The following is a 50,846-nucleotide window of genomic DNA, read 5'->3' as shown; positions in this document are numbered from 1 at the left end:
TTGAAGCATGGCTGTGTTGATATCATTGCCCACGGCTCAGAATGTTAGGCCACCAAGAAGCAGCATGTGCATAAAATGAGTGTAGCGGAGATGTGAATGCTTAGATGGATGTGCGGTCACACAAGGCTTGATAGAATTAAAAATGAAGACATTCGTTAAAAGGTTAGGGTGGCTCCAATTGAGGAGAAGATGAGAGAGCACCGCTTAAGATGGTTTGAACATATCCAACGTAGGCCTTTAGATGCTCCGATAAGAAGAGGCGACTTGTGCCAAATTGATGGAGTAAAAAGTGGTAGGTGCAAACTGAAAATAACTTGGGTAGAAACATTGAAGAAAGACTTGATAGCTAGGAACATAACAGAGAACATGACCTTGGATATGATAGAATGGAAGAAAATGATCAACGTAGAAGAACCCAACTAGAACCAGGATTTAGGGGTGGACATGTGTCGGTTCGGTTCGATTCTGGGGTATACCCAGAATCGAACTGATCCGTGTCGGTTCCCAAATTTTGGAACCGGAACCGAACCATGGTTCCACGGAACTGGACCGAACGGAACCGGAACCAAATTCGATCGGTTCAGTTCGGTTCGGTTATGGGTTTACCCAAAAATAACAGGGCCTTAAGATTATTCGATTCTCAAAATCAAAATATCCAAAAAGAACAGGGCCTTAATGAGAGAACATGCTCACATATGATTCTCAAAATCCAAAAGGAATAGGGCCTTAAAATTACTCAGTACTCACATTTGATTCTCAAAATCCAAAAATAACAGGGCCTTAATGAGAGAACATGCTCATATCCGATTCTCAAAATCCAAAAGAATAGGGCCTCAAGCTTACTCAATACTCAGTACTCACATTCGAGTACCAAAATCCAAAAATGACAGGGCAATGAAAGATTCGAAATGGTGGGGGCTCTTGTTCACATTTGTTCTGAGAAAAAAGAAATAAAAGAAAGAGAAAATATCAATATCTTCAATGAAAGATTCAAAACAGTGGGGCTCTTGTTCTTCTTCGCCTTAAATCTGTTGAAGAGTCGGGAAGGGAGACAAAGAGAGAGATGAAACCTAGGGTTTTTTTTTAACCCTTTTAGCAATAGCTCAAGAGAAATTTGACTTTTTCTGCACTTTAGGGCTTTGTTACATAAGTTAAACGTTAAAAATTAAAATGGGTGCCTTGATCAATTTTTCTTCCGTAAAATTACAAAAGTGAAAAGACTCAAAACGTGTTATTGCAAGGGGGTGATTTTATCCATCAAGAAGGGCACATCACTGCCAATTTTACCATTTTTGTTAAATGCTAAAAAAAATTATAATGTAAAGAAGAGTGAACCGGTTCGGTTATGGGTCCCAAGACCCCAACCCCAGAACTGAACCGGCTAATGTCGGTTCCCAAAAATTGGAACCGGAACCGAACCATGAAACTTTAGACACGAACCGAACCGAACCAAATAGGCCGGTTCGGTTTGGTTCTTCAGGTTAGACCCGACCCATGTCCACCCCTACCAGGATTAGAGCCGGGTTGATACCTTTTACCTTCTTCATGCATTTTTCTCTAAATGATTCATTTAGCCGACCCCAACTAGTTTGGGACAAAGGCTTTTTTGAGTTGAGTTGATTTGAGACGTAGTTTGAAATGACTACTATGAAAGTTGTTGTTCAATAAAAAAGTCAGTGATATCCCCCCAACTACCAAAACAGATATCGTTAGGATATTTATAAGGGCTGGAGGACTACCGTTAACTCCAAATGCATTAAAAATTAAACGATTTCGGGGGGGGGGGGGGGTGGGATTTTATCCATAAGGGGGGCGGGGGGTTTATCCATTGTAGGGGGGTATCACTGCCCAATAAAAATTTGTCTTCTCCATAAAGAGCAAAAACCAATAAAATATAAGGGAAAAATACACTTAGACCCCCTGTGGTTTCTGACACATTCAACTTGACCCCAAAAGTTTAAAATGTTACAAGTAGACCCCCTGTGGTTTCATTCGGTTTTTTTAACTGGACGGAGCTGACGGCGTGGGGGAAGAGACCAAAATGTCCTCGTCTTCCCCAACTGAAAATTACTAAAAATTGGGGTTTGATTCAAACCCTTGTTGATTTATCAACATAAACCCTCCATTTAGGAGTTTTATTTGTCTTCATTCACATCATTATAATGATTTGCACAAAAACCCTAATATTTTAGGGCTTTATTTTTTCTTTCTATCAAAGTTTTTTTTCTTGAAATGTGGGTTTGATGTAGTCATGGGGTGAGGTTCGATTGTCTGCGGTGGAGGTGACGGCGGTGGCCGGAGGGGTGATAGCGGCGGTGAGAAATGGCGTAATCCTAATCCCTCTGCAAATGAGGGTATTTTTGTCCTCAAAATATTAACCATGGTTAGTTTTAGTCTTTCCATCAGGTTAACCTGACGGACAGTTGACCGAGGAGGTGTACTTGTCATGTTTTGAAACCACAGGGGGCCTGCTTGTAACTTTTTAAACTTTTGGGGTCAAGTTGAATGTGTTAGAAACCACAGGGGGTCTACTTGTAACTTTTTAAACTCTTGAGGTCAAGTTGAATGTGTCAGAAACCACAGGGGGTCTAAGTGTATTTTTCCCAAAAATATAATTTGCTAAGAAAAAATTAATTAAATATAGTTTATTTTTATAACTAGAGACCTAGGGGTTGCTAGCAAAACTGGAATCCCGTTTGGAGAAAAATGAACCCTCTATCGTGACACGTGCGTAGTAACACAAAAAGGAGAGTGTGCATCCTCAAGAAACATAAAAAGCACAGATAAAAATATCATATGAAACTCCCGTCTATATCTCCGGTAACCCGTTTTAGAAGTGTTTTCCGCAACTATGTACGACATTTGCTGTACAACAAAAAAGTATCTTCTCCTTAAATGTAGCCATTGACGTGATATACGCCCTTGAAATTTTAGCCATCCACTATGGAATCATGCTGGTCATTGATGTGTGTCATTAACCCTAGCGCAGGTCGGGTTGAGGCCAACCCGAGATAGCATTCCCTCAACCCTAGCGGGGCCCAACCCGAGCCTCAGGTCGAGGATGGTCAACCCTAACCCAACCCGCCTCCAAATTGGGTCGGGTTGGGTTTGTGTTGAGTCGAGTTGGCTTCGGGTTGAGTTCGGGTTCATCTTGAAAAAATCAGAGGACGAAGGTCAATTTCGGTCGGGTCTGGTTGCCAAGGCCTCAACCCTAACCCAACCCGAAATTAAATCGGGTTGGATTTTCCCAACCCAACCTGAGAAAATGCCAAAATCGGGTTGAACCCGTTGGGTTTGGGTTGAGCCTGACCCAAGTTGCACCCCTCTGATATATGCCCTTAAATGTAAGGGATACGATAACCCTCTTCCCATTATCCATCCCACCTTATTATCCCCTGTATCAAGGTAGCATGTTACATGAGGACGATTAAAAAAAAAAGAGAAGTGATATTTACGCCCCTTTTGATCACCAGGGACACCCAGCGTCAGTGTACCAATGGCAAAAAGGGGGCTAATGTACTTTACATCAGAAAAATCCAGTGGCTTTGATTGCAAAGTACACTGGCAAATGGGTGTCCCGGTTGATAAAAGGTCCGTCGATATCATTTCCCTAAATAAAAGTAGACAACACTAATGGGCCAACCTTCTATCATTTAGCTAGGTGTTGAGGGGACGACAATATGCAGTGAGTTACTTAAAAGGGGGTGATATATTCACCCCTATTTACCAGTTTTGATTCAAAACCACCGGTACAACACTTTGTTCAACCGGTACAACTCTCTCCAACATAAACAGTCTTTGAACAAGGTTTGTACGGTACGGGTTACAAGGAGTTAACCGTCATCTTTCCTCCGCATTTCCACACAATTTTACACTGTTTACAAATAAGCATGAGTCTAATTTCAAAACCTTACACAAATAAAGATCATATATGCGAATAATTTTTGAGGTATTCAAAGTGGCCCTAATTCTTTTAAAAGAACAGTGATATCAAGCCACGGGCATGTCCTTCAGCAAACACACCTTGATGGCCGCTGCATGTCTGAAAGTGCAATGACAGAAATTCCAAAGAAAATTTTAAAATGTCAGAAATGCCTATCTCCCTCTGGTGCTGTTTGCCCCCTAAAGTAGAGGTGTTTGTCATTTCGCGGAAAAAATTGCAGGGCTATAGATATGTGGAAACTGCCCGAGGGGTGTTCGCCTCAAGGGTGACACGCCCATGTCTTCCTACCACCTCGAAAAACTGATATGTAGTTTCAATAGAAACCCAGTACCTCATTAGGCAAAATTTGACAGCAAAGACGAACAGAGAATGCAATCCTCTGATAGTAACTTTTCTGCGAGCAAATCATCTGATAATAACTTGCTGCTCAAAGCTGGGTATCATCTGTAATATGAAGCCATAATGTAGAGAATTACAGCAGCCGATGTGGACACAAATAATTCCTGCAAATCCACGCAAACTAGTCATTAGGACAGGGACTGTAACAGATTGGGAATAGAGACCAAGCCCCAAAAAATCCCATCTTTTATAGCAACAAGGGAGATGAGACCTAGTTATTGTGAAGAAACATGGGCTTGTAAATGGACCAACTGTTGTATCCTAAAAAAGAAATAATAGTAGGTAAGTTCTTGACATCTGCCAACGCTGGAGATATTTTCCTCGGATCCTCAGGATCAGATAAATAGGCGTTGAGCTGGTGAAACCGTCCCCAACTCAACGCCCTTGATTACGCTACGCACCCACTCCCTCTCTTTCCCGCAACGGTCCAAAAACCGTCGCTCTCCCCTTATTCGCGGCGAGGCCTTTGGCCATGCCATAATACCAACAGGTGTTCCACCAAGTTAAGTTCAAGTACACTAAGTACTTATGCATGCACAAATATCAGTACATGTCCACATATTGTTTAAAATAATAAGGCCAATAAACAGGAAGCTGACAGAGGGGTTTTATACAGTGGGTCCCAAAAAAGCAAGCACATGAAAGTTCTAACAAACAAGCTATAATAACAAAATGGGTTTAAAGAGAATCAAATAGCTACTGGAGAAAAAAATGGGGTATTCAATAGATAAACGATTTGGGGATGGAAGGAAAAGAGAGATTGAAGAGTATAATGAATTGTACTCTTTCCAATATATCCCAAAATTTTGGGGCTTCTTTTCCATTCCACCCAAAATAAATAACCAAAAAGAAAACTAAAAAAGTTAGTGACAGGTATAAATCAGGGACTAAGCAACATGGGTTACAAATCACAAAACGTGTTAGACTTTTGGGAGTATCAACAAAATAGCTTCTGGTCAAAAACCTAATTTTTTTCAGAGAAAATGACAACCATGTTTTCAACCTTTTTATCTAAAGGAGAATGATCGTACCTGGTTATAATAAAGGAAAGCAGGTATGTCACGGCCCAGAAGCTCAATCAAGTTAAGAACTCCTGTGAATGCCTGCGACAACATCAACAATGTCAACCGAATGAGGTAATGCAAAAGAAGCACGTGGAGACTGAAGCCATTTAGAGTTAACAACCCAACATATAATATGGGCATCAAAGAGTTGTATAAGAAGAAAAATGCAGCATGATTGAGCAAGACATTAGGTGAGTTGAAATGTACAAAAAAGATTACTTTGCATAGTAAATTTCGCTAAATTAAACCATTTGATGATTATCTGCACAGCTCATGTCTGAATAGAATTGGAAAACACAAAGGCAATATAGAATTTATGAGGCTTTGAGTATCAACAAGTGGCATGCTCACAGCACCCTTTTCAACAATTAGCAGAACAGTTCAATGGAATCACATACCAAAGATGAAACTGCTATACAGCCGAAGACTAATGCAAGAGAACGTAGTAGGCGTTTTCCCATGCGCAATCCCCGCCCTTCATCCTCACCTTCTTCCTGCATTTAAGACCAGTTATAATATTATAATTTCACATGATTTTCTTTTCAAAAAACGAAAAGAAAATCCAAAGTGCTTCATCAACAAAACGATACGTAAGCAAAGCATAATATAATGGGTAGAGAGCATTTGCAGTCAGGTGGCATATTTGATCGAATGAATCGCTGGATCGAAGAGATCACCTGTGACCTATGGAGAGAAAGCGTGGGTTCCAATTCAAGCATGGGATCCAGAAACCATTACAATGGCAGGAAGCTTTTTGGGGAAGTCAAATCCTTGGAGTATTAGTATTGGTTTGGTGGTGGCTCAAAGGTGGCAAGTGAGTGCAAGTCGGTTTTTGGCCTTTGTCCTCATGAAGTGGTGCTAAGGATGGTTGATGGAAAACCTCAACGGGTCTCCATAGTGGTGGAGGGTCATTGACTGAGAGATGGGAGGGATGTGACAATGGTCTCAAGAAAGGCGTAAGGTGGGAAAAGGTCGTAGTCATGGGCCGAAGAGTCGGCCAGGCCAATGCTTCTGAATGGATCGTTGCCTTCAATTGAGCTGGAGACGGTCAACGGCCTCTCGCATTGCTCGACGAAGTTGGGGCCAAGGGGAGAAGAAGTTGATGTGGGTTAGGTCTGAAGGGTTGGTGCTTCATATGGAGGACATGTGCCTCGTGGGTCCGTGAGAAAAGCGAAAGTATGTTGCGGTGGGGAAATTTGAATTTGAATTCCTCATTTCTGGATAGAGGGAGCTCTTTTTTATGGGAGGCGGATGCCCGATGGTTCATGTGTCAGAACCAAGGACAATACGATAGTGGGCAACGACGTGAGTATGATATGATTATGACATCATGTCGCTTTGGGAGGGCCTCATTCAATGCGATATCAACCGGGGGAGGATAACAGCATGCATGTCTCATTGGCCCCATGGCCAAATGACCAGATTGGTACCCTCCTTACGTGGGCCTAGAATTATAGCACATGCCACTAGATGTTCGATGTCGTTGAACCATTATGGGTAGCTTTTTTCTTCGTCTGTGATAGTTTTTGAGTGTATATTTGTGCTAATTATTGTAGCACCTCCTGAAGTTTAATCTTAAATATCTATCATTTGCATATATTTCCACATGTTTTCATAATTTTACAGGATTTTCACCAAAATTTCCATCCAAAACCGACATGTTTCCATTTCCATCACAACAAAAATGTAAACCAAAACAAAAACATGAAACCTCGAGTTTAGTGCCGATATCATGCATATAGCAGGGGTAGGTGATAATTGGTAGAACTGCGGTGTGGAAAGGGCAACCTTCTTGAGGCAATATCGTAATATTTTTAGAGTGGCGATGGAGCAAGGCATGTGTGGCCGATTTGTTTGATAGAGTTGGTGGTCAAATATCTTGGAAGTTCTTTGAGCAGGCAATTGGAACCACACTGAGTTGTTAGGTTCTTTTTAGGCAATGTATTTGAGGGAAGAGGAAGAGACCGAAGACTTCAGAGGTGGTGCTTTACGATGAAGTGGCATCTTGCAAGCAATCACAGTGGTAAGGCACTCTCTGCTGATTTGGCCTTATCACATCCTATAGTCTTTTCCTTCCATCGGGCCGTCTACCTGGATAAAAATCTTAACAATTCACTACCTCATTACGTGCAATTGCTTCATCATCAACGGGTGCCCCATTTGCTACACGGATGTGGAATCCGTCCATCAACTGCTATTTCATTGCAGTTTTTCAGTTGTTTGGGATGCAAAATGGTCGAGGAGATGATAAAACCTTGGGACCTTTTGTCTAGGCCATCAAGCGGCAAGCTTCCATGGAATTGCTCCTTTGCAGCTCTTTTGTGCTTGGTTTGGAAGGAGCATAATTGAAGGATCTTCTAAAAGGAGAGCGAGATTTGTCCCACGACTGAAAGGTATGATCTTCAAAAACGTTCTCCAATCGGTGACACCGATGTCTGATTTCCATGGCCTCTCGATTTTGAACTTAATAAATCGTTGGGATTTCTCTCGGATTTCTCTTGCTAGTCCAGTGGTTGGCGGGTGGTTCCTGCACCGAAGTGGTATATTCCATCTGGTCTGTTGAAACTTACCTTGACAGTTTGCTGTATAGGAAACCTGTTCCCCATAGGTATGGGATGTATTATTAGGAACAGTGAGAGGTTAGATTAGTATTTTCTGGGCTTGGGAGTTTTGTTGACTAGTTAGAGGCAGAAGTGATGGCCTTGCGGTATGGTGTCAAACTGCTCATAAAAGAACTTTGTAATTCATGTGATTGTTGAAGGTAACTCGCTAAATAAAATGTGATGGATCCAGACGAAGAAGTTCCCGCAGTGGTATGTGAATGTGATTGATGATTCGTACCGAGGGACACCACGTATCTTTCCAGCAGACCCACCAATCAGAGAATTAGGAGGCGGACACTTTTTTCGGAGCAAGAGTCCCAAGATTTGTTTCTTGTTCGTGATGCTAGCCCTCTGTAGGGTGCATTTCATGTTTTTTTTTTTTTTTGAAAGGTAAAGTGCATTTCATGTTTATATTCTACTATTTGTATGTCCTCCCTAATCGGTGACAGCCTTGGTAATCGCAAGGTGCTGTTTTCTCACTTCTCATTTTAGTAATATTTACGACCATTCAAAAAAATTATAATATATATATATATATATATATGGGATTTGCTAGGGACCATTGCTGAAGGCATTCCGCGGGCCTGCTGTTGCATGACAGAGCAGCCATCTCATGAATAAGACAAAATCTGTTGAAAAGTGAGCCTATGTGGTTGCTCTCATGCAACAGCCAGTCCGTGAAATGCTTTCTGCGATGGTCCTATATATATATGTATATGAGGAAAAGGATTGTACGCTCAAACGTACCAAGCTTATGGTACGCTCGAGTGCCCAATCACATGGGTCCCACATTTTTTGTGGCGATTCAAAGCATTCATTTGCAAGGCCCTATCATAGATAGGGTGTGTACCAAAAATCAGGTCCATTGAATCATCCTAACCCCTCCAAAAGTGGAGGGCAAAAATGGGCAGATTTGTGGACAAACAGTGTCTGTCCATTTTGACCTCCACAAATGGATGGGTTAGGATGATCCTATGGAGCTGATTTTTGGTACACACCCCATCTATGTAAGGGCCTTTCAAATAAATGCTTTGGATCATCCTAACAAAGTGCGCCCACATGTGATTGGGCACTCGAGTGTACAATCATTTTCCTCTCTCTCTCTCTCTCTCTCTCTCTCTCTCTCTCTCTCTCTCTCTCTATATATATATATATATATATATATATATATATATATAGCTCTAGCGCAGGGTGAGCTAGATCTTAGAATACACCATCTCCCGTGGTAGTTTCACTCATCCAACCCATTCATTTTATACTACCTCACATAGATAGGGTGTTCCTAACAAACCCGCTCCATCCCATAATCCTAACCATTCGATCTATAGGACCATAACTTCTAGCCATTCATTCTAAACCTCCACAAATCATAACCCTAACCATAACCCTAACCATGGTTTTAAATTTCGACCGAAATCCGAAATTTCGGTTTTTCCGAAATTTGACCCAAAAAATCTGTTTTTTTAATATTAATTTAATATTTCACCAAAATTTCGGTAATTTCGGCCGAAATTTAATAATGAATAAAATATTGTTTTCGGGTTTTGTACCAGATTTCGACCGAAATTTCAAGGTCCGAAACCGAAATTTTAAGCCTTGACCCTAACCATAACCATAACCCTAAGTATAACCTATAAACTAGATGGGTTGGATTGACTCAACCAACTATGGGAGTAGTGGTTTCTGAGCTCTAGCTCAGGCTGAGCTCGAGCTCATAAACCTTTTCCTAATATATATATATATATATATATATATATGGGGGGGCGAGGTTTGTGAGCTAGAGCTCAGCCTGAGCTAGAGCTCAGAATACACCATCTCACATAGTTGTTTGACTCATCCAACCCATTCATTCTATAGGACCTCACATAGAGAGGGTATTCCTATCAAACCATCTCCATACCATAATCCTAACCATTCGATCTATAGAAGCCCATTTTCTAGCCATCCATTTTAAACCTCCACAAATCATAACCCTAACCCTAACCTCTAATCCTAACGATAACCAGAAATCATAATCCTAATCATAACCTATAGAATGAATGGGTTGTGTTAACTTACCAACTTCTCCAATAGCTTAAGCTTTTGGAGAAAGGCGTTATTAATCTTTTATACTTTAACACTCCCCCGCACGTGTGGCCCACTTGGCAAACACGTGGCACATGTGGTCCCACTTTGGGTTAAGCTTTTGGAGAAGTTGGTAAGTTAACATGGTATCAGAGCCAAAGGTCTCGAGTTCAAACCTCCCAGATAGCAAAAATCCACATGCGATGGTCGGCCCAAAGTGGGACCACATGTGCCACGTGTTTGCCAAGTGGGCCACACTTGCGGGGGAGTGTTAAAGTATAAAAGATTAATAACGCCTTTCTCCAAAAGCTTAAGCTTTTGGAGAAGTTGGTTATTTAACAGGTTGGATGACCCAAACAACTATGGGAGGTGTATTCTGACTAGAGCTCAGGCTGAGCTCTAGCTCACAAACCATATATATATATATATATATATATATGAGGAAACTGTTGGTGAGCTTAAGCTCACCAAACTTATGGTGAGCTAGCTTGCCCAATCACATGGGTCACACATTTTGGGGAGTGATCCAATCCATTCATTTGCAAGGCCTTATCATAGATAGGGGGTGTACCAAAGATCAGCTCCATAGGATCATCCTAACCCCTCCATTTGTGGAGGACAAAAATGGGGCAGATTTGTGTCTGTCCATTTTTGTCCTCCACAAATGGAGGGGTTAGGATGATCCTATGGAGCTGATTTTTGGTACACCCCCCATCTATGTAAGGGACTTTCAAATGAATGCTTTGGATCATCCTAACAAAGTGGGCCCCCATGTGATTGGGCAAGCTAGCTCACCATAAGTTTGGCGAGCTTAAGCTCACCAACAGTTTCCTCTATATATATATATGAGAAAACGGTTCCTACACATATGTGTAGATAAGTTATCTACACACTAGCTTAAAATACAGTGGGGGCCACATTATTTGGGTGATCCAAACCATTCATTTTTAAGGCCCTCACATAGATAGGGTGTCCACAAAAAATCAGATCCATAGGATCATCCTAACCATTCGAACTGTGGAGGCAAAAAATGGACTAATTTGTGAAGGTTTAAAGACATCCATTTTACCTCCACAAATCGTAGGGTTGGGATGATCCTATGGATCTGATTTTTTGTAGACACCCTATCTATGTGAGGGCCTTTAAAATGGATGGCTTGGATCACCCAAACAATGTGGGCCCCCACTGTATTTTAAGCTAGTGTGTAGAGAACTCTCTACACATATGTGTAGGAACCGTATATATAGGAAAAGGTTTTTGAGCTCAGAAACCATATCTCCCATAGTTGTTTGATTCATCTAACCCATTCATTCTATAGGTTATGATTAGGATTATGGTTTATGGTTATGGTTAGGATTGTAGGTTATGGCTAGGTTTATGATTTGTGGAGGTAAAAAATGGATGGCTAGAAGATGTTCTTCTATAGATTGAACGGTTAGGATTATGGTATGGAGATGGTTTGTTAGGAACACCCTATCTATGTGAGGTCCGATAAAATGATTGGGTTGGATGAGTCAAACAACTATGGGAGATGGTGTATTATGAGCTCTAGCTCAGCCTGAGCTCGAGCTCAGAAACCTCGCCCTCATATATATATATGAGAAAAGTGTTTCTACTCGATTGAGTACACAACGTATCAACTCCGTCGGCCAGAAACACAGTGGGCCCACGTTGTTTGGATGATTCAAAGCATTCATTTAATAGGCCCTGACATAAACAGGGTGTGCCCAAAAAATCAGCTCCATAGGATCATCCTAACCCATTGAACTGTGGAGATTAAATATGGACAGATTTGTGGAGGTTTAAAACTATGAGAATTGTTATGCTTAGAGAATATCCCAATAGAAAGGCAAAGCAAGTACTGATAATATAACTCACAGTGAAGGTTGGAGATACTGGTGGCTCAGAAGCTTTCAGTTTCTCGAACATTCTGTATACATATACAAATGCTAAAAACTGCAAAGGCTTCCATTCAGCTTTCTGTTTGATAACGACCCAAGCCGCCTACAAAAAGAAGAAAATAATGGTGGATCAAATCTTATAGACCAAAATGGTGAGAGGTGGCAGCTGGTGCAGAAGCAAGAGAAGCAACAAAAGTAGAAAATAAGCTTATTTTATGAGCAGCTTATTTTATGAGCAAAGCATTTAAGTAGCAAGACTCTAATGTGGTAGAAGCATCCCAAGGTCAAACCAAACCATTAAGAAAGTAGTACAACCATGTTAATATCAAATAGGAAAACTATCAATGTATTCCATGCTACAATTCAGAGAAATTACAAGATAAAATAAGCCAAGATCCAAGAAAAACCTAGAGAACTTCAATGTGTGACCAAACACAAGGATCACTTCCTCAAAACCATGTAGGATAATGATCACATGATGTATTTTTCCCCGAAAGATAACATGTAAATAGCTTTGCGTGTATGCGCGTGCGCGTGCATGTGTGTGTGCGTGTGTGTGTGTGTGAGTCGTAAAGAATTTTATAAATATAAAAAAAGAAGAATGGGAGACCACATGACCGAGCTGGTCAATACATGCAGGAAAGTAAGAAAATAGCTTTTGCTTATATGTTCTCTAGAAAACTCAGTTTATATGCTAAGGAATTTAGATCTTGAAATTTTCATCAAATAGGGGATCCCAGTTGTTAAGTTAAAACCAGGGTTTAAAAACTTGTACTCGGACAGGAACTACATTGAGGTAAAGGAATTTAGATCTTGAAATTTTCATCAAATAGGGGATGCCCAGTTGTTGAGTTAAAACCAGGGTTTAAAAACTTGGACTCGGACAGGAACTACATTGAGGTAAAAGGAATTTTACTCACATGAATCTGTGATTGACATGACCATTTTTCCATTACGTAGAACGGGTCAAATGAGGCTTGACTGACTTGGTAGGGCGAATCTCAGACTTGGACGAGAACTCCTCCAATGTAAAACCAAGTCAACTTGAGCATTTTGATGATTGGCTCGGGGAATTTTTTCAATAGTAATTAGAAAAATAATGGGCTTTAGAGTATCTAAATTTTTTTCTTTCTCCCCCAATGCTGTACGATCACTATTGGACCCCCCCCCCCCCCCCTCCCTCTCTCTCTCTCTCCCTCTTCCACTCTCCTTCCCCCGACAAATAATGGCAAGGGCCACATGGCATTAGTAGGACAATTTTTCAGCCCCGATGACATGATATTAGTGAGATATTTTAGCCCCATTCTCAACAGCATAATCTCAAACAAACAAAAATAATAGCCATTCAGCAAAAAGGTATAGAGGTGATGATCTAATTTTGTCCTAACCAAATTCAAATTATTTGATTGAAAGAGGATAGGACCTGAAATTTGGTAAGTTGCGAAGGAAGTTGGTTTTAATAACTTACCACAACCTCCCATGGCTCACGAAATATCAACATGGAAAAAGCTTGCTTAACTCCTCATTATGTTTGATTGTTAATTGCCACAAAGACAGACAAATACCCCACACGGCCACAAGTGGTAGTCACAGAAACTACTTACAAGCTATCATTTAGGAGGAAAAACAGAAGAACAAACATGATCAATTGTGAGAGAAAAAGATAAACAAGTTAAACAAGTCCAAAGAAGACAAGAGGATCAACAGAAACGAGCAGCAGGCAGCAGGAAAGAACAAAGAAAGTATGACTTCTACGTCCAAACAGGGGCTATATCTAAAAGACCTGCTTTAAACAGGGTTGCCTTGTTAAACAGGGTTGGCTATATCTTCTAGATTTAACTTAGAAGATGGAACTAATAGTAAGTGTAAAATATGTGATGCTATGCAAATATGTGACGCTAACAAGCAGAAAGCATTGTGGTTAATTTGAAGAGAGTGGCATAAGTTTCAAACATTATAGTTATTTTGACCTACCACCGTTAAAAAAAATAGTTATTTTGACCAACTACAAGTATTGATATCATAGCGTGTTGGGCCCAATATGTTGGGTTGAGCCCACAAAAGTATATCAGCATCATAGGATAAAACCCACAGAAATATTATGGTGGTAGCAGCATCAGCCTTTCCAATAATGCCAGAAAGCAACAAGTCACATGCTTAGTCTTGAAAGTTGAAACAATGCAAAACAAAAAAAAACATTGGCGTGGAGATACCCTATGTCATCCCCCCCGCCCTCCCCGCCAAAAAAAAAAAAATGGTTGAATCAATGCAGGACACACCAAGTTAGATATCTGGCATCCTGTTTATACAGGTTGAGTGTGGAACCAGCAGCGAACTCTCACACTTGTTAGTAGCAAACACTCAGTTATGATAATATTTATCCACATGTAACTGCTGAATGACCTCCATATAGAATACTAAAACAGCCTTAGATACTAAATAAACCAGTCCAAATCATAACAGAAAGAAAATTAGAGTGTCATCTAAACTCCAAACCTTACCAAAAAAAAACACATACCACAAATCGGAAGTACTTGAAAGCATGGTTTCAAATTTCGGCTTTGGAATGCATTTCGGTCCTCAACGAAACCAAAATTCCAGCCGAAATTTCAAAATTTCGGACGAAATCTAATGAAATCCAAAAAAGTAATATTTATCCCGTACAAAATTTCGGCTGAAATTTCGGGAAATATTAAATAATGAATAAAATCCAGATTTTTTGGTGACCTTCCTAAAATTTTGGGCCGGAATTTTGGGGAAAACAAAATTTCAAGCGAAATTTCGAAATTTCAAAATGTTTCGGGTTTACCCAATTTCGGTTTCGGTCTCGACCGAAACCCAAAATTTCAGATTTCGGTCGAAATTTAAAACCTTGCTTGAAAGTTGAAACCTTCCTATGAAAGCTTATTCCAGAACTAAAGAAACCCTCAGAATAATGCTGGGAAGAAGACTGCCCCCAAATTGACCGTAAACGTAGGAAATTTGGGAACATTCCAAACCTGATAAAATACAACTAAAGTCGGAGAACGAACACCATAATTCCTGATAATTAATTATGACCATGATGGAAAATAACCATAACTTCCCACTGCTAACATCAGCTAGACTTTGTGAACTTGCACCATTAGTTTACCGCATTACCAATGCAAACGGCCACAGAAACAAAAGTCTAGAGCAGTAGTTTCGCAAAACTTACAAACAAAGCAGATATTGCCATATTGATGCGCATGTCCATTTCGCTAGACTTTGTGAACCTGGAAGCATGTGAAGCCAAACAATGAAAAAACATGGAACGACATTAAGAAAATGGCATTCCTGCCATGAAAACAGTATAAGATTTACATTTGCATGCCAACTTAGAAGAGGAAATGATATCTTCACTCCATTCTTTTGATATTCACGCGCTCCTAGCTTCTCTTTTAGTATTTAATAGGCTTGTGAGAGCTTTTTGGGAACCGTAATAACATTTTGACATCCCTTTAAATACTAAAGACAAGCTAGGAGGATGGTAGTGCGGACATCATTTCCCTTTAGAAGTATCCTATTTTCCATGGATATGATTTTTCAAGCACGTGATATGCATTTAGATTGTGATCGTCCTACTCATTCTGAAAAAAGAGAAATAAGAGAAATAGTTTTCCAATATGTGAAGACACAGGAATACCTATATAACTTCAAAATCATGTATGCAGGAGTCATAAGAATACATACATAACTTCAAAATCATGTATGCAGATGCTAAAGGGAAGTCAGCAATTCCGCATGTGACCAACATACCAATTGTCACAGCCATTAAAAAAAAAAAACATACCAATTGTCACATAAATGCAAATACGAAAAAAAATCTGGTAATCAACCATGCAATCAAAAGACTTACCTCTTTATTTATTTATTTTCTAATTATAAGGACATCAAACCCATTGTCAAGCAGTACATGTGACATCCATAAGATATTATGTGGCTATAAAGTCCAGAAATTTTCAATTAATGATTTGCTTTACTGAAAAAAATGCAACACAATTAACGAAAACCAAGACAAATTGAATGATGAATCAAATAGTGTCAAAAAGCAGCAAAATAAGTTTATATCTCAATTGTTTAACTGTATATGATAATAAGCATTCACATTTGAAAAAAGAAAAGAAGGATGCAAAGATATAAAAAACAGTTAAAGTTTTTTTTCTTTTTCTTTTTGAACAGTAACTGTTAAGTTTGTTTATAGCTTTATAATATACATATGCATAGTAATAACATCTACTACTCAAAAATGAGTGAATGAATACCTTGGCCCCCAAGGTAGAATGGGCTGCCTATCAGCATATTTGATATCCTTCGAAACCTACACAAGACAAGCAGCAAAAATATTACATTCAATGACAAAAAAATTGAAAAATGCAAGGTAATGAACTTTTTTTTGTTTTGGAAAGACAAGCTAATAGACAAGGAAAAAGACAGAGCTGCACCGGCTTAAATTGAGACTAGCAATCAATTTACCCCAAAAAAGAAAAACCAGTAAATGAAGTTGAGGAGCATAACCCTGGGAGGAAGAAAAGTGACCAGGAAAAACCTATGATCTGTGAACATGGATTGGTGTGTTGAGTGTCGACATGGAAAGTCCTAAAATTCTAGTAACGAGGACACGCCCATACACATGGTTACATATAAATTAATGATTACTAATCATAATTTGAAACAATACAAATATGGTATCTTTAAAGAGAGTACAAAATATAATCACGCTCACATATAATCACAGATGGGTACTGTAGTTGATGAGAAAAAAGTTCGGTACTGTATTTGAAGAGAAAAAAGTTAACAAATACATATTTAAAATAAAAAATGGACATGGAAATGGAAAAAAACTACAGTTTAATTGAATATCACTTCTCAGAGAGAGAGAGAGAGAGAGAGAGAGTGTGTTATTGGAAAATGAAGCTCACAAACTCTTAGGGCCAAGGGATATCCCCAATAAAGAGAGAACAGATCGATATATAAACTTTCTTTTTGAGTAGCAGATCGATATATATACACTTTAAAACCATATTAAAAATATCTATCGCAAATAAAAAAACTCGGTAGAGTAATCCTTTATCTTCTACACTTGTATTCATTGCAATAGAGAGCTCAAACATTGTACAACACCTCAAATACTAATACATCAATATAAACATAGAATTAAGCTCATCACATTTACAGGTTTTGTGCATAATGCAACAAGTTATGTGTTTCCCATTCCTTACATGTCATATAACCAAAATAAAGAAAGATAAACTCTACCTGAAATGAACCAAATGTCAGCCCCTTCTTCCGGTTTGTTAGCTGAGCCATCATTATTTTATCATATGCCCTTTCTAACTGGATATAGATCATATTTAAAAGAACTTAGATTGCTCATATAACGAAAAGACACGCACTGTAAGGAATTTAAATTGAATCGTAAAAGTCACTCCAAACAGATAAACTGTTTTTTTTTAATAGGTAAGCTGGGATTGAACCTCCGACCTCTAGGTTGAAGAACAAAGCCCTGACCATTGAGCTAGAGGCTCAATCCCACCAAACAGATAAACTTGGAGCAAGCATATATTCCTCAGTCTATCAACATTGTCAAGTCATAAAGAATAAGAGCCCATTCGTTGTGACCTACTTGAGCTGTATATACTTCATCACCTCGTCTCTCAGCATCTCTGCGTTTTCTCGTATACGCTGCTTTTATCACATCAAAACCCTCTATGGGACTTACACCGAGAACCTACAACGAAAATGTTATAACAAATTAACAAACAGAAAGAACTAAATGACTCAAACTTCTACCACAATAGCATGCTGGAGAGGTGGTGTGAAGTGTGTCGAAGTTACCTCATATGGGTTTTCATTGCTATTTGTGTGTGGACTTCCCGCGGCTGATGAGGCGGTACAAACTATCCGGAAATATCTCGGGGTTCTAGTAAACCAACTGAATTCAACCCCTGCCGAACGTAAGTAGCTGATTGTACCCAAAAAAAAGTTAAGACTGACACGAAAAAAGTGTGCGAAAGATGAAAGGCACACTAATTTATAAGAAATCCCAGAAATTTAGACTTACCCTATGATATGTAAGCTTAAAGCTTGTAACGACATCTAATCTAACATGATTATATATGTATCTATATATAAGACAATATACATATACATATATAAGAGAAAAGAGGCCATGAAATAGAAAAAGGGAGTGAAAAAAAATAAGAGCTTTAAGGCACTGTTTGGATTGCCATTTCAGATGGAAAACATTTTATTGAGAAAATTTCTTTCTATCCACAATTTAGAGGGAAATGATATAATTATGGTTAATTTAGAGGGATATCATCATAAATCAAAGGTCCATCTAAATAAAAATTGAATAGGGTTTGTTCAAAACTTCAAATTATCTTTTTTCATTGTAAAAAAAAGTACAAAATTTCAGAAATATTCTTCCTTTCCAAAAAAACTCCCTGCAATCCAAACAAGGCCTAAATATCGTACCTGTATACTATATAGTCAGTAAAATGCGGTAAATTTGGCAGGACATTACCTAAAATGAAGAAATTGTGTAAAAAAACATAGCTTCTACTTAAGAGATGTGCTCGAAAATCTCACCCTTTAAATTAGCCTCAAATTACATGAAATTTACCTTGTTTTACAGAGTTTCTTACGAAATCCGTAACTTTATCATCTATTAGGAAACAAAATCCACAATCTTACAGTTCGTGAGGAAGAAATTAAATGAAGAATTTACGCGAGAATGAAGAAACTGCACAAAAATCTCATTAACTAGAAACCCTAGGAGAAATTCTCCATACATTTACAATGAAACGTAGAAATCAAATGAAAATAAACAAGAGATCCGTTTAAATTTCCTTGAATTTACCTAAGAGAGGAGAAACGCGGAGCATTTGAATTCGGAGCTTCATTAAAGCAGCTCCTTCGAATGGCATGGGATTTGGGACACTGAAAGACGTTTGATATAGCCATCGCCATTGCTTCGAGGTCCTTCTATGGCGGAGAGAACGCGATATTTGGGGATTAAGGGTTTTATGATTTTGGCCTGCAGAAGAACTTAAACCTCTGTCTGTGTGATATGAACCTCGAGACTTTTTTTATCCGTAGCTTGCTGGTATTGAAAAGAAAAAATTAGTTTTCTGCTACTATGGATCGCGCGAGTCATAGAGAATTCGTGGCTCACATTCCCAAATCACGTGCCTACATCGAGATCACCGTTGATCTGGTGGGCCATCTATGGATGGGCCATAGTTTAAAAGCAACGACAGTCATGCAATCTTAGCCTCCTAGTAATTGTCTGTGATCTAAAATTACTTATCAAATGAACTCTGCCACTTTTGCATATCCAACAGCAGCCCCTGCCATCTATTTGAGGGGCTGCTGTTGGATCAAATATCAAGGATGGCGCTTCTTCCAAGGGCATGCCTGAGCATCATATAAAAACTCTGTTTACTCATTTGTTAACCTACTTTTAGAGTTTTAGGTAGGTGTCAACAAATCAGAGGGTTAGGATCATCATACTGAGATGATTCTTGAGGCACGGCCTATCTATGGACTATGGCAGTGATGAAAAATAATAAATGGTCTTCCAATGTTTTGATATCTCCGCTCCACTTCTTTGTCTTTCAGTATTTAAAAGGCTGTCAAAAGGTTATTACAGTTCCTAAAGGCCCTGTTAGGTTGCAGGAGCTTGGGTGTGATGGGAGAAGACAAGAAGTCAAGCGGCATTTCCAAAGCCCGGCAGTCAAGGGGGGAGATGTTCGGAACTTCGTCCAAGGGTTGTTTGGTTACAAGGCTCTGGTCAGGCATTTGGGCGCCATATGATCCACTTTGGATGTTTGGTTGCCGGAATTTGTTCGGAACATGTGTAGAAAAAACTCTCGTAGCACGTCTCTGTCATTTCTACATGCTAGGGATCTTGATATTCCAGCAAAAAAACTCCAAATATGTGGATTGCCATTTGGCTTTGGTTGGGTGTCCACGTGGGCAGACAAGCCCGGTGGTCAAACATGCCAATGAAATGCAAATGGCAACCAAACGGGGTTTGGCATTTCAAAATTCCAGACATATTCCCGTCTTTTATCTAAATGCCCACAACCAAAAACAGCATAAGGCTCTCACAATGAAGTGGAGCGGAATTATCAAAATATTAGAGCGCTGATGAGGTGTTAGAATTGTCCAATTTTTATGGGACCCAACATTCTTGTACAATTCGATGGCCCACTAGATCGATAGCCACAAATAATACAAAAAAAAAAAGGGGGGAGAAGATGATATTTTCATCCCTGCATTACGTGCACGCTCCCTCTAATAACATGATTTGACGTGAAAAGTGGGCAACTTTATCGCTTTTTGACGTCAGAAGAGGGGCGCATGCGTAATGGTGGTGCATCACCCAAAAAAAAAACAGAAAAGCTCCGTTTGCGTGAACATTACTACCCGCAATCCTTGGAATGCGTAATTGGGGCAAGGCTTACCTCAAAGCTCGGCTAATTTCGTACGTTACTCTTCTCCCCGCCACCTCATCTATCAAGTTTGAAGTTTGAAACTTTCAAACGATTTCCCAACCACCCAATCTACAAGAAATCTACCCGTTGGTTCCCGCCAGCATATTGATCCAACCGCTCCGATTATCCGAGACAAGTTATGGACGGCTGTAATTTGTTCTCTGCTGGCGTTGGTTTTTCTCAACAGAAAGACAAAAGGATTTCAAAGATCGTCTCTCTTCCCATACAATCCGAGCTCCTCTTGATTGGGATTCCGGCAATCCCCCTCCAGATTGCCGGATTTCTGACTGGAGAAGCTCCATAACCCATCATTTCTACCACCATGGCGGCGATTAGCAATCCCACACCATCCGATCCAGAAACTAATGCCGAAAAATTTGATCCCGCCACGATTATTGAATTGAAGCCGTCCGAGAAGAAAGCATTACTCGAATTCAAGACCAAATTAGAAGACGCAATCCTAGGAAATCGTCTATTCGAAGCCTCGTATGACGAAATTTTGACAGGGAAAACCTCATTAAGGAAAAATAAAAGCTCATTAGAGAAAAACAAAAGCTCATTAGGGAAAACCCACACGCCAATTTCCGACCCGTGCCCTGCTAATTCTAATGTAAGAGAAAATATTGAAAATATTTCATTATGGGGTGTACCACTTTTACCTAGCAAAGGTCATGAAGGTCTTGATTCAATCCTATTGAAATTCTTAAAAGCAAGGGATTTTAAGTTTTTGGATGCTTTTGAGATGCTTAGAAAGACGTTGAAATGGCGAAAAGAATTCAAGATTAATGGAATTTTGGGGGAGACTTTGAGGACTGATCTTAAAATTGTGGCATACATGAAGAGTGTAGATAAGGAAGGGCAGCCTATATGTTACAATATTTCTGGGTATTTTAGAGACAAGGCTTTGTATAGTAAGACCTTTGGGACAGAGGAAAAATGTGAGGAGTTTTTGAGATGGAGGATTCAACTCATGGAGGAGGGTATTAAGAAGCTAAGCTTTAAGAAAGGAGGTGTGAATTCCATGGTTCAGATCACTGATCTGAAAAACTCGCCTGGGCCCGCGATGAAGGAGTTAAAAATTGCTACAAAGAAGGCTCTGTCGCTGCTTCAAGACAATTATCCCGAATTCGTTTCAAGGAATGTAAGTATGGAAGAAATTTTTATGTGTTTTCCTGTGAAAGAAACAAATTAATAACAAGAAACTAGTTCCTTCCTGTTTTGTTGGTTGAAAAGAAGGGTCCCACAAAAATTTATGCCTTGACCCAGTTCTCATTTGAGTGGGTGGGTCCCACTTGACTAGGCATAAAGTCTCTGTCTGGATCAATGGTAACAGCCAACTTTGGATCCCGCTAGGGATCATGTATGTGAAATCAAGGCCGTTGATCTTAGTACAACATCATGAGTTGACCCAGATGGTCTTGGTCCCATCCCGAACAGAAATCCCATGATGGGTAAGATTATGACTAAAATATCAATGTTTAATTCACCTGGGTGATGAATCACTGCATAATACAAGATATCTGTACAACAAAGACCCACAAGATAAACTAGGGAAATGATAAATGCGCCCCTTTTCATCACTTGGGAGTTGGGACGCCCAACTGCAGTGTATGTGACATTCAAATTCCTTGAATCCCTCTTACGTGAAGTACATCAGCCCCTCTGGAGTCATTGATACACTGCTGCTGGGTGTCCCTAGTGATGAAAAGGGGCGCATTTATCATTTCCCATAAACTATTAGAATCATCATTCTAGTGCCTCAGGGTATCCTTGCCTTCTTGATTGGTTGGTGATCATGTTCATTTTTGTTCTAAGAATAGGATTTTTTTTAAGAATCGGACCGACTTAGCAAAGTATTAGCTGTGTTTAGCATTTCTTTTACCTCATATTAATTACTTTGATTTTGCATGCAGATATTTATAAACGTCCCTTTTCGGTTCTATGCTTCTCATACATTGTTTTCTCGATTCTTAAGTCAAAGAACTAAAAGCAGGTGCATCTTTGCTCGGCCTTCCAAAGTTGCCGAGACTCTTCTCAAGTAAGACCTTACACCTGTCTGATATTAATACTTAAGTGTAAATTTTTTAAGTATTTTTTGATAAACATATATCCATTTGTCTTATTAAATATGGCTTAATGAAAGGTACATAGACCCAGAAAACATCCCAGTTCAATATGGAGGGCTTAAAAGAGAGAACGACGACGAATTTTCGGAGGAAAATGAAAGAGTTTCAGAGAAAATCCTCAAAGGTGGAGGGTCGGAGATCATTGAAATTCTAGTGGCAGAGGTACTGATTTTTTTTCTTAGTTTGATATTAGGTCACTCATTTAACTCCTTATGATTGGGCCTCACGACATCAAGCCTGCGTGATCTGGACCGTTCATTCTTGTGCACTCACCATAGGAGATGCTATAGGTGTACTGGATGATCTCAACTACCCAAGTGGAACCTTGGGCTCATCATATTAGTGTCATCTCTCAATATGAGGCCCAATATAATGGATGGTTCAGATCATTTTTTGACATCAAGTATGTGGGCCCAATCTTGAGTGACTTATACAGCATCATTTCCATACTATTATCAACCTCTTTAGATTTTATGTTATAATGACCTTCTTGTTAATATTTTGTTTTCTTAAAATTGAGCAGCCAGGGGTGACTGTGGTGTGGGACATGACTGTGGTGGGATGGGATGTCACCTACAAGGAGGAGTTTATACCTGAAGATGAATGCTCATACAGAATACTAATCCAAGGGGAAAAGAAAATGGAAGAGAGTGTAAGAAACTCCTTTTATATCAACGAACCAGGGAAGGTGGTCTTGACCATAGACAACCGTACCTTAAAGAAGAAGAAAATTCTCTATAGAACAAAGAGCAAACCCACCATCCCCTTGTATAATTTCTCCAGATAATAATATATAGATCTTTTGCCTGCTTGTATATTTATTTACTGGGAATTGCTAGCGTCCATTGCAAAAGGCATTTCGTGGCTGGTCTGTCGCATTTCAGACCACCCACCTCGTGAATGGAGACAAAAGCTTGAGCCTAGCAAATCCCTTATTTATTTGGATTTTCTTGGGCAAGATGATCTCACATTGATCTAATAGAGAGGGTTCTAGGGGACTCAACTATTTAATGTTGGGACCGAGGTAGAATTCACCCTTAATTTCTCAGATGATATTAAAGAGTTTCCAGGGACCCGTGGCTTCTCCACTCGCCCAACCAATAACGTCGGTAGAGTCTCCCTCCACTAATAAGGGGTCAAGATGATGAATAACAAACCACTTGAGTCCGTACAATAGCACCCGAGCTCCTGCCTCATTGGACTCGCATATCCCAATTGGGTTGGAAACTTGGAATATTGGAATATTGTGCTGCCATCTGTGTCACGGATGAGTCCGTCGATCCTTATTCGACCCGTCTTACTTTTAGCACTGCCATCAAAGTTGAGCTTATACCATCCACCAATGGGTGGCTCCCAAGATGGTGTACGCCGCTTTTTGACATTTTTTCCTCCAAATGATTGCATGCCAATTTCTCAAAATATCGGATTCGATTGATTATGCCTAAGCTATTAGATAAATCTTAATCTCCGGCGATACTCTATTCTTTATCCTCAAAATTCTCCTATTTCTCTCTTGCCAAATGTGCCACAATATGCAAAGGGAGCCATGCCCCCAAAAAGATCGACCTGACGTTCCAAAATTCCTACTTGGCCAAAATAATACGGTTTTTGAGATTTTAACTTTGGAATGTCCATGAGACACCGAACCTCTTAATAATTACACCCCACACAATCGCTGAAGAGGAACAATGAAGAAGGACATAGTTCAGAGATTCTTCTGCCCCCATTCATTAAGGATGCATCTACTTTAGGATTTCTCATCAATATAGAGGGAAATGGAACTTTAGAATGAATTCAAATTAGCTCGCCCACCTCAGCAACTCATATATTTCACATTTTGCTCTGATCGAGAAATAGTGAAGGCAAATAGTATTAGCACTCTCATCAATTTTGGTAATGAACTCTCTTTACAGAGACTATATGGTGGTGTATTTCTGGGCAAAAACAATGTAGTGTGTTTGCATGATCTAAACCATTGATTTGTTGGTCCGCGAGTGCCCTAGCCTTTCGTTGGGGGTGGTGATATCTAAAATATCTAGTCCAGTCTCCCAGTTCACATGGCTTTGATTCTCTCTGTACCAGTCTTGAACCATACACCTCATGGCAACAGGAGTACTAATTGCCACTAGAGCATATAGAAGATTGATAGTACACATGGCTAACTTGTCATTTCACCTTATGGCTCTCTTTGTAGGGATTTCACTTGAGTTTTGGGTTCCAAATTATCAAAAACCTCTGTTTGGTTGCTGTTAGTGTTAGACGAATGAAATTCCTCGAGACAACCAGGGGCATCTCTTAGTTGTCTCCTGGTGTGTCAAGACGAAAAAGAATGTCTCCAGCTCGAACAAATACAAGGAAAAAAGTACAAAAGATGAGAATCCATAAGAATCCTATATTTTTCGGCACGTTCTTTCCTGTATTGACTCATGTGTCCCGCCTTAATTCCCATCAAACTCCCACGGATGTCCTTTTTCACTTCTTCTTTTTCGTCATTTCCACTTCTCATATGCCCTTGCACATGAGTTAAAAAAAAGCCGGTTGTCTCCTTTTTGAAGGCTTTTTCCTGTAATTGTCATAATTTTTCATTTTCTTTGTACTTTTTTCGGTAATTTCTCTATTCTACTTCCATTTTCCAGTAATTTTTCATTTCAAACTTAGTATCCTCATGATTATTATTTGTTGCTATTATTTATTGCTAGCCCACTTTTGCACAAATCCTACTTTGCTGATCTTTGAAGCAAAGGCTGTGAGACAAGCTGAGAAGTAGCCTCCGAGAAGGTGGCTAGCAAATCCCTGCACAAAAAAAAAAAAACTCAACAAAAACGTCAAAAATCCGCATGGCCCATGGGTCGACCCGGCCCTCACTGGCCGGGTGTGCGTCAAAGCCCAATGACCCGTCAAATTACCCGACGGTTGGGATCATCCTAGGGAAATGATTTTTGCGGCACAGCCTATTTACATGGTGGCCCATGCAGCCCCACAAAAATAGTAGCGCCTGCATTGTTTGGGTGATCTAAACCGTTCATTTGTTGGACCCCGGAGTAAATAGGATGTGCCTTGAAAATCTTTTCCATAGGCTAATCCTCACCCTCCGATCTGCTGAGGTCTAATTCCTCTTATAAAAAATGCCACGTACATTTCTATTTTATTGAATACATTTGCAGGGAAGAGTGGTTAACATTTTATATTTTATATAGTGTAAGTCCTGATAGTGAGTATTTTAAAAAAAAAAGTACAATATGGCTTACATCGTAGGATTATCCAAACCATCCATTTCATGGGCCACAATGTAAGTAGGTTGTGTGCCAAAATTCATTTCCATAGGATAATTACAACCCTCCAACCAATAAATGTTTCCTAAATATGACGTTCCTCTATAGGCTGCAGGGCTGGGATCATCACATGGAAATGTGTTTTTTGGGAACACCCTACGCACGATGTGGCCCATCAATTGGACGGTTTGGATCATCATATGGTGTAAGTTATACAATACTGTTTTCTTTGAATAGGGAGTCTAAGAAATATGTTTTTGGTTTGCAGGATTTGTCACAAAATTCTTGTTAGAATATATATGGTGTAAAGCCCATGTAGTGAAATATTTTTTAATAAGCCGTAGGGGTCCCCGTAAAACCCCAACTTACCTATAAAAAAGAAAAACTTATATTGAATATTTTACGGCCTACACCATAGGATGATCCAAACCGTCCATTTAATGATCCAAACCGTCCATTTCCGGGTGATTTTTACCTGGCCCGTTTGACCCATTTCCCCATGATTTAGAAGGAAATGATGTGATTATGAGAGTTTTATATAGTGTAAGTCCTGATAGTGAGTATTTTTTTTGAAAAAGTATTGTATGGCTACATCGTAGGATGATCCAAATCGTCGATTTCATGGGCCACAATGTAAGTAGGTTGTGTGCCAAAATTCATTTCCATAGCATAATTACAACCCTCCAACCAATAAATGTTTCCTAAATATGCCGTTCCTCTATAGACTGCAGGGTTAGGATCATCGCATGGAAATAAATTTTTTTTTTTTTTGGAACACCCTATTTACGATGTGGCCCATCAATTGGACGGTTTGGATCATCCTATGGTGTAAGTTATACAGTACTGTTTTTTTTAATACGGAGTGTAAGAAATATGTTTTTGGTTTGCAGGCTTGGTGTAAGCCCATGTTGTGAAGTATTTTTTAATAAGCCGGTAGGGGTCCCCGCAAAACCCCAACTTACCTATCAAAAAAGAAAAAAAATTTACTAATTATTTTACGGGCTACACCATAGGATTATCCAAACTGTCCATTATTTTACTGATAATCCTTTGTTCACGCAAATGCACGTGCATTTTTACTAGGGGCAATAAAAGGGGGCAGAATTTTGCATAGATTCTAAAAGGGTATCAAATTTGGCTCTTGCCCTAAGATAAGAAAAGAGAACTATTTTTTTGTAATTCCTGTCATGCATTTAGAGCTTATTAAGTTTTAATTGAATTAAATTATTTATAACAAAATACTAATCGAGATAATCTCCCTAATATTTTCAAGACCAAACACTAGTCTCAGTTAATTGCATATTAGATTTCACCCAAAACCTCTGAATGGGTGTAAGAAACATTTATTTCACTAGGTTCATTAATAATCTTACTTATGAGAAAAGCCTAACAATAAGAAACAAGAGAAACAAAATGAAAATGAACTAAACAAAATTTTGAAGTTCTTTAAATTTTGTGTTTCTCCTCTCATACAGGAGGCTTCTACTATTCTTTATAAGTGCACCCTTTTTACTCTCTCCATCCCTTCTATCATGGTCAGCCTCTTACATTTCTTGAGCTTTCCAACAGAAAGCAGTGCATAGAGATTTTATTATCGTCTCTCCCTGTGTTTTATGGAATTAAAAATGACATTTATCTACCATTCACAAGAAATTTCATACTGTAAGCAAAATTAGTTATGTATCTAATAGTAACAGTAAGTCAATAACAACTGGTAAACTATATATACTCAAAGCTATCAACATAATCAGGACCCATTCATTCATCCATTTCTCTTACTATCAATGCTCGCTTCACTGCTCTCACCTAATGGTGAATTCAAATTTTCAGCCTCTTTTCCAGTGCTTGCCTCCTTTTCCTCCTCCTTTTCTGCGGCTACATAGCCGGAGGAACTTCCAGACATGCTGGGAGTAACCTGGGTCTGTCCATCTACCTGAACTGCAGCCTCTGTTTCTCCGTACCTAGAGAGGACTTGCTGGAGCTCGTCGTGAAGATTCAGAGCTTCGAAGAGCAATGCCTCGTCATCTCCCGCACTTTCAATGATCCTCTGTATGACAGGCTGGGACTGCTTGCATTTTTCCAGTATGCTCAATATCAAATCATCCTGCCCATAATTGTAGTAGTTAAAATAAGAACACTGTAAGCCATGAGTCTGAAGATATTTATACCACATATGGCCCCAGATGTCAAATCATGCATTGCAAAATCTGAGGTACATCAGAAGCAATAAAGTGTGAGAGTGAGAACTGGCAGGCCAACATCGATTAGAAGGAATACTATGGGACCCACCTCTAACAAGCCTACCCTAATACCCTTTTTTTTTTAATGATAGCCGAGTGTATTGCAAAAAGAAGACCGAGATGGTCAAGGTACAAAGGACAGGAAGTAACAAAAAGAAAATACAAGATTAGCTAGAAAACATCATGGAGGGAGCGAATCGAATATTGCCAAGGTCTCTTTTGAAACTCCATCTCTAGTAAGTCTATCGGCTACTTCATTAGCCGAATGCCGAACATGCTTAAATTGGATAGATAATGGCTTCATCCAATTGAACATTTTATCAAAGAATCTATCAAATCTCCCAAGGATGGTAAAGTGATCCATTTAACCACTTAATAACGTTTAAAGAGTCCCCTTCTACTCTCACTTTGTCTGCTCTGTTCTCAGCTTTAACCCCTGATGGGCAGCGCGAACCTCAGGTTTTGATACATCTGCCACCCGTGAAGGCCCAAAGTACTTCCCCATGATCATTCCTACCCTACCCCATTACCTTACATAAGCCCTAGACAACTTCAAATGACCTTATAGCCCTAAACCTTGTAAAACACCCAGAACTGATCTTGCTTGATTAAGGAAGATCTATGCTAAAAATAAAGAATTTGCTTGTTGGATCCCCACCCCCATTTCCTGAGGGGGAGCGGCTGGGCTGTGTTCTTTCGCTGTTGGCCAGAGGGACCAAAAAAAAGCTTGGGTGGGCCGCTAGAAAACAAGCTTGGGTGGGCTCCGCACAATAAACAACAGCCAAGTTTTATAAAGAGGTGCTCTAATAGCTGGATGAGAACCCTTCCAAACAAAGATTTCATTAACCTGGCAGATAATTCTAAAAAAATTGTATTCGATTTCAACCTTCTGATCAGGTTATCTTCATCAAGTGATGATCTCCACAATTTCCCTTGATTAAGCACAATCACTTTCCCCTCTTTCTTCTTTCCTTCTGTTCTTTGTATTCCAAATTATCTTTTCCCCTCCTTTTCACCACCCTCGGTTGGGTTCATATACATCTCCCCATTTCAATTCTACCCCTCTCCCATCTTTCGTGATCTCGATCCCTTTCTGATGCAGGCACATCCTTCTGGATCACGAAAATTAACGGCCAAGATTGTTAGATCCATAATAGGACTGCCCAGGACCCTCAGATTAACAACCAGGCAATCCGGATCGTCGATCAAACCCAAACTTAGGAGGAAGAATACCTTCCGAAGGACGATCAACATGAGGTCAGAATGGAGACTAGATCAATGGCCCACGTTGATCACAGAGCTTCAAGAAATTTAGATTTACTAGGAATTACTTTTTCCACATTATTAAACCATTTTAATTTATTACGTTGGACGAAATTCATGTAGAGTTGGTCGTTCAAAGTAGAGAGATTTTAGGGAAGTTTTAGTGTTTTATTAGGAGTTGGAAGTTTTAATAGAATTTGGAGTCGTTTTAGGGATAGTTTAATATTTTCATTCTTTCCTTGTTTAAGTAGAAATATGAATCTTGATTAAATTAGTAAAACTCCATGCAAATTTCTAAACATACAACATTGTAACCGATTTTTATAGCTTTTGAATATGAAATAAAATCAGCTTTGCTTTGGAGAAGTTTCTCCATTTATCATCTATCATCCCAAAGATTTTCCCTCGATTAAGATTGTCGCACCAAAAAATGTCACAGCCACCTACTGTTGTTGTCGCGAAAGTCCCTTCAAAGTAAGCACACAATCAGCCCTATAAATTGCTGTAGGTACACACTACACACCCATATCCCCTGTTTTCCTCTACCGATTTTTACACCCAGAAAACTACACTTGACAGTCCTGCGAATCTCCCTATTTCTCACCTAAACAGCCATATGAATCCAGCCCATCTGCAGTCGAGAATAGCCATCATCCCATCCACTTTAAACCTGCTCCTATGGTCCGGCCTGTCTTAACCCAGAAACCAGTATTTTCTGATTTATTCTATGACCTTGCCCAGCCTGAAACCGCTCAACTACAATCCTAAGATTAGCAGCCAAAACCGCTTAGAAAACCAGCTAACCGACCACGTTACAGCAGCAGCTGATCAACACACCTCATAGCCGTCCCAACCTTTCCATTTAAAAACCTCAGCCGACCAACCTTGAAACAACCCACCCAAAACCTCAACTCCCTTTCTTGATCAACCGAAGATCACCCTCATCCTCTCTTAAATAGCCTAAACTAATTTTAACTACCTTTCTTTCTCCCCTTAAGAATTCTTCAAGAACCCCTGTTGCCCTACACCCTTGTTAACCGAAATATATTCTTTTTGACTCTTTTAAATGCCATATTCAATTCTTGAAACCGATTACACCTTATTGTTAACCAACACTTTCTCCCTTATCCAACTTATCCAACTACCTCCTTGATTTTCTTTTCCACCTTAAATTAACCTCCCATTAGTTCATCCTTAGATTACCAACACAACCACCTTCCTTCATTAAAGATTTCCATTATTTTCAACTGCCCTTCATCACTTTCAATTTCTCATGTCCTTTTCAATCTTTTCACGTCCCTTTCTTCCCTTTTACTTAGTTTTCCCTTCCTTTTCCTTCCAATTTCATCCCCTTCTGCTATGCCTATCTTTTGGTATCAGATATTCATTCTGCTGCGCCCACTATATGTCACTTTCTAGATCTTGATCTTCATGATAGTGATCTCTTTCATGATCTTGATTCTCTTTTCTTATCTCTTTATTTATTTTGGATGAGATAAGCTATCTCTCTCCCCTATCTTTGAGACCACTTCAGTAGGACCACGCCAGAAGCCCAGTACCTCATCCCAGGTACATATCCATTACTTCTTTTCTTGTTAGCCTGCCCATATTTCCCTTATTTTTCCCATCAACCTTAACCCTAATCATCTCCCTCTAATTCCCCTTGTTCATGCGCTAAACCTATCAAGCCCCATTAGTCTTATATCCTGCTAGAAACCTTTTGGGCTATAGTTAGACATTAGTTAGTAGTTCTGATAAACTTATATCGAGATCTGATTTCTTTGCTTAGTTAGTTGATTTTCTTTTGATTAGAACCCATGGTTGGAACTTTTATTCAGATGAAGTGGGTTCTATTGATGAGCCAATTTTAAAACTTTGGATCAACACGAACGTTCTAGCTGCTTTGATTATCATGTGCTGTTAATTTCTATTTGGGAATTTAAGTTGGTATTTAACTGAATTAGAAATCATTCTTATACTCCCACTCCCAAGTTCTGGCAAAATGATCCGTGTGACTGTATCAAAAAAATTGTACTCAAATTCTACTTTTTTTGGCAAAATTGTGTCTATCGAAATTGTTATACCATTGAGTTGAGTAGAGACTGTATTTACAACGAGTGAAATCATCCCATTCCGCCATCACAGTGTATTCAGACTTTGAGAAAGTACCTTTGTGCCATTTTGCATTTCTTTTATTTTCTCAAAAACTATTGTTAGTTTAAATTCTTATATTTTTCAGAAAATTTGCACCAACAGGTACCAGCACACCGCCACAGTTTACCTTGCAGAAAGCTTCAGGCGGCGGTGACGTGAGGAAGCTGGAACTGATTTATTTTTCATAATACTCAAAATTTCATGACAGCTCAAGTTTGGCATCTTGCATAGTCATAAAATTCATACTAACCAAACTTAAATGCTGAAGTTAATTTGTAAGAAGATGGGTGACTTGACCTGATAAAAGATAGAAGTTCTTCATAAAAGCTTAAATAGCTTAATTCCTAAGATGAAAAATATCATAGGAGGGTGGAAGGCCTTTTGTTATCTCTTATTTTTATCTTCTCGTGTATCCCTTGTGCTTTCCTCTCTCATGTTTTGTATTTGACCATCTCGGTCCTTCTCTTTGAATGAAATTTCAACCATTCAAGAAACAAAAAAACTAATGGGAAGTTCGATAAATAATTCATATCCTAGCATAGGTTTAGATAAGCATGTATTACGAGCACCGAAAACAAGTAAAAGTCAGCAATAGATTTACCTTGACAGGTTGCTGTTGTGTCTCAGGGTTTACCATAGAAGAGAGAAGATCAATGCTGTTTCGAGTGACGACAAGAATTTCTTTACTTTCCTCCGACGTAAGGATGAAACCGTGATCTGCAAGGGGAATTTGGTCCATATTGTATGCATCCATGTTGGAATTAGGATATTCTTCAGGAAGGGGCATTGGCTGCTGATCAACACCCAACTCCATTGAAGAAAATGTGGTTGCCAAATTCTCATTATCTTGCCCGGAAAATGGTATTCCTCTTGCTTTCAAGCCCTATAAATGGCATTACAATCAAAGTTGTCACTAAAAAAAACTCGAAGAAAAATCTCATGTGATCTCCACTCCATTAAAGAAAAGCTACAAAAAATGTGGACAACAGAAACACACAGCCATACCCACATAAATAGTTTTTTTTTTTTATGACATAGGGTATCCACACACACGGCCAAACCAACATAAATAGTTTCCAACTTGGTTATGGACTTATGGACATAATCAAGAATCATCAAACAAAGAGGAGTCAGATGGGCTATTTACCGTGCTGCCTCTAAGAGGAGTGTGTCAACAAAGGAGTATACACTCCTTTAAGGGGAGTAATGATACAAGGATATTATCCATTGTGGGATTAAAATCCACATATCAAGCTGAACCTTAAGCTACAAATGTTCAAATTATTACATCTTAACAAGGCCCTGTTTATTTTGGATTTTGAGAACCGATTGTGAGCCCAAAACAGATTATTGGACTCAAATTATTGAAGAGGATGACATAAAGAAAAACGCAAACACCAGTACCTCAGCAGACATAAGAGTGTACTAGTGTAAGTTATAAATAAAGAGGATAAAAGATGGTAGAACTTACCACATAAGTTTGGTAAAATACGGGCAGATAACCGAGATCACCAGACTCACCCCACGCCTGAATCAACTGTAAAGCTCTTTGCCGACTACTATAATGAGTTTGGGGATTATCAATCATCCTCACCATCTCATCTAAAACCTTCTCTGAAGCAATCTCTGAGAAAACCTTATCACAATTCATAGCACAAGCCTCCAACAGATCGAGGCTCAACCTCTGGCTTACCGTGTTCTTACTAGCAATCTTTTTCTTTATTGCCCTTACGACCTCAGGCCCGCTCAACTCCTCGCTGTTAAGCAAAGCACATATCCTCAAATTTATACCCCAGTTGGGCTCTTCCAAGCTATCTAATGTAGCTTCATCCACCATTTTTGATTCTTGTGTTTGGACTTGTAGAATCTCCTTCATCTTACCACTGACTTTTCGACTCATTTGAGCGCCCCCAGTCTTCAAACGTTCCCCCAATGCACCTAACTTAAACTTGTCCATTTCTTCAAAAATTTAGAAGCCCAAATCCAAGTTTCTCTAGAACCCAGATTTTGCTCCTAAAAATCTTAAATAAGCTTCTCCCAATGTCAATCTGACTTCCTTCAAAGCACAAGTTCAATCATAAAACAGATTTAATAAGAAAAAAGAACGATTCAAGTCCAAGAAAACACTAATCCTCTTCTTAGGAGGATTCAAGAACGATTTAAGCCCCCTTGAATTATGTAATCCTCTTCTTTTTTAATATATATCTGGTAGGGGTCCTGCCTAACCCCAGCTTACCTACCCCAAAAAAAAAAAAAAAAAAACACTAATCCTACTTCTCCAATGTCAATATGCTAACAGACAAATTCAAAATTAGTAAGCAGTACAGAACAAATCCGAAGCTCAACTTATTCATAGTATAGAGAAAACCACAAGGCACACCATACCAATTTTCAAAAACAAAGAAAAATCACGGAAACCCTTTTCCAAAGTCAAAATTAGAACAACCCCAAATCCATGACCTTCTGTAACTTCTAGAAAGGCTGACCCAACCCCACTAAAACCCTTGATTCAACAAACTCTAACAAAATCTAAATTTACTTCCTACCCAAAAATGTAATCACCAGACATTTCAAAACCCTAATAAAAATTCAGAAGAATTTTCTAAAACCCTAACCCACTTCACAGGCCCTCATTCAACCCCTCCCAAACCCAAATAAAATTTTAAGAGAACCCTTATTCAGCAAACTCAGAATACCCAATTCCAAAATTAGTAGAAATTTTAAGAAATCATCAGAGAATGAATCCCAAATCACCTTTTGGATCCAAACACAACTTCCCATCAAAAAATCAAATCCAAACCTAGCCAAAATCCTTATTATCCAGCAAACGCCGTACACTAGAAACTAAATTCAGGGTTAATCTAGAAATCTAGCATAATTTTGCCAAGAAATTGAGATGAAAAAACAGAACAAAAGAAAAAAAAATCCTAATGGATTTTTCTATCATACCCTGGAATGGTTTGTGTCTCGATTTGAAGCTCTGCCTCTCTCTGTTTTGTGCGAGAGTTTCTGAAAGAAATGGCAGAATAAGTCGTGATGAAGAACAGCTGTTTTTTTTTGTAAATACACGTGTCACCTTTCTGATAGAGACGCTGGGCAAGAGGTTAAATCCTTGTCTTTTCCTTGTTACTTACGTAATTACGTTAACTGAGATTCACATCCAATTAGGAAAATCTCCACAGTATGATAGTCTTATAATTTCTCATATACACAAAACGTCTCTTCTCAACCCTATACATTATGGTGGGGGCCCACTATTTTACACCTCCTCAACATGCTATGGTGAGGTGGGCCCTCTATTTATCCCTAATGTTAACCAAACCTATGCATTAGTGTGGGGACCACCATAATACACATCATGTTTTGATTGGGTGGGGCCCACCATTGGCGTGGGACAGGAATAGTACTACTCTTATCTCTTGTAAAGTGATTTTCTCATAAATACTTAAATCTACCTCATGCAATTAAAGCATTGAGGAGAGTTAAGAAATCATTTAGTTTTGTCTCATTTTACAATCACACACGAGAAAAAGAAACTGAAAAGAGGGTTTTTCTTAGGGAGGAGGAGATGTATGAATCTGCCCAAGGAAAAGAGAAAATAATAAGTAGGATGTAGGCATGTAGCAAGCAAACGTCTCTTCTCAGTTGTGTTTTATTATAGATAGAAGGTAGCCTGAGTACAAGCAAACAAGGCTTTATTTACTCTTTAACATTCTCACCCTAGTCTAGTAGCCTCACAAACAGAAACTTAAAAAGACTAGATTTCTCTTTTCATCACGCAGAAGCCTTTCCTTGGGACGAAGAGCGGCTTGGAGAAAGGATCTGCATCTCATGATCTCTGTTATACTTCAATCTCCTTGCTTCATCTCTTGAGATCCTGTACGAGTTCATTATCACTTCCTCGGGCATACCTCGGAGAGCAGAGGTCTTTCCGACTAATGGATTGGTCATGGCATTGTCGTTGGTCTTGAAGGCGACCCACTCGAACCCATCATTTCCAGCCTGTTTCACGACCGCGAACATCTGTGGGACGATCAGAAGCTGACCTTGATGGAGTTCACCATCAAACACTGTGTTCCCCTGGTTTCCAACGATCTGAATTCGCCCATTTCCTCTGGTCACATACACCACACTGTGGGCGTTCATGTTCCAGTGAGGTGCAACAAGAGCATTCTGCACACATTGAGGGCATTTTGGTCAATGTGGGTGGGACATAATTGTCATTTTCAAGAACAAGCCATACTACTTAGATATAATAAGGTTTTTAATATTGCCACAACCATGTATTGAAAATTGCACTAACCCATCTTGTCTTCTTTTACTATTTAAAGAGATGTCAGAGGTTATTGTAGAAAAGAAAAGATGGGTTTATGCGCTTAATAAATAACTTACCCTGTAGAGAACTCCTCTCTCAGCACTCATCTGAAGATTTCGGAGAATGGGGAGCTTGTGGCTGTTGAGGGTGGCGAGACGTCCACCTTGAGAAGAGAACACGTCAGCACGGGTGGGGTCCGCAATGTTCTCCCTAAGCTTTCTATTGCAAAATGTCTCTTCTAACCCGTTTTCACGACTCCTCCTTTCTTCTTCCTCTTGGCTTCTTGGTGGTCTTGCAACTCTAAGCCCATTTTCAACACGGACGATATTGCCCCTCTTGTCATCCCTGTTTTGGAGTTTCCTTGCAGTGTCTAAGGGCACGTCGAAGGCCTCAGATATGGTCTGTTCGTCCAACCCGCTTAAGATATTGTCACTGCGTGAGCCCTCTTGGCGGCGAGAAGGCTCGCGTTTGTACTGTTGGGATTGCTCGCTTTGATATTGTTCGCTCCCGGCTAGTTGGAATCTCTTCATCAATTCAAATTAATCAAAACAATAATCAGTCTCTTTTGCTCATGAAACAAACCAATTACTCAAAAAGATTTAAGTTGTAGAGTTGGGAAGTTTTACAGCGTATAGTCTATTATTTTTCAAAAATTACTATATACGGCCCACATCATAGGATGGTCCATCAAATGGTATTGATTGGATCATCCTATGGTGTGGGTCTTACGGTATTTTTAAAAAAAATACCGGACTATAGGGCCTTATCACACCATATAAAAACTCTGAACATCTACTACTACTAATAAAAAAAGACAACTTAATTTGGCTTAATTACTCTGAGATTTTGATCTAGCTGGTTGGCATTGCTACTGGTGTCATGGACAACGACGACAACAACGGGTTCCTCGCCGTCGTTATAGCACCAATGTGAGACTCCCGCGGGAAAGGCGAGGATGTCTCCCTCTCGGAAATGTTGGATCCTCTGGTGTTGGTCACTGTATCTCTGCCCCCGTTCTTGTTCTGATTGTCTTGATTGCTGAAACTGTTGGAATGTTTCAGGGCATCCGGGTATGACCGGTCCACTGATTCCCCTACCTACATCAATATAAACATACATTTAATTAATTTGTAGTTATTTCTACAATATTCTTAAGCATCATAACAATAGAGAGGGAAAAAATGTTTAAGAGATAGTAAACGTGCCTTGAACGATATAGGAGAGTTGTGGTGCATTGGAGAAAAAGGGCAAGAGGAGTCCTTTGGGTTGGATGGTATATCGAGTGGCTGCAACACCAGCGCATTGGAATTGCTCGTTATTTTCGTCCCAATGCTCTGTAAGGCCGGCCTCGGCCTCAACTTGCCTGTTGGGTTCGAGAGCACTCAGACTCTGGATCCTGCACTCGCTTTGTTCTCTCAGTCGTCTTTGCTGCCCTTCCCTTTCTCTTGTCTGCTCTATCTGGCCTAGAGAGCCATTGAAGAGGAGGAAGCAGAGAGCAATTAGTGGAAACAAAGAAGTAGCCATTGATAGAAGAGATGATGGTGTGAGGAGTGTGTTGAGATGGGGGTGGTATTTAAAGGCTAAAAACTAGGGAGAGGTATTGACACATAAGAGGTGGTGGGTGAGAGATGGGGTGCCACTCTTCGCTTTGCATGGCTCCTTGTGGCAGTTGTGAGCACTCGTGTTGCCTCATATATAATAAATCAGTTATGGTGGGTATTCCAAAGAAATAATACGCAACAAGGTGCCCACCAAGAAAATCCGGTTTTGGCTCATTCGCACCCCCTATGGGATGATTCACACCACTGGTAAATTAAATTGACGTCAAAAAGCGTTAAAGTCCGACGGTTTTTACGCGCTTTTTGACGCTTTTCGATATCAAAAATCACGTTCAAGGGGTGCAAATCGTTCCACAGGGGTGCGAATTTATCATCTCCCTTATCAAATGGCCAATAAAGTCTTTCTTTTAGAAAAATAAAGCAATTTTTTGTAGACGTAAAAGCCCTTCACTCAACTCTAGTTTAAGTGATTAACTTATTGTCAAAGAAAAGTTTTGTGACCAGCCAATCTTAAACATAAATAGTCTGTACGGACTTATCATGTTGGTAATTGGTGTCAACACCCCCAAGTACCAACATAACACTCAGTGCCCATGAACAAACCTCCATTGCATCTATTGCTTAGTAAACACTACGTGTTCATATACCATCTTTTATAGCTGAAAAGGATATCCCCGGAAAGGATATCCCATCCCTATTTCCCTTGCCTACCCATCGTTGCTCCAGGCTATCAAGGATGATAGAGATGACATCTCATTTCAAAGGTAGTAACCTGTCCCCTTCTGCTCTTTCTTTTGTTTATCTCCTGTAGTTCCTTTTTTCCTGTTTTTCCGTTTGATCCACTGGGGAGCCTGTTCCCCCTTGGCTGGCGCTCATGCCCCCTTCTTGTATTCAATTGCTTTTTTCTTTAATGAAACCTGGTAGGGGTCTGCCTAACCCCAGCTTACCCATAAATAAAAAATAAAAAAAATCTTTTATAGCTGAAAAAGGCAAGGTTGGAACTGTATTTCTTGGCAACTCCCTCTCTGGTTCTTGGAAATTTCCACCAAGATAAGGAAATTTAAATCTATTGTAACTAAAAGCAATAATCATCTTTGCCAACTTGCTTTCTGAGTCGTGGGTAGTGTGGTTTTCAAGGATGACTTTTATGGCTTGTCTATCAATTGGGTTGTTAGGATTGTCCGATGATGAGACTTCTATTGTTGGCTCTGGTGATAGTCAAGAACCTTTTAAATGTTGGGACCCCTTTGTATGCAGCAATATTGACTAGAGAAGCTTAAAGGAAGAGCATCAATAAGCTGCCCCAAATTAAACAATTCACTACACCATGTAGGACCCACCTAGTTTCGGTACATCTTGGCCGATCTAGGGATGAATGTTTCAGATCAATGTTCAACGAGTACTTGGAATATATTTTACAGGTTAAGGTCTTGGTACTATATATAAATCCCTGGAATTTAAGCAGGATGACAGAGAATTGAAAAGTAAGAGGATATTCAAAAAATTCCTTCTATTTTTGTTGTAAAGACAGGTGGGATGGTCGGGTGATTGACATAAATTCTACGTGGGACTTGCATGAATGGGTGATCATCCAAGAATTTTATTTTTTATTTTTTATTTTTAAATTTTAGGTGGGCCCGATCAACATTGCTGGGCCATCATTCAAAATAACACCGAACAATTATCTCTCTCCACAGTGCCGATTTCGGTTAGATTTCCTGGATTCCACTTGCGTTTCTAGTCTGCCCATTGCTTGAGCAAAATTACAAGCAAGATAGGTAAACCATACAAAGACCTACGAGGCGAGTAGACTGAGTTATGCGAGAGTTTGTGTTGAAGTAGATGCAGGTGTGGATCTCCCAGATCATATTGATATCAAGACCTCTTTGGGATTATCACCAAGAAATGGAATATGAATGGCGACCCTCCTCATGTATGGACTGGACGTCTTTCAATCATTCAAACACCATGTGTCCTAAAAATCTCCCAATGAAGAATGAAAAAATCCAGAGGAAGGAATAGCAACCAGTTATAAGGAAAGAATCAAACCTCATGGAAGACGCAGAAGACAAGGAAGAGAAAGACCAGATTGAAGAAGCTACGAAAATTAGCAAAAGCACAACCATGAATGGGGATCCATCTGTCACGGAAAAAGGAAAGGTTGAAGCTGGCATCGTTAAAACATCCAACCCATACTCTGTTCTGGATCAAATCCGGCTCCAGCCATCCACCACGTACTACCAATAGCTGCAGTATACTTGATATCCTGGACCCTGAAGATGAGGATGTGGATGATGAGGAAGATGAAAATCAGGATAAAGATGATGAGGCAGAGGAAAAGCAAAATGAGAAGGAAAATGAGAAAAATGTGGGCAATGCAGAACAAGTTGCTCACAAGAAAATTTGGCCAAAACGCTCCCAAAGAGCCCAACATAGCTCTTCCAAATTAGATGATTATGTAATCCACAAGTATTGAGCATTTGATCTCTTAGGCTTAGTGTTTGTTACTCATATGTGCCGAGCCTTGGTTATCCCTAACACTCGCTTGTTCCAAGTTAGGGTTGGTTGTGTACTTTTATTGTATTAATTCATTAGTATTAGGCTTAGTGTTTGTTGCTCATATGTGCATAGCCTTGGTTATTCCTAACTCGCTTGTTCCGAGTTAGGGTTGGTTTTGTGCTTTTATTGTATCATCTTTCTCTTTATCTAATAAATCGGTAGGGGTCCCGCTAAACCCCAACTTACCCATCAAATAAAATAAAATAATAATAACACCGAGCAAATAGGCATTGAAGGTTTCAAGGGACCTGCAAAATACAGATCTATCTTACCTTCTTCGTGGATTCACTTGCTTTTTGTTTCTTTGCTAAGATTTGGTTTGTTAATAGGAAGGTTCCCAAGGTGCCCTTGTAGAGAACCTGTCTTGTTTGCCTACTGGAAAAAGCTATAAACAACCAACCTTTCTTCTTTTTTACTATCAAACCTGTGGGAATTCTGACAATAAGAAATTCTTGTTTTTTAGCATGTGCGTTTTTTAAAGAGTTGTAGAAAATGCTTCTTGGAAAGACTAAAAGTTTAGTCTCACATAGGTCATGAGCAAGGATAGTAAAGAGTAGAAAACAAGCATCCTTCCACTCTTCGCTCCTACTATTAAAGCACATGTCATTTTGCAAGTGTGAGGAATAGAAGTCCCCATTTGCATGCGAGGCGTCGGCAATAGGGTCCTAGTAGTGCTCTTTGGTAAATTTTACACTTCATACATACATACGAAGAGCGATTGGGACAGTTAAAAAACTTTTAGGTTGAAACTGGGTTGTTGATCATGATCCTTGTTGATCTTGATCGAATGGTACGAACGTCTGTGATCGGCCTTGAGTGGGTATGATCTAAATCAATCTCTCTCTCTCTCTCTCTTAATTATTACAATTAAAGAAAAGGGGTCTGTTAACTTAATTAAGGTGCATTGAAAAAGTAAATCTGCACATTTTTTGAGAAAAAAAGACTCAAAAAATATGTAAAACTCTTAATCCCTATGTAAATTTATTGTAAATTTACATTTTCAATGCACCTTGACTGCACCTTAAGGAGTTCTCCCCCCTTCCCCCCCCTCCAAAAAAAAAAAACAAAAAAAACAAAAAAACAAAAAAAAACAAACAAATAAAACTAGCTGGTTTTGGGATGCATCGTCACAGCCATTGTTTGATTGCGGACACCAAGAAGGGTCGAGAGAAATCTCATAGCATTACACTAAGATTTCAATATCCCCTTCCCTTCCCCTGTCTTCATTGCTCTCCTTACGAGACCCACCACCCGACGAACCCATTAATCACCATCACCGGTAGCTATCTCCTTGCCGAAAATGGCCCATAAGTAATCCATCTAGGTGCCCACACTTTTAAGGACACGTTAGTACAATGATCTTCATGTTGCATCTGTCTTTTGATGAACTTTGTATATGTAGTTAAACAGAGAACATCTAGCATTTAAAACGATCTTCATGGATATATTATCTTTTGATAATATTGTGGACACATATAGCAGAAGTGAGGTTTTACTTACAGTGGAGTCAGGTTTTACTTATAGTAATCAATGTTCCATCAAGACCTTGGGGCCCACTACGTTCATCAATTGCTAAAAGAATTAGAGACCATGCGCACTATGTTGTCTAATAAAAAAATTCACTCAAGCCAAGGCACCAAACCCAAGCCTACACTTGGCCATAGGCCCAAATTCAAGCCTACACTTAAATAGGTCCATGTTGAGCCCAAGCCTTCGTACACTTGGCCCAGCTAGACTAGGCCTAAGCAAGCCAAGGCCCAAGCCCAGGTCATTCATAGGATCTGAAGCCATGAACCAAGCTCAAGCATGACACATGATCAGCCTTGGGACAAATGGGAGTGGCACCTTGTTTTGTATTCTTCTTTGGAATTTGTTGTTATGCGGCAACCAGAATACTCACGGTTGGGATGAGGGGCAATGCAAAGTGAAGAGTGGCACTCCATCTCTCACCAACCACCTCTTATGTGTCCATGCCTTACCCTAGTTTTTAGCCTTTAAATACCACCCTATCTCAACACACTCCTCACACCATCATCCCTATAATTCTCTTCTATCAATGGCTATTTCTTTCTTTCCTCTTCTTGTTATCTGCTTCCTCCTCTTCCATGGCTCTCTAGGCCAGATGGAGCAAAGAAGAGAGAGGGAAGGGCAGCAAAGACGACTGCGAGAGCAAAGCGAATGCAGGATCTAGAGTCTCAGTGCTCTCGAACCCAACAGGCGAGATGAAGCCGAGGCCGGTGTTACAGAGCATTGGGACGAAAATAACGAGCAACTCCAATGTGCAGGTGTCGCAGCCACTCGCTACACCATCGAACCCAAAGGACTTCTCTTGCCTATTTTCTCCAATGCCCCACAGCTCTCCTATATCGTTCAAGGTACGTCTCGTTTCTTAGCTCTCTATTCTTGTAATGCTTTATATTCTAGAAACTTATATATCTGTATATTCATGCAGGTAGGGGAATTACTGGACCAGTCATACCTGGATGCCCTGAAACTTACCAACAGTTTGAACAATCTAGACAATCAGAACAAGAACGGGGCCAGAGATACAACGACCAACACCAAAGGATCCAACATTTCCGAGAGGGAGACATCCTCGCCTTTCCTGCCGGAGTCTCTCACTGGTGCTATAACGACGGCGAGGAACCCGTCGTCGTCGTTGTCGTCCATGACACCAGTAGCCAAGCTAACCAGCTCGATAAAAATCTTAGGGTTAGTCCTCTTAACAACCGTACCTTGCGTGGTGGTCTTGTCCTATAATAATTTAGGAGTGCTAAACTCAGGAATCCACTTTTCAAAAACCAGATGAAAGGGCTCCCCGCGCCCGGTGGAACGTCACCAAGGTCACCACTGGGGGCGCCCTTTCATCTGGTTTTTGCAAGGACACCCTTGAGTTTAGCATTCCTCTTAAAATTATTATATATTATCATATTTTACTCCACCCATCACTGTCATTTCAAATCCGTTCACCTCTTTAGCCTATTTCCTACATGGTGATCATGGTTCCCAACAGTTATCTTAGCCAAAGAGATATTATTAATGTTTCTTCATTGTTTTGATTAATCTTAATTTATGAAGAGATTCCATCTAGCTGGGAACGAGCAATATCAAAGCGAGCAGTCCCAACAGTACAAACGCGAACCTTTCCACCGCCAAGAGAGCTCACGCAGCGACAATATCTTCAACGGCCTCGACGTCCAGACCATATCAGAGGCCTTCGACGTGCCCATAGACACGGCAAGGAAACTCCAGAACCGGGATGACAAGAGGGGCAATATTGTCCATGTTGAAAATGGGCTTAGGGTTGCAAGACCACCCAGAAGCCAAGAGGAAGAAGAAAGGAGGAGTCGTCAAAACGGCTTAGAAGAGACCTTCTGCAATAGAAGGCTTAGGGAGAACATTGCGGACCCCACCCGTGCTGATGTGTACTCTTCTCAAGGTGGACGTCTCGCCACCCTCAACAGCCACAAGCTTCCCATCCTCCAAAATCTTCAAATGAGTGCTGAGAGAGGAGTTCTCTACAGGGTAAGTAATTAATATCCATGAAGAGCAATATGGTTTTTTAAAATATTAGGTTGGGAAAGGATATTTCCACTAATGGTGATTATTAGTTATTACAGGCCAGTGATATTTGCACTGCCATGTTTAATAATTGCATAAACTCAGCTTGTCTTTTCTTTCTTAATTGGCTTTTGAGAGCTTTTTGGGAAATGCAAAACCCTTAGGACAGTTGTTAAAATAATAAAAGCCAAGATGAGTTAGTGCATGCAATCATCAAAACATGGGAGTAATCTTAGTTGTATTATTTTTCTTAAAAATTTCAATCATGTCTTAGCTACAATGACCAAAATACTCTCAAATTTTGCAGAATGCTCTTGTTGCACCTCATTGGAACATGAACGCGCATAGTGTGGTGTATGTGACCAGAGGAAATGGGCGAGTTCAGGTTGTCGGAAACCAGGGGAAAGCAGTCTATGATGGTGAACTTCGTCAAGGTCAGCTGCTGATCATCCCACAAATGTTTGCGGTCGTGAAACAAGCTGGGAATGATGGTTTGGAGTGGATCGCATTCAAAACCAATGACAATGCCATGACCAATCCGATCGTCGGAAAGACGTCGGCTCTTCGAGGAATGCCAGAAGAAGTGATAATGAACTCGTATAGGATCTCAAGAGAGGATGCAAGGAGATTGAAGTACAACAGAGACCAGGAGATGCAAATCCTTTCTCCAAGCCGCTCTTCGTCCCAAGGTAGGGGTAGGGCTTCTGCATGATGAAAACAGAAATGTAGTCTTTTTTAGTTTCTGTCTGCGAGGCTACTAGACTAGTGTGAGAAAGAGTAAATAAAGCCTTTTGTGCGTGTACTTTTGCTACCTTCTATCTATAGTAAGTGAGATGAGATGTTTGCTTGCTCCTCTATTATATTCTACTCGTCAAAATGCGTGCAGTACATTTCGCGTAAGAATAACCACAAATTAAGTAATGGCCTAAAAATAGCTGTAAAACCTACAGAAGTGAACTCTATGCATTTAGATAGGCATAAGCAGAAATGAAATTTTTTTATGATAAAGACCATTTGGCATGTGAATTGGTATAAATATTTAGCATAAGTAAACCCTAAGACAATGTGATTAAGAAGCCTTCATAAATGAAATTTATATTAATTAACCTACAATAAAGATGAGAGCTTATTTCTTAGATGGATGCATATAAATAAAATAAAAAGAAATAAATAAAAGAGAAAATGTAAGTATTGGGGTATAAATAAATAAAAGTAAAATTTTCAAAAGAAAAAAAGAAGAAGTATGAGAGATATAAATTTGCAAGTCACTAAATAATTAAATGATGTGTTAATATAAAGATGACAAATTAAGAAGAAAGTAAATGTAAACTATAAAATATATCTTCTTAGTTTTGCCAAAAAGTAGTGTTTCACAATCATTCATTGCCAATGCATTGACCGATTTTTTATCCCCTTTGGCAGAGATTGGACTGCATCTATGTCACTGAGATATGGTACCAATTGTTGACCACCTCAACTCAAGCCGGGTTCTTTTGGATTTTCAGAAGCAATAGTGAGTCACCAATAATCAGTTTGTAACTCACAATCGGTTCTCAAAATCTAAACCAAATAGGGACTAACAATTAACATAGGGAAATGTTATCCGCACTACTATATCTTGATGATCACACTCTTCACTTTATTAAAGTACAGTATGGCCTGTACCATAGAATTATCCAAACCATCTATTGTGGACTGTGGAGACTATTTCAATGTTGAAAAAGAAAAACACATATACAAAACTTCTTCAGATGGAACCCAAATTCGGATTTCGGGTGGGGTCGAGTTGCCCGACAGCCCAACCCGACCCAACCCGATTTCCAATTCGGGTTGGTTTTTCCCAACCCAACCCGATTTGAGAAAAAGCTTAACCTGACCCAACCCAAATTCAGGTTGAACCCGACCCGCGTGGGAACATTCAAGTAACAACGATGGTTTCAAATTATATATAGTGCTAATGTCCTCACTACCACATTTTGTAATAGCACTACTCACCGTATTTTGATGATCCTACTCCTCACTTTATTAAAATGTACGGTATAGCCCGTACCATAGGATGATCCAAACCTTCCATTAGATGGGCCACTGCCTACAAAGGTGGTGCCCCAAAAATAATTTTCATAGGTTGATCCGAACCCTCCGATCTATAGAGGGTTATAGGTTGATCCAAACCATCCATGTGATGGAACACAACATCAATCGGTTGTACCCATAAAATCATTTCCATATGTTGATCCTAGCCCTCCAATTGATAGAGGTTTCCATAATTGTTGTTCCTCTTAAGGTGTCCGGAATCCATCAATATTTTGCAAGTATCCTGTATGAGTAATATCAAGTAGTTCTTTCGTCATTGTCATATGTCTTTACCTCTTCTTGGTACTTTTTTCCGTAATTGTCATAGACAGGTATCCTGTGTCGGTACTTTTCGTATGTAGATTACGATTTTACCCTAAAGAAAGTAGGTAATATCATAACGTCTTATTCAAGAGAATAGGCATAATACAACTGAGATATAAATGGAATTTTTGGCAAAGGGTGGAAGAAAATAACCCAAGATTTTGCCTTTATATATGTAGATGTAGATTACGATTTTACCCTAAAAAAAGTATGTAATATCATAACATCTTATTAAAGAGAAATGGCAAAATACAACTGGGATATAGATGGAATTTTTGGCAAAGGGTGGAAGACATTAACCCATCATTTTGCCTTTATATATTGTAGTTAGATAGATTATCCTCTTTTCCTTTCCCATACGTCTGTTTCTACATACATGATACGAAAGAGAAATTATACATTGCCCGACCGTCAAGTCTAGTGTTGGTGGTAAGATAAGTAAGGCCCTTGATATTTGATCCATTGTGTGACTATAAAATAAGACAAAATAAATGATTTCCTAACCATCCGCAATGCTTTAAATGAGAGGTAGATTAAGTATTTATGAACAAAATCATTTAACAAGAGATAAGAGTAGTGGTATATATCATTCCGGGCCCATGATAGTGGGCCCCACCTGCTCAAAAACATGAGGTGTAAATGTGACGTAGAGCGTGTCCCAGCCAAAGAGAATTAGAAGGGACAGCTGAGGAGGAGTCTGTAATAGAACTGAGAATTAGAATTGGAGAAAAAAAACGTTTCTGGATTTTTTTTTCTACTTCTAGTAGCATAATTCTCTGCCAAAGAGACCCCGGAAAGAGATGCCTACACCCCTGTAGAGAAACATATTCATCCATTGAGGATTTTGTGGGCTTTTAATGCCATTTCATAGGGAGATTGATTACATATATTCGATCAAGGAAATCAGAAACTGAATTTGACTCTTATGGATGGGAGTGGGTTTTAGGAGTAAACCACTCGGTCATCATTAACACAAGTCATTGGCATTGGTGAATGGAATCAACCTTCATGGAACCTTGGGTGGTGATGCTTCATTTCAAACTCAGTTATAGAAAATGTGTTAACATACCTTGAATTTGTGTAATCAAAGGGATTTGTTTAGGATTTCACATACACTGTTTGTGTAAACGTCTCTAAGTTATTAAAGCTTCTAGACCTCCAAGTATTATTTTAAGAAGAGTTCGTGCAAAGCTTTTGCCAATTAATTGAACAAATTCAAGCTGCCATTAGGACATCTCGGTTTGGTAGAGAATATAAAATGAACGTGAGGTTTGGGCCTTACGGCATTTATGGATTAATGGACCTCAAGACATTTTGCATATGATTTTTTGGCTGGAAAGGAACTTGTAAGATCATGCATGTTGAAATCGTGGCTTGTACTTATTGAGCATGGATACTAAAATCATGATTTGAAGTGTTGCATAATACATGAACATCATTCTAGTTGTGCAGAGAACATCTCTACTTCCATTTATTTGCATCAACTTGGAAATAGAGCTATCTCGCACTTGGTAGCAAAGCTTCCGCGCACTTTGCCCTGCATCAAAATGATAGGCTCCACGCTAATGAATAGGTTTTGTTGAAGACGGTGGTCGGTGGGTCCAACTCATTATAATATTAGGGGTAAATAGGGGGGCCCAACCTATGCATGGTTTGGGTAGAGATGGTAGGCCCCACCCACCACTAAAAGATGAACTGTAAAATGGTAGGGCCCATTGTAAAATGGTGGGCGCCACCCAAACATAGCATAAGGTGTAAAATGGTGGGCCCACGATTTTGATAACCTCTTAAATCAACTGTAATCATAGCAATTCCCTCTAAATAATGACCTAAGAAACTTTTTCCGTAAGGGGTTATTTACTGTTACAAGCTGAAGACTTGAAAAAATGACCGGAAAATGTCACTTCTTGAAAACACTCTATAAATGCTATTTTATAAAAAAAAATGAATTTTACAGACAAAAATGCCCCTCATTTTGGAGCCGACTAAGGAAATTTTGGGACTGACTAACTCAATTTTGAGCCACTAAGCAAATTTGGAGCCAACTAACAAATTTTGGGACCGACTAAGTATTTGTGGGTCCAACTAACTCATTTTGGCGCAAACTAAGAAAATTTTGGGACCGACTAACTAATTTTGGGGCCAACTAAGCAAATTCAAGGACCAACTAACTCATTTTGGGGACGATTAGGCAAATTTGGGGCCGAGTAAGCATTTTTAGGTCTTACTAAGCATATATTTTGAGACCGACTAAGCATTTTTTGGTTCGACTAACTCATTTTGGGGCCGACTCGACAAATTGTGGGACCGACTAACTCATTGTTGGGTCCAACTAAGCAAATTTTGGGACGGACTAACTCATTGTTGGGTCCGACTAAGCGAAATTTGGGACTGATTAACTCATTTTGGGTCCGACTAAGCAAATCTCGTGACCGAGTAACTCATTTTGAGGCTGACCAATTTTGGGACAGACTAACACTCATTTTGGGGCTGACTAAGCAAATTTGGGGCCAACTAAGGGTCCAACTAAATCATTTTGTGGGCGACTACGCTAATTTTTGGACCGACTAATCATTTTGGGTCCGACTAAGCAAATTTGGGGCAGACTAACATATTTTATTTTTGGGACCGACTAAGCATTTTTGGATTTGTATAACTTATTTTGGGGCCGACTAAGCAAATTTTGGAGCCAACTAACTCATTTTGGGGTCAACTAACATATTTTGGTACCGACTAAACATTTTTGGATTCGACTAACTCATTTTGGGTCCAACTAACAAATTTTGGTACTGACTAAGCATTGTTGGGTCCGACTAACTCATTATGGGGCCGACTAACTCATTTTGAAATGTAAGAGCGTCACTCTAAGATTTCAATAACCACTTTCCTTATCTTCATTGCACTTTTTGCGTGACCCATCATCTAGCGGCATAATCCCCATTGCTTGTAGCTACTTAGGTGTTTACATTATTAAGCACAACGTAAGTAGGAATATCTGAGTCCATTTGTTTTTCCTGTCTGGTGTCTCAAGGATAGGGGTGATGTTTTCCATTCTTAAATGTATCATCTTTCTTTTCATTTAATAAACTAGTAGGGGTCCCTGCCAAACCCCAGCTTACCTACCAAAAAAAGTACAATGATCTTTGCGTTGACATTTGTCTTTAGATGAACTTTGTCTATGTACTTCAACAGAGAACACCTAGCATTTAAAACGACCGTCATGGACATATTATCTTTTGATTATATTGAGAACGCACATAGCAGAAGTCATGCTGATGCTAATTTCACACTGAGGAGTGCTTGGGATATTATTTGTCATCAATCTTCTGTCTTTTCGTGGACCAATTCCATCTGGTTCAAAGAGAACATCCCAAGGCACTCTATTGTTGCTTGGAAAGCAATTCAGGGTGGATTACTCACCAGGGACAGAACTTTCCTTGCTTCAATTGTTCATGACAAGTCCTGCATGCTGCTGAATCTACTGATCATGTATTCTTCCGGTGTGGATATTCTGCTTGGGTTTGGTGTTCTATTCTGTAGAGAGCTGGGTGGAGGCGAAGGCCTCTTCGTAGTCTAGTACTTGAGGAAGAGTGGCTTAGACTACATTTTGGAGGCAAATGTCAATTAGCCCAACCTATGAGAATCAGCTTCCAAGCCACTATCTATCACATTTGGAGAGAGTGAAATCTCAGGATCTTTGAAAACAAGAAGCATCATAAGACGTTCATTCTTAGAAATATTCTAGAGGAAGTCAGATTCAAAATTAATAGTTCTACACACTGCCATGACCTCCCTTCTGAAGGGAATATTTGTGCTGCAGCAACCTTTGGGTACAAATTCTCCCCCCGGGTTATCAATGACAAATCTTGCTCCTGGTCTAAACCTCACGCAGGCCAGTTTAAGATCAATTCAGATGCTTCATTAGAAGAAAATGGTGCCGCAATTGAGGGACTAATCAGAAGAGATGATGGCTGGCTTCTATCCATGTTCTCTACTGAGGTTTCCAAAGCAGAGATTTTCGGGCTTGAATTACAGGCCATCGAAGCGGGTATTTCTCTGGCTCTTGAAATTGGCATTTTGAATATTTGGATCGAATCAGACTCTCTCTTCGCTGTGGAAGTATTACAAGGTAAATCAACCATCCCTTGGAAAAGTATTACCACTGTAAGTAATATCAAATCCTTGTTGGCCCAGCTCTCTAGATGGAAAATTTCCCATATCTGGAGGGAAGGAAATGCAGCAGCTGATTACCTAGTCAAGATCCATTGCCCTGTTAAAGGCTTTGATATTGTTCCATTCCTTGCGTCGCCCGAGTTGCTGGACTTGATCGCAGTAGATGAAAAGGGTCAAGTCTATCCTAGATTGGGCTGATCTCCTTTGCCTCCGAAGAATCCTGCTATCTTGATTCGTTTTGAATATATTCTGGGTAGATTTGCCTGCTCTTGCCCCTGGTGGTTGGGGTTCTGTTTTCATATTATTCTTTATTGATTTGTCGTTTGTTTTCCTTTTTGTGGCTCTTGGGGCCTTGATATTGTATTCTCCTTTGTTCTTATTTATTTCTGGTGGGGGTCTTGCCTAACCCCAGCTTTCTCGCCCAAAAAAAAAAAAAAAACTTAGTTGTGCATAAATGTAATCATAGTTCCATCTAGACCTAGGGGCCCACTACGTTCATCAATTGCTAAAAGAATTAGAGAACATGCGGCGGCACTTTGTTGTCTAACAAAAAAATTCACTGAAGCCTAGGCACCAAACCCAAGCCTACACTTGGCCATAGGCCCAAATGCAAGCCTACTCTTAATTAGGTCCATGTTGAGCCAAAGCCTACTTACACTTGGCCTAGCTAGACTAGGCCTAAGCAAGCCAAGGCCCAAGCCCAGGTCATTCATAGGATCTGAAGCCATGAA

At 39.6% G+C, this 50,846-nt stretch overlaps 5 protein-coding genes across 6 annotated transcripts; 2 read left to right on the top strand and 3 right to left on the bottom strand.

The window, feature by feature from the left end:
- Window positions 1–4,370: 4,370 nt before the first annotated feature.
- On the bottom strand, window positions 4,371–19,100 carry CJD1 (Chloroplast J-like domain 1). Of its 2 annotated transcripts, none has more exons than XM_077372731.1 (10): window positions 18,858–19,100; window positions 17,831–17,927; window positions 17,619–17,723; window positions 17,252–17,329; window positions 16,258–16,313; window positions 15,171–15,228; window positions 11,952–12,077; window positions 5,805–5,900; window positions 5,374–5,445; window positions 4,371–4,446 (listed from the first exon to the last, which is right to left on the bottom strand). In XM_077372731.1, exons 1-10 carry the CDS (start codon window positions 18,965–18,967, stop codon window positions 4,384–4,386), a joined length of 861 nt encoding a protein of 286 aa, XP_077228846.1. In that variant the 5' UTR covers window positions 18,968–19,100; the 3' UTR covers window positions 4,371–4,383. The 2 variants fall into 2 exon arrangements, with proteins under 2 accessions (XP_077228846.1, XP_077228845.1); XM_077372730.1 differs by having other exon boundaries at window positions 17,831–17,957; window positions 18,858–19,099.
- A 1,587-nt stretch (window positions 19,101–20,687) lies between these two features.
- Window positions 20,688–23,437, top strand: LOC143862207 (patellin-4-like). The gene is made up of 4 exons (XM_077373217.1): window positions 20,688–21,637; window positions 22,410–22,534; window positions 22,640–22,784; window positions 23,146–23,437. The coding sequence occupies exons 1-4, from the start codon at window positions 20,819–20,821 to the stop codon at window positions 23,407–23,409; spliced, it is 1,353 nt and encodes a 450-aa protein (XP_077229332.1). The 5' UTR covers window positions 20,688–20,818; the 3' UTR covers window positions 23,410–23,437.
- Window positions 23,438–27,299: 3,862 nt separating this feature from the next.
- LOC143860698 (ENTH/VHS/GAT family protein) lies at window positions 27,300–34,659 on the bottom strand. The gene is made up of 4 exons (XM_077371479.1): window positions 34,501–34,659; window positions 33,023–33,607; window positions 32,153–32,434; window positions 27,300–27,998 (listed from the first exon to the last, which is right to left on the bottom strand). The coding sequence occupies exons 2-4, from the start codon at window positions 33,506–33,508 to the stop codon at window positions 27,657–27,659; spliced, it is 1,110 nt and encodes a 369-aa protein (XP_077227594.1). The 5' UTR covers window positions 33,509–33,607; window positions 34,501–34,659; the 3' UTR covers window positions 27,300–27,656.
- Window positions 34,660–35,172: 513 nt separating this feature from the next.
- On the bottom strand, window positions 35,173–37,428 carry LOC143860697 (cocosin 1-like). Its single transcript, XM_077371478.1, has 4 exons — window positions 37,068–37,428; window positions 36,704–36,959; window positions 35,944–36,390; window positions 35,173–35,724 (listed from the first exon to the last, which is right to left on the bottom strand). Exons 1-4 carry the CDS (start codon window positions 37,388–37,390, stop codon window positions 35,326–35,328), a joined length of 1,425 nt encoding a protein of 474 aa, XP_077227593.1. The 5' UTR covers window positions 37,391–37,428; the 3' UTR covers window positions 35,173–35,325.
- Window positions 37,429–42,002: 4,574 nt separating this feature from the next.
- On the top strand, window positions 42,003–44,396 carry LOC143860549 (13S globulin basic chain-like). The gene is made up of 4 exons (XM_077371238.1): window positions 42,003–42,359; window positions 42,437–42,696; window positions 43,063–43,509; window positions 43,853–44,396. Exons 3-4 carry the CDS (start codon window positions 43,480–43,482, stop codon window positions 44,255–44,257), a joined length of 435 nt encoding a protein of 144 aa, XP_077227353.1. The 5' UTR covers window positions 42,003–42,359; window positions 42,437–42,696; window positions 43,063–43,479; the 3' UTR covers window positions 44,258–44,396.
- Window positions 44,397–50,846: the final 6,450 nt, after the last annotated feature.

The sequence above is a fragment of the Tasmannia lanceolata genome, unplaced genomic scaffold (assembly GCF_043159265.1).
Source record: "Tasmannia lanceolata isolate RefF3 unplaced genomic scaffold, GAP_Taslan_0.1 ptg000037l, whole genome shotgun sequence".
Lineage (NCBI taxonomy): Eukaryota > Viridiplantae > Streptophyta > Magnoliopsida > Canellales > Winteraceae > Tasmannia > Tasmannia lanceolata.
The sequence above is the reverse complement of the archived record's forward strand: the minus strand, read 5'-3'. Positions and strand labels throughout refer to the sequence as shown.

Coding starts and splice junctions, on each gene's coding strand:
- CJD1 (XM_077372730.1), bottom strand. CDS start 18,967: ATGGCGATGGCTATATCAAACGTCTTTCAGTGTCCCAAATCCCATGCC. Junction 17,330..17,618: donor ATGAAGTATATACAGCTCAA/GTAGGTCACAAC, acceptor ATCTATATCCAG/TTAGAAAGGGCATATGATAA. Junction 15,229..16,257: donor ATTCTACCTTGGGGGCCAAG/GTATTCATTCAC, acceptor ACATGCTTCCAG/GTTCACAAAGTCTAGCGAAA.
- LOC143862207 (XM_077373217.1), top strand. CDS start 20,819: ATGGCGGCGATTAGCAATCCCACACCATCCGATCCAGAAACTAATGCC. Junction 21,638..22,409: donor CCGAATTCGTTTCAAGGAAT/GTAAGTATGGAA, acceptor TTTTGCATGCAG/ATATTTATAAACGTCCCTTT. Junction 22,535..22,639: donor GTTGCCGAGACTCTTCTCAA/GTAAGACCTTAC, acceptor GCTTAATGAAAG/GTACATAGACCCAGAAAACA.
- LOC143860698 (XM_077371479.1), bottom strand. CDS start 33,508: ATGGACAAGTTTAAGTTAGGTGCATTGGGGGAACGTTTGAAGACTGGG. Junction 32,435..33,022: donor TATTTTACCAAACTTATGTG/GTAAGTTCTACC, acceptor TGCCATTTATAG/GGCTTGAAAGCAAGAGGAAT. Junction 27,999..32,152: donor CACAACAGCAACCTGTCAAG/GTAAATCTATTG, acceptor AATTATGGGCAG/GATGATTTGATATTGAGCAT.
- LOC143860697 (XM_077371478.1), bottom strand. CDS start 37,390: ATGGCTACTTCTTTGTTTCCACTAATTGCTCTCTGCTTCCTCCTCTTC. Junction 36,960..37,067: donor TCCTATATCGTTCAAGGCAC/GTTTACTATCTC, acceptor TGATGTAGGTAG/GGGAATCAGTGGACCGGTCA. Junction 36,391..36,703: donor AGCTAGATCAAAATCTCAGA/GTAATTAAGCCA, acceptor GAATTGATGAAG/AGATTCCAACTAGCCGGGAG.
- LOC143860549 (XM_077371238.1), top strand. CDS start 43,480: ATGAGTGCTGAGAGAGGAGTTCTCTACAGG. Junction 43,510..43,852: donor AGAGAGGAGTTCTCTACAGG/GTAAGTAATTAA, acceptor CAAATTTTGCAG/AATGCTCTTGTTGCACCTCA.